The sequence below is a fragment of the Impatiens glandulifera genome, unplaced genomic scaffold, assembly GCF_907164915.1.
Source record: "Impatiens glandulifera unplaced genomic scaffold, dImpGla2.1, whole genome shotgun sequence".
NCBI lineage: Eukaryota > Viridiplantae > Streptophyta > Magnoliopsida > Ericales > Balsaminaceae > Impatiens > Impatiens glandulifera.
The window spans coordinates 96563-168651 of record NW_025919337.1 but is presented as its reverse complement, the minus strand read 5'-3'; the positions used below and the strand labels follow the sequence as shown (position 1 = coordinate 168651).

General features: G+C 32.3%; 2 protein-coding genes, 1 long non-coding RNA gene and 1 other non-coding gene across 4 annotated transcripts; 1 reads left to right on the top strand and 3 right to left on the bottom strand.

Annotated features, from left to right (window-relative positions):
• The first annotated feature begins 15098 nt into the window (after positions 1-15098).
• Positions 15099-18797, top strand: LOC124917818. The gene is made up of 3 exons (XR_007097245.1): positions 15099-15158; positions 18230-18389; positions 18628-18797. It is a non-coding gene; the product is annotated as an uncharacterized LOC124917818 (long non-coding RNA).
• A 3977-nt stretch (positions 18798-22774) lies between these two features.
• Positions 22775-27143, bottom strand: LOC124917814 (protein argonaute MEL1-like). Its single transcript, XM_047458118.1, has 22 exons — positions 26944-27143; positions 26718-26867; positions 26493-26626; positions 26311-26420; positions 26206-26214; positions 26027-26130; positions 25796-25934; positions 25567-25683; positions 25356-25463; positions 25222-25281; positions 25001-25120; positions 24740-24911; positions 24542-24663; positions 24296-24433; positions 24074-24216; positions 23914-23976; positions 23770-23833; positions 23545-23680; positions 23386-23459; positions 23201-23295; positions 23088-23119; positions 22775-22998 (listed from the first exon to the last, which is right to left on the bottom strand). The coding sequence occupies exons 1-22, from the start codon at positions 27093-27095 to the stop codon at positions 22775-22777; spliced, it is 2466 nt and encodes an 821-aa protein (XP_047314074.1). The 5' UTR covers positions 27096-27143.
• A 12392-nt stretch (positions 27144-39535) lies between these two features.
• LOC124917813 (protein PHOTOSYSTEM I ASSEMBLY 2, chloroplastic-like) lies at positions 39536-41602 on the bottom strand. The gene is made up of 5 exons (XM_047458117.1): positions 41598-41602; positions 40905-41029; positions 40216-40275; positions 39940-40032; positions 39536-39851 (listed from the first exon to the last, which is right to left on the bottom strand). Exons 1-5 carry the CDS (start codon positions 41600-41602, stop codon positions 39721-39723), a joined length of 414 nt encoding a protein of 137 aa, XP_047314073.1. The 3' UTR covers positions 39536-39720.
• Positions 41603-47006: 5404 nt separating this feature from the next.
• TRNAF-GAA lies at positions 47007-47083 on the bottom strand. Its single transcript has one exon. It is a non-coding gene; the product is annotated as a tRNA-Phe (tRNA).
• Positions 47084-72089: the final 25006 nt, after the last annotated feature.

The window sequence follows — 72089 nt, the reverse complement described above, 5'->3', positions numbered from 1 at the left end:
GCCTTTTAGTTTGACGGGAAAAATTGAAAAAAAAATCTCCTTCACCCTGGTTCACTCGCCTATTGACTCATTTTCCTGTTTTTTTCCATTTCGAATATCTTCTACACATTGAAAAAAAAAATCTCCTTCAGCCTGGTTCACTCGCCTATTGACTCATTTTCCTGTTTTTTTCCATTTCGAATATCTTCTACACATTAGTGAAAACATCTATATTATACTCAAAATTCATAATTTTTCAAAACGAATGATATGAACGGGTTACGAGTTCTAGAAACTGAGTCTTTGTGAAAAATGGCGTTTTGACCCATTTACGAGCTCCGAAGTGACCCTTCGGTACATTTTCTCCAACAATAATATTATACTCAAAATTCACGATTTTTCATTTCGGTCATTTTGAAGGTACCAGAGCACTCGTGACTTGAGTATTTTTGAAATCAGCATTTAGACCATTGTTTTCAGATTTTTCTAAGTCATTTTTTAAAAGACATTTTTATGTTTTTGTTCTACCGGCCCAATAAACGAGCATGGACATTATATTAGATCGGGTTATTTATTAGATACCTAGGTGTAAAAATGGGGTGTCTACAACTATGGAATCATATTTAGGGTTTATAAGAGGTCTTTCATCTAATAAGAAAAATCATATCAAACAATAACAAATTTTAAATTATGATGAGAAATTAATTTATAATAAAACCTTACTAGCTGGTGGTCTTGGTGTAGAGGTATACGCAGATTCGGGTTGCCTAAGTAGAAGTTTATTCAGTGCAAAAGGAATATTCATATTTCCTCGAGGGGGATAACACCATGAATTCCAATTATAATTATTATTATTCTCTAATGATATTTGTCCACCATAATAATTGGTATTATAAGGAGGAACTCAATTATAAGGCGGCGGTGGCGGTGGTGGTGGTGGTGGTGGTGACGGTGATGGTCGTCAAAGAGTTTGTGAAGACCGACGAGAAAACTAGTTCTTGTTATCTGCGATATGAATCCTCCGGTTTTGGTTATTTACAATAGGCCTTCGGTTCTGATTATTTGCAAAACACCTTGTGGGATTCTGATTATTATTCGTCTAAGAACCTAAAAAAAGATTAATATATGAACTTAGAAAATCAACATAACAATAATAATGTAAAATAATTGAAAAAAAAAGAATTTAACCAGATAGGGAATAGGAACAGACTAGACTATTAGACTTCTTAGTGAACAACAAACCAATCTGACATATATTTGCATCTAATTAACCATTCTCAAATGCTATTATACTTCAAAGAGAACCTTTTGCACCATTTCAAAAGAAGTACCTTGTTAAGGAAGTTTAGATAATACTCAAACAACCTTAACATTTTATACTTTATCCTATCTAATAAGATGATAATAAACAAAATAGAAAAATGGATAAACAAAAAATATCGACTAAACCGAGTTTTAGTTGGTTGCCATTTATTGCCAACCGGACCGGTTTGGTTGGATAGTTAAAAATAAATGGTTTAACTAACCATCATTTATATAAATTTTTATGTTTAATAAATTAAAAGTTACAGATTCTATCAGTATAATTATGGAAAGTTCATAAGTATCGATAATCAAAAGAATATGTTACAATTAAATCCATTAACCAAACACCTTAATAAATATTACAATAACTTTAAACGAAAACAAACAAATTCTACGTAGATATGAATTATCACAAATTCAATCAAATAAAATTCAAACTAATTACAACGTAAATAAATAACAAATTAAAATTAATGTGAATCATGAATTTTATAATTTTATTATTATATATAATTAGCATTTATCTCGTGCATTTGTACGAGTAATAATCAAGGTTTTAAAATACGCGGTCCAATCGGCGGATCGACTGGTCCGACCGCGAAACGGTTAGATGGACGGTCCGGATTTTGAGTTCTTTCCGGTTACCTTTCGAACCGGCTAAAATCCGGTCCGACCAGACGGTTTGACCGGAAATCTGAACCGGAAATGTCCGGTTGGAAAGGTTTTCTTAACAAAGACTGGATCTGTTCTATCATCTGTGTGTTAGCTTCGTCTCCTTCCCCTTTGCCTGTTTCCGGCGACGCCGTTCTCTTTCTCTCTCTTTCTGTGGAACCAAATCATTGCTTGAAGCAAGGTAAAGTTATAGTTCCGGCGACACCGTTTTCTTTCTCTCTCTTTTCGTCGGAATCAAATCAATACCATGAAGCAAGGTAAAACTATAGGGTGCTAATTTGATCTGGATATTCAGAATTTTATCGTATTTTGATCGATTTCGAGATAGATCTAAGAAACCTCTAATTCCTTATCCTGATTAATTAAGCTTCTTAGTTGGGATATGTTACCAAATTTACTTACAGTTATCAGCTCTTCTGCTATATATAATTTAATTGTTGTTAATAATACCAAGATTGATGATCCTCAGATGAATTAGTCGTGAGGGTTTGCTTTGGTTTTACTACTTATAGTAACAGTAAGCAAGTTCATTTATGTGTTTTCGGTCACAGATTTCATATTGAATTAGTATACAGCATATAGTCAGCTGCAATAGGTTGAACCAAATGACTGAATGCAGAAGAATGAATCAAACCCTAACTGTAATTTTACCCAATTCTGCTGTTTGGATGCTACTTTTTCTTTTGTATTAGATTAGGTATATTTTGTGTATATTACCTACAAAAGCATGTATTTTTTTATAGTGAACTTCAAGTTTTGAGAATGAACAAAGAAAATTATCGATTAGATGGAATCACAACGAAATATAGATGTTAATAGACTACAAGATGCTTCAAACCTACTTATATTTTTGTATACCATTAACATCACTCATTCTTTGTTTATGTTAAAAAAAAAATATCTGTCTTATATTTTGTTTATGTTCAAATGATTCCGCACATTATAATAGATTATTCAGAATTTAAGAGTAAAAAATTGAGTTGTCATTAGGTTAGTTTTCTTCTAAAACAGATGACATGTCTTTTAAAAAATGTGTAGTATTTGAGTGATTTTGATCATTTTTTCACTTGGAATAAATAAGGCTTTGATTGACAATTTCAATTTCAATTGAATGTATAGAAAATTAAAAATTAAAATGTTCCTCCACTTATTAGGGATAATTTCTCAAATGGTAATATACTAATATATTTTATTATATATAGACTTTATTTTTTTAAATTAAAATCCGATCCAACCAGTGGTTCAACCGGTTGAACCGGTCGGACCAAAGTTTGTTCAAAAAAAGGGTCAATGACCGGAACGGTTTTCAAAACCATGGTAATAATATAGAAAACCGTGAAAAAAATATTACGGTAAAATTTTGATAACATTTTTAATTTTATTTTTAACCATTTTAAGTTTATGAGCAGGTCAACCCACAATCCGACTCAAGTATCAATTTACTCTCACATTGCAGAACGATCTCTAAAACAATTGATATAGTTTGATTCCTCAACTCATTTAGTTTCACCTCTAAAGTCCACTTCTTCCCCATACTACGAGTGAAAAGAAAAAAATGTAAAGACTATCATTAAAGTAGCCCAGACGAGACTTACTATATCCATTTGAATTATATCCCCTATCTTTATGGGAAATTTGATCAAATGACCCTCAAAAGAGGGTCATTCTCATATTTAACCTAAAAAATATCAAATTTTAGTTTTAACTTTTTTTATAAAAAATTTCCCTTTTTACCCTTACTAACCTTTTTTTCTCTTTTTCTTCTTCTTCTTCTTCCTTTTCCTTTTTCTTTTCCTTTTTCTTTTCCTTTTTCTTTTCCTTTTTCTTTTCCCCCCCTTTCTCCTTCCCGTTTTCTCCCCATCTCTTCCCAACGACATTGCTCCAGCCACAGCCGCCGTCCCCCTATCTTCCCCGACGACCTTGCTCTAGCCCCAGCCGTCGTTGCTCCCTGGAATCACAAACAGGCCAACTCCTGACGATCGCCAAGCCCCGGAGACGCTGATCCCGACGTTCGCCCAACATTACTGAGGTTAGTAATGCATAGTTAGTTCTACTCCCAATGATTTTTCCGTTTTTTGCATGTTGAGTATGAAGTTTTATGATTTTAGGGTTTTAGTTTAGGATTTACGCTTTAGTTAGGATTTAGGGTTGAAATGCTTAGTTAGTTATATTGTTTTAGTTTGAAATGTTTGATCCGAGAAATGTAGTTTCATCTGAATGGTTTGTGAATGGGGCGTGGATCGTGGGGGTGGGGTGTGAGGTGTGGGCTTGGGCGTGGGGCGTGGGCTTGGGCATGGGTGGGGCATGGGCTTAGGCGTGGGCTTGGGCGTGAGCGTGGGATTGGGCGTGGGCTTGGGCGTGGGCATGGGCTTGGGGTGGGGCGTGGGCTTGAGCTTGGGCGTGGGCATGGGCTTGGGCTTGGGCTTGGGCTTGGGCCTAGGCCTGGGCTTGGGCTTGGGCTTGGGCTTGGGCTTGGGCTTGGGCTTGGGCTTGGGCTTGGGCTTGGGCTTGGGCTTGGGCTTGGGCTTGGGCGTGGGCGTGGGTGGGGCGTGGAGCGTGGGCTTGGGCGTGGCGTGGAGCGTGGGCTTGGACGTGGGTGGGGCGTTGATTTAATTGCAATTCAATTGCATACCATGCAATATGTAAAATGAATTTAATAATTTTATTAATAAGCGAGGATAGCTCAGTTGGAAGAGCGTCAGACTGAAGATCTGAAGGTCAAGTGTTTGATCGATCTAGTTTCATCGCAAAAGTTTTTTTTCTATTGGAAATTTTAAACAAATCATGTGACATCCCTGGTAAAACAGAGTTGGTGGGTTTATTAGTGAGGAAGAAGATCAAGAAGAAAAGAGAAATAGGGTCTTGACTTCGAGCACAAGGTCCGTGTTCGGTTCCCCAACACCCAGGATTGACTCCAATCTCCATTCAGGAATTAGGGTTAGTAGTGATAAACAAAGAGAGAAATAGATTTTCCTTTTTCTGTTCATTTCAATTCTCAACTACTTTGATACAGTTCCATAACCATTTGAAGCTATTCATAAATACTCAATTGACTTCATTTGGAAACTCATTTTCTCTTAGATATCACATCCCAATAGAAAATACATATACACCGAATCCAATCTTTAATACATGCGTGAAATCCATTTTTACGAGTCAGTCAAAAAGTGGGGAAATCAGTGCATCATGATTTTCTTTTGTTATAGAATTCATGGAGAAAAAAGATAAAACATTTCAAGAATTGGGTAACAACTTGCCATTATACATCTTATTAAGCAAGTTGCGGGCATCAGGTCTACGAAGTAGACCCTTATTGTTGGGTAAGCCACGAGTTTCCCTCGACCTGCACCAAATGAACAGGGCACACGAGTTTCCCTCGACCTGCACCACAAAAATTCCCAATTCATAACAACAAGCAAAGAAGATGTTAACCTGGAAAATCAATTCTTAACAGAAAAAGGAAACATACCATAACAATTTGGACACTCGGTGAACTCGTAGACATCTTTTGCTCGTTTTCGGTTGAGTGCCTTCCATTTTCCTGTACCACCACACATGTCACCTAAATGAAAGGAATGACCAATTCATGCTCCAGAAACAGAAACAGGTTGTTGTTGTTAGACTTTGGAATTGAAATTGAATTCCATCTTTAAGGTCATCAAAAGAATTTACAGGTTTTATTGGAATAAAAAACATGATGAAACATTATTAATAGGAGTATAAGCAAAAGCTCATCTGCACTCACAAATAATGGCCCCGCTGCCACTACAACTGGAAGAATACTTTTGAGTAAGGTTTAGTAATGCTGCCAGTACAATTGGAAGAATACTTTTGAGTAAGGTTTAGTAATGTATTTTGTGTTTAGTATTTTTCGGGATGAATGGCTACAGTTTACAGCTCTTTATTACCGTGTTATTGATTGTTTTTTTGTCTTGATGGAAATTATATTATATTTATTGGAGTCATCACAAACATGTTCAAAACAAACACTTTGGAAATTGAAATACAACTTATTCTTTTTTAAGTTCTGATTTTTTTTAATTTTTTTTTTATCTTAGCTCTTTATGGTATAATGAAGTATACAGATCAAAACGATGAGAAATAATATTTCGAAAACTAAATAGTTTCATTGATTAGTATAAAATTTGCATCGATTAGTATCTATTATCAAGGAATTAGAATAAAATTTGCATTGATTTAATAGTTGCCCAAGAAAAGAAAAGGGAAAGGGGTTACATAAACTAATCAAATATCTCTTGACCAATGTGAAACAATACAACGTGAGAAAAGACCTTGGGCGTTGCCAATAAAAAGTTACAAAGAGACATCATCAATCAAAACGCAAGAGTCAAGCCAATACCTAGTAATCAATCGCAGTGTTATTGTAGGCTTTATATATAATTTTCGATGCTATTCGCGATAATCTCAAGCTGTTTTCACTTTACGCGAAGGTGGTCGTCTGAACAGACTAATGAGATCATCAAGACCCCGGGTTGTTATAACAAGAAAACTGAAGAGGGTTATCAGGCAGGATCCGAGCACAAGTAGCAAAAGTAAATCAAATGTTACACTGGCAACATTATAACAACTATTATAACAGTATGTTAAAGCATTACTCAAATAATAAAAACCCCAAATAATTTACTTTTTCATTAAACAATCTCTAAATCTTCTCCAATAATATTTTATTTTTCTCCTTAGAAGTGTGGAAAATACAAATAGTTTTATATACGAAAATATTCAAGGATATTTTTATGTTCAAAACCATCAGCCACATAGAATTATTTTTCATGTATTCTTTTATTTTGGTTAATTTAAAAAGAAAAGAACATAAAAATCCTCATTTCCATAAATAGTCATGTCGATGATTAGTTTGATAGGAAAAGAGTATAGTTCAAAAAATGGTTCATATCAAAATTGTTCATAATATATAAAACAATAGTTTAAGGGCCGATCTCAAATTAACGAATACTTTAATGAGTTTCCGATTTGAATTATAATATTATATCATACTTTTGTGGATAACAAATCATGTCTAAGCAGAAGGGGGTAAAAAAGTAGGGAAATGATATCATTACCTGATAAATATAAAGCTTCGAGCTTATGGAATCGTAGAATGTGAACACCCCATCGAGCACCTCATTATGTACATTCACTTCTTTTGTGTGCTCTCCTAATTCTTAACATTAGTAAGTGTAACATGGATTAATATAACTTAGTTCCATATTTTTATTGGTAAATGGCAATCACTCTTTGTAAGTATAATCTACCTTTTTTAAGGCGATTATAAGAGGATCATTCTTTGTAAGAAATGGTGTCATTCGAGAAGTTTGTGACTAAAGATCCAGCCATGAAGCGATATAAGACGGGTTGACGGCTAAACTGCTATTTTCAGCAAAAATTTCACCCTTCTTTCCTTGGTGACCATAGATATGTCTCTGAAAAGTCAGATGGAACAACACATATATTAACAATTTTCAAATAAGTGTTGGGATATTATTTTCTTCATTAAGAAACAAAATAAATAACTCTTCCATAAACATAAAGAAATACATATTTGCATTTAACAAGACAATAGAAAGTGAAAAACTTACTGCTATACTCTAAGCAACAAGCTTGACACTTTTAATAATGGCAGCCTCGTTTCCAAAATGTCTGCAACAAAGAGAAAGTATCAATTAACTAGTTTTCATCATATACACTCTCGGCTGAAATGTGAATAAAAGCGTACATTTCAAAATTTACCTGTTATCAAAAAGGCCACCACTACTTTCTAGAAAATTGGGGGGCGTGGATAGTCCAGAGAGGGTTGCTGCAGTTATTCTCAACCTTGAAAATTGTTCATACTCCCAAGCTACCTACAACAGCTTCACCAGTTTAGAATCTAATTTTTGCAAACAAAAGTACAACAAAAGCCAAATGACTTGTCCACAAATTCAATACATAATAGAATACAAGTATCCATAAAATGTTTTCGCTGAAAAAAGTCTCTATAACAATTATCCAGAATATAATTTTCATGTTGAATTGTTGATCATGATCAGAAAAAAATATGGATTTGTTATATGGGTAAAAAATCACAATGATAGTGAAAATAATATCTATATCAAATGAAACAAAAATTACAATATTTGGATCATGATGTAAACTGTTAATTGTATACCAAAAGAAGCAACAAAAACACACTATAATCATGATCCAGAAATAATTTGATCATAGTATGAAAAATCTCACAACTTTTAGCAAATTTCTAATGAATTCGTGATTGTAACAATATACTAGTATCTAAATTGTCCTTCCCTCGTATCATAACTTTGTGTCGGAAGTGAGGAAGCGGTGGGTTGATTACTCATCACCAGTGGTGAGGAAACCATCTTATATCTTTTCCTATAAACTTAGAAATATCAAAAGAAATATGAAGAATGGAGGCGAGCAAACTTTGGCTCCCTTTCGTTCTAATAATATTGATAATATTAACAGGTTGGAAAGAACACGTTCTCACTGAAGCAGAGGCTTCTAATAGATTCACTCTCATGGGACAACTTGACTTCCTTTATAAATGGAAAGAGGATAACACCATACAAAGATTCACACTGTAATTTTTTTTATTGCACATCAAACTAAAAATATACATATACGGGCAGGTCAAACAAGTGAAACAACCAAGCTTGGATAGTTTAAGGATTCAGGAAATTTTATTAGTAGCTTGGGATGAATTCTCTTACTCTAGGATTAGAGATATTTATTTTCTTGTTCTTGATGCCAACTTTAACGCCTAGTTCGTCTGCTACACTGGAAAAGAAAATAATTGTGATTAAAGAGTCAGAATCGAAAACAAAGGATTATAGTTTCTAAGCCACTGAAACTCACTAAGTTTGTCTTGAATTGCAATTGAATCCACGCCCCACTCACGCCCCACGCCCCACGCTCAACCCCACGCTCAACCCTAAACTAAGAACCTAAAAGTAATCTTGCATTCAGGTTTGTTCAACATGTAAAAGAGAAACTGAATGATTAAAATGAGAAAGGAATAATAGAAGGTAAAAGAACCTGAGGAAGCACAGCCTCGTCGGGGCTCAGCGTCGCCCTGGCTTGCGATCATCCTACTGGGACTTGGGTCAGGTGTCGAAGAAACTTTCCCACGTTAGGGGGCTTGGCGATCGTCCGGGAGATTGCCGGCTTGGGAGCAACTGTCGCGGCTGGAAGACGGCCGTGAAGAAATGGGGAAAAGAGAAGGAAGTAAAAAAAATAATAAGGGTAAAAGTGTCAAATTTTTTAAAAAAAGATTAAAAATAAAAACTGAATTTTGTAAAGTTATTTTTGAGGATGACCCTCTTTTGAGGGTCATTTGATCAAATTTCCCATCTTTATAAATATGACGAAAATTTTCTATTATTCCTCACTAATAATAGTGAAATCTATAGCTCATAGTTAAAAGAGAATTATGACCGATTAAAAACTAATGATGAACTACCGCGTTCATCAAATTTGGTGTTGAATTTAAAATATAAAGTGTTATTATGCTAGTTGGTTAAAAGGTTGTACTTGTTTTGTTAGTTTGCAAGATCAAACAATACCTATAATATTTTTAATTTTATTTTTAACCATTTTAAGTTTTATAGTCGAGTCAACCCACAATCCGACCCAAGTATCAATTTACTCTCACATATATATCTAAATTAACCACAACTCTCGACCCGAAAATCCGGACACTTTAAAAATTAAGCATCATTATATATATATATATATATATATATATATATATTAGTTAGTTAAAAAGTTGAACTTATATTGTTAAAATATCTCGCGTTCATCAAATTTGGAGTTGAATTTAAAATATAAAGTGTTATAAATCTAGTTGGTTAGAGAGTTGTACTTGATTTGTTAGGTTGCAAGTTTGAACCATACTTATAGGATTTTTTATTTTATTTTTAATCGTTTTAAGTTTATGGGCGGGTCAACCCACAATCCGACCCAAATATCCATTTACTATCACATATATATCTAAATTAACCACAGCTCTCGACCCGGCAATCCGGACACTTTAAAAATTATGCATAATTATATATATATATATATTAGTTAGTTAAAAAGTTAAACTTATATTGTTAAAATTTCTCGCGCTCATCAAATTTGGTGTTGAATTTAAAATATAAATTGTTATTAGCCTAGTTGGTTAAAGAGTTGTACTTGTTTTGTTAGGTTGCAAGTTTGAACCATACCTATAGCATTTTCATTTTATTTTTAACCGTTTTAAGTTTTTGGGTGGGTCAATCCACAATTCGACCCAAATATCCATTTTTATCACATATATATCCAAATTAACCACAACTATCAACCTGGCAATCCGGACACTTTAAAAATTAAGCATCTTTATATATATATATATATATATATATATATTAGTTAGTTAAAAAGTTGAACTTATATTGTTAAAATGTCTCGCATTCATCAAATTTGGTGTTCAGTTTAAAGTATAAAGTGTTATTAGCCTAGTTTATTAAAGTGTTGTACTTTTTTTATTAAGTTGCAAGTTAAAAATCATACCTATAGCATTTTTAATTTTATTTTTAACCGTTTAAGTTTATGGGCGGGTTAAACCACAATCTAACCCAAGTATCCATTTACTCTCACATATATATCCAAATTAACCACAGCTCTCGATCCGATAATCCGGACACTTTGAAATATAGCTCGTGAATTTGCACGAGTAAAGATATATAACCGAGAAAAAAAGTTACTGTTAAAATTTGATAATATTTTTAATTTACTCTCACATATATATATAAATTAATAACAACTCTCGACCCGACAATCCGGACATTTTGAAAATTAAGCATCATTATATATATATAGATTACTTAGTTAAAAAATTGAACTTATATTGTTAAAACGTCTCGCGTTCATCAAATTTGGTATTTTAATTTAAAATATAAAGTCTAATTAATCTAGTTGGTTAATGGTTGTACTTATTTTGTTAGGTTGCGAGTTTGAAATATACATATAGCATTTTTAATTTTATTTTAAACTGTTTTAAATTTATGGCGAATCAACCCACAAACCGACTCAAGTATCCATTTACTCTTACATATATATCCAAATTAACTATAGCTCTCGACTCGGCAATCCGGACACTTTAAAAATTAAGCATCATTATATATATATATATATATATATATTAGTTAGTTAAAAAGTTAAACTTATATTTTTAAAATATCATACGTTCAACTAATTCGATGTTAAATTTAAAATATAAAGTGTTATTAGTCTAGTTGGTTAAAGGTTGTACTTGTATTTAAGATTGTGAGTTCTAAACATATATATAGCATTTTTAATTTTATTTTAAACTATTTTAAATTTATGGGCGGGCGGGTCAACCCACAATCCGACTCAAGTATCCATTTACTCTCACATATATATCCAAATTAACCACAACTCTCGACCCGACAATCTGGATACTTTAAAAATTAAACATCGTTACATATATATATATATAGATTAGTAGTTAAAAAGAACTTATTTTTTTAAAATGTCCCACGTTCGTCAAATTTGGTATTGAATTTAAAATATAAAGTCTTATTAGTCTAGTTGGTTAAATGGTTATACTTATTTTATTAGGTTACGAGTTTGAAATATACATATAGCATTTTTAATTTTATTTTAAACCGTTTTAAATTTATGGCGGATCAACCCACAATCCGACTCAAATATCCAATTACTCTCACATATATATCCAAATTAACCACATTCTCGACCCGGCAATCCGGACACTTTAAAAATTAATCAATATATATATATATATATATATATATAGATATTTTTATGTTTATTAAATTAAAAGTTACATATTTTGGTAAAATATATTTATGTTAGAGTTTGAATTTTGAAAGTTTTATACATATATTATTTAAGAAATTATATATCTTTTTTTATTTAGAATTTTATTAAATTATTTTAAGAAAAAATAAAATAAAGTTGAATATAGGTTTGGAAAAAATAAAATCATTTAAAAACTTTTTTTATAAATATTTTATTAGAATATTAATTTAGATTAAATAATGTTCTAAAATATGGTAGGTATATATTAATAAATTAAATAAATAAATAAAAACTCAAATGTTTCAGTTAATAGATAGTTCTAAATAAATATGTGAAATATGTGAAATATGATAAACATTTAAATCATTTGTGAAATTGTTATAAATCATTTATATAAGGTAAATCTATTTAATAATAAAATTAATGAAAAAAATAATTCATAATAAAATAATTAAAAAATAATAAATGAATTTAAAATTAATATTTAATGTGTCCCTTTTTTGGTTTTTATTTATTCAATTGTGAACTAGTTTATTTATTCAAATATTTAATAATATTGAATAAATAATATATTAAATACAAATTTGTTTAAATTTAAATAGTTAAATTTATATATTAATTTAAATTAATTCAATTTTTGACTAACTTTTTGAGATAATCTGTTAGGAGATAGTTTCAAAATATAATATTTGTTTAGTAACTTTTTAACTTTTTGTAGTTTTTATTTGTTTTATATATTTTTTAAATTAATTTTATATATAATTATATATATTTTATAAATAATAATATATAATATATACCGAGAAATAATATAAATTAGAGTTTATACTTTTTTTTCCATTAATTATATATTCAAAATAATTTAAATGAGAGTTTTATTTCTTAACGACAATAGTATAACAAAAATGTTAAGGGAAAAATCATTAAAAAACAGCATGACACACTAAAACAACACAAGGTTAATGTTAAAATCTAAAAATCCAAACAACACATTCAACTTAATGTATACATTTTTCTTCTACAATTATTAAAAGCCTAAGATATGATAACATATGACAATTTTTTTACCCCATTATCTTGAATTAATTGAGATAAATTATTTATCTAACAATTAATGGAATATTAGGCTCTTCTGATTTTATTGTCCTACAATTGATTCAATAATTAACACCAAATATTCAATTAAAATAATATAATCTATTTTAAAAACATAATATTTATTACTTTTATCTTGAATGTATTAAAGCAGCAATATCCCCAAATTTTGTACAGTTCATTCTCTTAATCTACAAATCACAAAGAACAATATTATAACTATTTTACCTATCATATACATCTCTTTTGCTAAATTGTCCGGTATACTAGAATAACAAAAAAAAATCAACAATATAACTAATGAAGATATAAGGTTGGGAAATATATATATATATATATATATATATAATAATAATAACCCCACCAAGGTAGCCTATTGGTGGTAAGAATCGGTTTAAGAGACGTCACAATCAAATCAGATCAAACAATAACAAATTTTAAATTATAATGAAAAATTAATTTATAATAAGGCTTTACTAACTTGCGGTTGTAGTGTAACTGATTTTGTAAAAAAAGGAAAATTCATGTTTTTTGGAGGGATAACACCGTGAATTTCAATTATAATTACTATTCTTTAATGGTATTTGGCACTAGTAGAAAATGTGTAATAACCGAGGATGCTCACTTTTCTTTCTTTCTTCTTCCGCTTCTCTCGCTCACTTTCTTTCTCCGCCCCAGATCTGTTCAGATAGATTCTCCCCAAAAACGATTCTCCGCCCAAATCTATTCTTCCTCCACCGCTCCGTCCTCCTCCAGCCACAGATTCCCTTTGTCGATTTTACGCCATCCTCCTATCAAGATTCTAGGTGATAATTTTACATTTTCTCCGTTTGATTTGGTTGAAGAATTTGTTTGTCTGTTCCTTTCTTCATTAATTTGTTGTTTAACCTAAATTAACTATAAAATTTATCTCTAATTTTGGATGCAAATTCCAATTTTGTTAAAGCTGATAAAACTGTGTAGTCAAAAGTTGTTCAGACAAGGTACAATTTCTCTACTTATAGCTCATATTCTGCTGTTTGTTTGCTTATTTGTTCTAAGCTGGGTGATGTTTGTTTTTGACTGAACTTGGCCAAATGGCAACTTATTCAGTTTTAGTGTCTGGACTCCATAGTAGTTAGTCATCCTCTACTCTCTACTCTTTTCAATGGTGTTAGAAACTAAAATAGATTCAATTGTTGATGTTAAATGGCCTTCTTCACAATAGTCTGTTGTTTTGTTCTCTAGAAAGTAGAATGGTGTTATCATTGTGAGATTATAATCTGTTTTATGCCTGTATCATTCTGTATCTTGGTGCATTTGAGTTTGTAAACTGTTTGTCTTATAATTATCTTTAATGATCTTTTGTTGAATATTATTGAGTTCACAAGATTGGGAGGTGCAACTAAACCTTTCATCTCCAGATACTCGATTCAGAACTGAGGTATGCTTACAAGTGACATATTTTTGTGTATGACTAAAGTTTAGTTTCAAATAGTTTATGCATCTAATTGGTATTATAATGAAGAACCCAATTATTCAGTGGTGGTGATTTTTGCCAAAGAGTTTTACGAGAAAATTGATTCTTGTTATTTGCGAGATGAATCCTCCGATCGTGGTTATACAATAGGCTGATTATTGGCGACGACCCTCATCAGATTCTTATTATTATTCATCTAAGAACCAAAATAACGATTAATATATGAACTTACAAAATAAATTTTAATAATGCAAATACTACGTAACAAACACTACTGTGTGTCGCTTATTTTCTTTTGCGGGAATATTAAACAAAATAATTAAATGTATAGGTGGATAACTTTTCATTTTATATTTTAAAGACTTTTAATATTTCTATACTTTTAATATTTCTAAACTTTTCATTATCACAAATTATGTATATATAAGCCTATTGTTATTAACATAATACACAATACTTTTATTTCAAACTTGGAGATGTCATTAATTGTGAAGGAATCTTGAAGATGTCATTAACTCAATTTAGGTATATATAGACCTATTGTTATTGGGAAATTTGATGAAATAACCCTGATAAATTTAGCATAGGTATGATAAATTTATCAAATATAACCTTTTTCCATGGGCAAAAGACATCTTTACCCCTTAATTAAAATTATGCCCTTTTTTATATCCCAACCCATTTTCCTTCTCTCTCTCCATTTCAGTCTCCTTCTTCTCCCCACCCTCAAATCTCTCTTCTTCTTCTCCCCCGACGATCCAATTGAATCCACAAAACAAAGGGATCGATCAACTCCCCGAGGAAACGTTGTTCGCCTTCATCATTTCAGGTTAGTTTTTCGTAGTTTTCTTTGAATTAATGATGAAATGGAAGAATGATTTAGGTTTTAGCATTTATAGTTTAGGTTTAGAGTTTTAGGGTGGTTGAATGCTTTTAGGGGCTGGCTAAATGTTTTTATTGTGTTTATTGTTAGTGCAACAAGCGAAATGCATTTTTCGCCTACGAAAAATGCATTTTTCGTAAGCGACAATTGCATTTTTCGTCTGCGAAAATATTTTTTTTTTCGCAGACGAAAATTGCATTTGTCGCCTGCGAAAATTGTATTTGTCATTTAACTTTCTTAACATTGTTTCACTTGACTAATTTTGCAGAGATTGTTGGTTAAGTATGGGTCTTTGATTTGTTCATGTCTTTTGCCCATAGAAAAAGGTTATATTTGATAAATTTATCATACCAATGCTAAATTTGAAAATAACCTTATTATTAGGGTTATTTCGTCAAATTTCTCTTGTTATTAACATAATACACAATACTATTTATAAAAGATAAATTTTCAATGTATTGTTATAAGATGAAATTAAAAAATGTTTCAACTTTCTTTCACCGTGAAATGAAAGATATAATAGTAGAAGAACAAAAACATAATGATTTATCTGAACCATTTTATAAATTTTATGCTGAAAAGATTTTTTTTTTTAACTAGCATCTAATATTCAAAACCTTATGTTACAACAAAATGACGCTAAAATTATTTTAAAGAGAAATTCTAAAATTTTGTATACACCACCATGGATGAAAGATTTTACAAATTAAGTAGAAACAGTTAAGAAAAGGAAAAATATTTTTATGCATTCAACTTTTCCCTCTTTTATAAATGTATGTACTGAATTAAACTATACATAATTCTTAGAAAACATTGATCAATCATATGATTCAGTTTAATACCGATTCAGTTTAATACCAAGAAGCTGCAATGTATTCAGATTGAATAATTTAGAACTTGATATTTAAAAAAAAAATAAACTTTTACAAACCTACCAAAAAGATAATAAAAAAATGCTATAGGTTGTAGATGAATTTATAAATTATTGCACATTGAATTCTTTTTAATAATAGTAACATTGATGATGAGAGTGTTTATTCTGATTGTCCACTTTTGAACGATTACGAGGCGTTGTAGTTTCTATTGCCAGAAAATGTTTTTAACCATTATGATATACAAGATTATGGTTAAGACATATTCTAAAATATTTATATTGAATCTCACTGTGTTAATAGACAATCCAAAACAAAATTTTCTGCATTGCATACCATTAAACTTTGGAAAAAATATAAGAAGTGGCTCGTATACATCCAGAATAAGTCTATTCGGGCAAATCTGTATTTGAGTTCATTGGCGAATCAATAATTTTTTTTATTAATTTGTGTAAGCCTAATTGAAACTCTCACTATTGCAGATTATGACTTTGAATTGATGTAAATTTATTATCTGTATCCTCGTCCATCATATTCAATATTTAGTAAGTAATTATTGTTGTCAAGTAGGAATAGTTGATCGAGATTTTAAAAATTTATGAAGACGTGATATTTTTTTAATGAACAAATAAAATAAAGATACGCAATTAAATACTTGTTATTATAGTAGAACGGAATATTATGACTACACTTTTATTTGTGATGGATACATTCTTATACCTTTAAAGTGACAACTATTATTGTGAATATTAAATTATATATTTGAAAACTAGGTTACATAAAATAGTTAATAACTCGACCAAAAAAATACAAGATTTCACTCGCACTCTCCATTGATTAGATCTTGAGGTACATAGTGAAAGAGATTTAAACTCTCCGGGAATTCATTTTCTTACAATTCTTATTGTAACACTCTTTACCTTTGTTCTGTATTTTCTTTGATTTGGTTTGAACCTCTATGTAGAGCTTTTCATTCTAGAATTTTTTTTTTAGAAATGACTTATTGTTATTTAATTAAAATCCTAAAAGGAGGAGAGATACAAGAGTTTTGAAATTAAGACAAAACATCCCTTTGTCCTAATTTTGAAAACAAACAAATCTATGAATTCAAATAAAATAACAAGTTCAACAATTAGAAAAATATAGCAAACAAAAACAAGAACAATTTATTTTAAAAAATAAATTGGAACATCATGTACCCAATAACCATCAATCAAGCATTCATTTCTATCTCACCTTAAACATTGCTTCCTTTGTGACTTTATCAAACACAATCCTCCTCCATCTTTAACAAAACTCCCAATTCTTAAGCGTTCTTCTCCATGTGTTAATAAGAGATAGACCACCACCAACAATATCATTCCATACTTTATTTTAATTCTCTTGTTCTAGAGAAAACTCTAGCATTTCTCTCCATCCAAAATGATACACAAGACATCCTTAAAAGCATTTGAATAAATTGGACTTAAATTAGTTTCCTTTAGTATTTGAAAACACTAAATTTATAATATCACTCCAATCAACTAAGTGAGATTATAAGCTCAAATTGTCGACTAATTTACCCCAAAGAACTTTAGTGAACTTACATTCACCAAATAAATGAGAAATCGACTCATCGCAATTGATGCATAGGACACAACTAGTGTTAGAGATGATCATGAACCTGCTCAATCGATCTCTAGTCATCAGCCTACCTCTATAAACTAACAAAAGTAATATGATGTCGATGTAGAAGATCATACGTTGTGATACCACTCAACAATTTTTTTTGAGAGCGAATACACTGCCCTACCATAAATTAAATTTGTTATTGATTTCAACAATTCCATTCATGCACATTGGTCCTTTTTGAAAGTTTATACGGTTGACAGTCTGAATGATTCTTGTCCCATCCGCATTTGACCTTAGAATATAAAATTTCATTTGCCTTCCATAACATCACGCACACAGCAGTCAGCTACTGCTCTCTTCTTCTTTTAATATTTTTTTCTTTTAATATTTTTGGCTTTATAACTCAATTAGGTTATAAATTAGTATCGGGGTTAATGTGAATTACAAATAACTTATTTATAAATTAGGTTATATCTAATTACAGGAAGACTCCAGTCGGCAAAAAGATATAAATTAGGTTTTCACTCTCTCTAGAATTGTAGAAAGAGAAAACTGCGCAGCCGCGGAGGACTCTGTCCGTGAAGAAGGTCATCCGATGGTTTCTTGCGAGGATAAACCCTGAGTTCGATCCGTTGTGAGACGCGAGAGTTTTCCATCCGAGCCTAGAAGTCTTTTCTACCGATTGAAGGATCAGGTAATTTTGATAAAATAACTCCAAGGCATCTCCATTGAACCTCGATGTGGAGATTCAGTGTTCTTTTGAGACTTTTTTCTTCTTTGAGATATTGTTTTTTAGGTTTGTATTGCATGTTCTATTCATTTTGATTAACTTATATCCAACAAATGACACTACTTTTACTATTTTGGTTTGTTTATGTATTGATGCAAATAAGCAAATTCCAAACAACCCCTAATTGTTAAATGTTGTTTAGGAAAACGAGGAGCTTATAGACAGGAGCCAAGCCAGTCTTTCAGTAGCTCCGGTTCTTCCAAAATTTCAAGTCAAGGATTTGGAAAGCATCTCCATTTAAACTCTCAGGGAATTCCTTTTCCCTCCATCATTGCATTCTATTGCTATTGTTGTCGAAACCTAGGTAAGATGACATGCGATTCGTGAACTTCAGCAGCTATGCCTCGACACCAAAGGTACCTACAAACCTAGGTAAGATGTTGATAAAATTTCAGATGCTATTGATTTGCTAATTTATATGAATTGGGATGAAATTCTAGTTATAGTTCAATGTTTTCAGTTTTTTATTATTTTGATAAAAGACTAATTGATTGATGAATTTCTTTTATTCTTAAGTTGGAATGTGTTGATTCACTGTTTATTTCGCCCAAAATAGATTGATTGAATGAAATGTATTTGATGATGATTTGAATTGAATTGGAATATATTTTGTAAACAGAATTTCAAATTGTATTTTCCAGAATTAGGAACTTGATGTTATAGATTCATATTAATGTTTATCACGTACCAATCTATAGAAATAACTTCTCTTGCATGTCAATAAATATGATATTTTTTGGAAAAAACGACTAATAAATATGATATTTATCTTATTAGAAAACTAGACAACGATATCTCTAAACCTTGAATGATTATGTAATTATTTGTTTGGGGAAGAATTTTGGTAATTGGTGATTCATGGTTAAGATGGAGACATTGATCAAATTTGGGATTAAGTTGGTGGATTTCTCATACTAGGTTTCATGCATGACAATGTCCATTCTTTTAATTCTTTAGAAGGACAACTTTTTATTAGAACAAGAAGGAACACAATAAGCGTTCAATTATTACATGCATGATAATTTAAATGAAAATCTTGTTTTAGTTCAGTGTAATTGATTTCTAATTCTTTTATTGATAAATTGCTGCTATTCTTGAGTTTGAATGTGTTGATTAACTAGGTTGATTTGTCCAAAATTGATTGATTACATGGATGCATATAATGTTGATTTGAATGGCATTGGAGCAATATTTTGAAAACAAAATTTAATAATGCATTTTCTAAAGTTAGGAAAATGATAAAATTGATGAATAAAATTCCAAGTAAAGTCTTATCACATACCAATCTATAAAAATAACATCTTTTGCATGTAAATAAACGCAATATTTAACTTATTAACAAATTAAACAACGATATGTCTAAACCTTGAAGATTGAACGAATTATTTTTTTTGAAAAAGACTTGTGTTAATTGGTAATCCATGGTTAAGATAGAGACATCCATCAATTTAGAGGTTAAATTGATCAATGTTCTCATTCATAGTTTTATACTTCTAGTAGATTGGTCTTTTGACGTCAATTTTGAATTGATACGTTATAGGTTTAAGTCTTTCTTCTTAAAGTTTGTTGGACAATCTTATTTATTAATGAAGTTTTAATATTTAAAGAAAAAAAAGACAATTAAGCGTCTAGGTTATGATATATGTCAACTTACATGTTCTTTAAAACTAGTTTATGACTTAACTCCCATGTACATTAACCTAATTAATCTTTCAGAATATAATAAATTGGTTCTAAGTCAAATAAAATGGAAAGCATATAGATGACACTTTAGTCTAAAGTTAACTTGATTTTTAACCTATTTGAAATAAAAAAAAGTTATGAAACCCAAACAAAAATAAGCAAATAATTCTTAAAAAAATTCTCAATTAGTACTTGAAAATAAATATGACACTTTTAGCCTAGAGTTAACTTGATTCTCGGTGTATATATAACCACTTTTACTCTGATTATTTGAGCACTTCACAATCAAGTTTTGATTCACATTATCATTTTCATTTTTTTGTTATATCAAACACTTTTACATTTTTTCAGTACAAATCTCATAAACAAATACAACATGTATATGAGAATGTTTTAGAAGATACTCTTTCATTTAGTTTCTACAATGTTTCCTAAATTTTATACATTGTATTATGTTGTAGAATTTCTATTTAATAAAAAAAATTATTTTTCTTTTCTAGTTTAAGGTATGAAAAAGAATAAACTAATAAACTGTCCAAAATGAGCAGAATCTCATGAGGCATGTAAAAGAATAATGTTATTTGAGAATGTGAGTGAATAATTCAACAAGATGTCTGAGTTGATCAATGGTCTTTGTCAAAGTCAGAACACACTCACTGAAATCACATTTTGAAGCAAACAATCTCTTTAAAAAAAATTAATGAAAATGATAAAATCTTGGTTGCAACCAAGTCATTAGTTTGTCTGCAATCCTTCTAAGGGCATCTCCTATTTTGTTTAAAGCATCAACCAAATTGTTACCCTGTTCATTGATTTTTTCATTGTTTTGCTTCAAAATGTGATTTCAGTGTCTTTATTTGACCAAGACCATTGATACTCTCAGACTCCATATTGAGTTCTTCATTCTCAAATAACCTTATTTTTTTCATGCCTCCTGAAATGTTGTTTCTTTTGAACAATATACTAGTTTATTCTTTTTCATACCTAAATCTGGAAAAACAAAAATAAGATATTTTATTACAGACTTGTTAGAATGTTTCTTCTTTTGTTAACTTTCAATTATTTTAGTTGATATATGCATCTTAATTACCAAAATAACAATTTTGCAACATTATGCAATATACAAAGTTTAATAAACATTGTGGAAACTAAATGAAAGAGTCTCTTCTTAAGCATTCTCATATTCTCTTTTGTTGCATTTCTTATGAGATTTGGACCGAAAAAATATATAAGTGTTTGATAAAGCATGAAAAATGAATATGACAGTGTGAATAAAAACTTGATTGTGAAGTGCTCCAATAATTAAAATTAAAGCTTCTATATATACACATAGAATCAAGTTAACTCTAGGCTAAAAGTCTCATATTTAAACTCAAGTGTTGATTGAGAAAATTGGTAAGAATGACTTGCCTAACTTTATTTTGGTTTCATTAACTTGTTTTCTGTTTCAAATAGGTTAAGATTTCTTGATTTCCATTTGTTTTATTCAGTCAATTGCATAACTGTATATTTTGCTAGTCATTGTTGCATTTTTTAATACCTTTTTCATTTATTAAAGTAATGCTATCCAAAAAATAAACACAACTAGGAAACAAATAGATTTAGATTTCTTTTTTTCATTTCTCTTTTCATTTATCAAAGTGGTTCTCGGATATTTCAAAATTAAAATAGTTAAGGACTCTCTAAATCTTCATCTATTATGTTTAGCCTCTTCATTTATTACCAAAATTAAAATATTCCTGAATGATTTAGCCTCTTCATTTATTACCAATTTTTTGTTTTTATTTTCTTGAAACCTACAATTATCTTATTCCATCTTTTCTAGCATTCAATTGTTTTCATTTTCATGTCATTCTTTTGTAAAAGGATGTAACGAATTCCCATTTTGGTTCAGTCTGATTTGATGCAGAAAATGTATTAAAATTATGTTATTTCTTTTTCTTCAGACTTTCTGTCATGTTTTTTACCCTGTATGAACATAAGGATCTCTGTTATACTCCATTTGGGATGTCGTATGTTTTAGTAATTTTTGCAATCTCTTCATTCTCTTTTTATAACTCTACTCCTTGATTTATTGAATGCACATCATTGGTCATCAATTCAAATAATTAAGGAGTTAAGTTAAAAAAAAAGATTGAAAATACTAAAATGGAATCCAAAACCGGTGTGTCTGTCGATCGAGAAACGCTAATCCAATATAGATGTGAGATGACTTACTGAATTCGGCAATCCAAAACCTTAGTGGAAAAGGTGATGACACATCCAAACTAAATACTAAAACATATAGATACCATCAAAATGTAATGTAATTGACAAATATTTTGATGTAAAGCCTAATCAATCATGAGTTAAAACTTAATAAAAGTAAAGAAGGAAATAAAAAACACGAAACAAGTAAAAACTAACTGTAAACACAACTTTTATAACAATATTTGTCCCTAAAAGGGGTCATGAAATTGTTACAATTTTTCTAGAAAACCCCCCATAAAAATTACAAAACTATTAACACATACATCCTATTTCATATCTAAACTACCCATCATTTAATACTTTAACAACAACAATAAAAAACTAATATTACAACAAAAATCTTATTACAATGTTGTTCAGCAGTAAAACATAAATTGCTTTACATTATCCATAACATTAGGTAAAGGCCGAACAACTGCCTCCCCTTCCCTTGTGTTCACTCGGACACTAGTGGATTCTACATCAGCTCCATCTCCTTCCACATCACCGTCCACGTCACCTTCTACGCCACCTTCCATGTAACCTTCCATATAATAGCGTGCCCTCCACGCAGCAAGATGAGCATAGTAAGCAGGAGGAACTTCACATCAAAGAAATCAAACCATAAGAATAATGATTGATTGATCATATAACATAAATTTAGTTGTTGAGTTAGCTAGAAAGACAAACCTATAGACACCGATCTAGTGCATCTCGCATAGCTGAAAAAGAAACACCAAATTAATTAGTATTACGTAATTACAACAATATAGGTTAGGATTAACTATTAAGACACCACTTACGTGTAACACAAGCTGTTAGTGAGTCCTTGCAATGCATCTGCACTGAAGTCATTCTCATCAAACAACACATGGTAATGTGTTGGCCGGCTTGTTCCCTGTTTCAGTTTGTTACCAAATATCTTAGTGCTTGCTTCATATATATTCAACCAATAAAAAGTATCTAATCAATTTTTTTTAGTAGTTACCTGGATACCCGAATGACTGCATAGATAGAAGTCAAACTCCCTTACATGACAAATCTTTGTATCAACAACCGTACCTACATATGAAGATCCAATCAATCAGATTTAGTATTTATATTAACCAACCCATTACCAATTACAAACCACAACCAATAATATTACCTGGCAAAACATTTCCACTCCGATCGGTTGAATGTCTGTCGCCATGAGTCATTGGGAAGAGGCGAGTGTGATGCCTCTTCTGTACAACCACAAATGTGATCCTCGGTAGGTAATTTTCTTCCAGAGAAGAACATGCCTGCACCAAACATGTATTTTTCAACTCACCATACCAATAAAAACAACAATCACATATATATATATAGCCATATTAAAAGTAAAAATTACCTTCCGAATTGCATCAACCTCATAGAGCAAAACATGGCTGAATTGCCCATCGCTAACACCATCTCTGCATTTAAACAACATATATTATTAGTAACTTAATTTAAGCACAAAAATGCACAATGCAAGAGCAGATACAATTTTTACCTGTAGAATATTATTCTATGTGGTTTATGACCAGTGGACTGCATAAACGAAATCAACATCTCCCTACAAAGTCCCCAAAAATCAAACAAGATATTTTTTACTTCCACAAAAAAACAAAAAAATAAGTGAAAAAAAATATGTATGTAATATTTGTTTTTACCTAATCATCCCACTTTTAACTCTCCCCCTTATAGGATCATCAACCTCTTTATAGAGGTCACTGATGATTATCTCTCTATGCCTTTGAGCAGAGACCAGTCCTTTGTAAGTGGTTACCTCAGGCCAGTCCATCGAAGCAACCACCTGAAAATATAAACCTACATTTTAACAACCCAATAATTGTAGATAGAAACAAAATCAAACTATTATCAACACATCTTACTGCTGCAATTGAACAGCTTGAATCCTCTCCTGGAGCAGGATGAGTGACATCAGCGCCAAAGATGATGGTGGGCATATCCGAGACAAAATCCAATTTTCTCTCGAACGCACTCGCAAGCACGGTGTTGCGTCCTCCAGCCTGACATTTAACAAACATTCAATTAGCATGTGTTGAATGACATTTATCAACTCAATTGAGAACTTGTAGTCTTTCTTTTCTAACAGCATTATAAAAGTTAAAACATGCCTTGACGTTAATCTTCAGAGTGATATTTTCAAGATACGGCAAAGTCCTCTTAAGAACATGCCTAGGCTGGCAGCATTGAGAGACAATGCCCAATTCTGTCTCACAGACCTTTTTAATGATCCCTGTAAGAACAACAATGTTAGTTAGGAGGTTTGCACAATATATACACTTAACTAAAATAATTCTTCAAAATGTTACCATATGAACCAGAAACTTCTGGCAATATGACGAGCAACAACTGAAGATGTCTGCCTTTTGCCTTCATCTTTGTGAACTTCTCATTACATCGCAAGTGGATGCTGGTTAGTGCCCTTCCAATGTGTTTATGATTGGTTGAATGGATGGGAATCAGCGGTTCTGTATTGAATTTCTGCAAGAGAGAGTTCATGCACTTAAGGATAGGTTCTCATAAGATATATAAGATGCACAAGCTCGAGATGAGATGGAAAGAATACATACCAGCCCTTTACTTATGCACGTTTGCACCAAGTCCCAACAGAACTGGCCAACCTGATTTTGGTTCATTTTTGAGAAGTTGACACAGGTCCAGAAATCTATCTTGGCCCCGTTAAACATTCTCTGCCACAATAAGAACATATTAAACATAAAGAAGACAAATGATTACTCTACAATATAAAATGGGAGGTGGTATGCGCGCACACATCCAAGTAAAACAATACCTTGTTCAACATATTCCATTGCCCCACACTTGGAGCCTCTTGTGACCCATCATATTTGAGCTGCAATAACCAGCGCAATAATTTTATTAAAGATTAGAAACGTAAACCAAATAATTACAAGACTAAAGAATTACCATAGGAGGTGGAAGAAGTCTTGCTTCAACCACTGTAGGTTCAGGCTGTATATGCAACCCAAATTCGTTCACGAACTTGTCATTGTTGTAATCGTTTTGCCTGACCATCTGGAGAAGAAAATTATCAATAAAAGGACTAAATAACTAACAAATAAAAAAAACATTGAAAGATTAGGTTCAATAGATACAAAATGCATGGATACAAAAGTACCTGTCTGATGTTTTGTTCCCTATGCACTGGTCTTTGACAGGTAGCCATCAAAAGAGTGGTTACCTGCCTCTCATTCAACTTCTTTGTATACCTCTGCCCCTCCACGATTTTGCACAGCTACAGTGTCATCAAAATAAAGGAAATGAGTTTTTGAAAAATAATAAACAAAGGTAACTAAGGAAAATAAAGACTATAGCATAAAATAAAGATCAGTTCAAGTAGTAAGTACCTCCAATGGCAGATAAATAGGCTTGGAATCACTTCCATACTGCATTGCAGGTAAGGAAGGATACCTAAGTGTGATACGGTACCTTTCTAAGTAGTATTGGACCACATACTTCTTTTGAACACCGTCATCACACGTGAACCTATACAAGAGCAAGATTGAAAAGTGAGAACGGACAGTTGGAAAGAGAAAATAGATTTAAACAAGATATGATCGTATGCAAAAATAACTTACATCAGTTCACCAATTGGTTGTTGAGATAGACGAACTATCTTTTTGCTCATGACATTCTTCAGGTGAGTCGTTTTCACAGTCACACCTTTCAAGACCTTCAGAATCTGAAAAAAGAATATTAACACATTTAAGTGAGTTATGATCATTGTTAAGTTTACACTCAAACATTCATACAAGACCTTCAGAATCTGAAAAAAGAATATTAACACATTTAAGTGAGTTATGATCATTGTTAAGTTTACACTCAAACATTCATACAAATCTAAGATAAAGTTGAAACTTACTTTCTTACAGTCTTGATCAGATAATGGCCTGGACAGATCTCCGATGTGAAGATACTGCTGAATAAATTCTGTCACGAGGATGGGGTCAAAAAAAGCCCTTGCTGATATATCTAAAAAATAAAAATTAGATGCTGAGTTAGTACAAATGTAAAACATGTTTATGGGGTACTAAAGCTACATACCAATATTCAGCGAGAGCCCCATTTGAGTTGGTCGTAGGCTTTGGTAGAACCCTTGCCAATACTCAAGGCCACCATCCAATTTCCCCTTTGCACCAAGTCTTGGTGAAAAGAATGACCTTTCAACAACAGTGTACCTGCAACAAAATTGTATTTCAATTTGGTAAACAAAAGAAAAAACACATTATGATAAAGGAAACGAATTGAAGCATAAAATGATGTTCTTACATAACCGAAGGAGTTGCTAGGAGAACTATCTCAAGAGATTGCAATGTCTCATGAGGAAGATTCCCTTGCTTCCTATGTAAGAATGCTTGAAGTTGATACAGATCAACTTTAGCAGCAAACTTAATTGCCACATTGAAGTGACTCTCCTTCCTGCGTCGAGAAAGATCCATTGTTAATTTCAAGTCAAATCTGAAACATTAAGCAATTTTAAACACTAAAAAGTCACCTTCTATTTCCATCCTTTTTAAGTAGTTTCACCGGGAAGTCCTTGGACTGAAAGGGAAGTGGCCCCAAGCTGTAAATGTTTTTGCTTCCATCATATGCAGGCAACCGATTCCCCAGATACGACTCCATGTTAGAGTCGATCAAAGTATTCATGACGTCCCTGCATACTTTCTTCAATGTCACCTCTGGAGTGATTGTGACCTGTACATTTTAATTGTAAAGATTACATAAACAAAAGAAACACATGAAAAACAAAATGACAAGAGTCGATCAAATAATATACACTCACATCGTAATGAAATACATCACGTCCAGTTGATTGAACTGGAAAATGGTTGGTTCGGACTGAGATCTTCTTACCGGCTCTACCCAAACCTGGTCTATCCGGTAGTCTGGTTGTCGCGGTCAAAGGTGTAAGAGACCGAGTCTCAAAAGTGGGGGACAACTTTTGCAGAGTCTCAACAGCTCTAGAAAGTGAAGCTAAGTTAAGCTTCATTTCCACATCTGCAGCTAAGGAATCTGCAGATGAAGAAGAGGCAGAGGACAGTACAGGTACGTAGGAGCGGTATGGACCTCTTTCTCCTCCGACGCGTCCAAGTCCATGTCTGGATTGCGGTAAAAGTTGATCGGTGCGGTCTGATTGACCTCTTCCTCCTCCAAAGCGTCCACGTCCACGTCCGGCTTGCGGTAAAGGCTGATCAGTACGGTCAAATTGACCTCTTAGACCTCCGCGTCCTCCAATTCTTCCAGACATTTTTGCAAAAAAAAAGTGAATAGGTATTCGATTGAACTGTGAATGAGAGAAAGAAAACTAGAGGATGAGTTGTGTTTGAAAATACAGGTACTGAAATGAAGAAGAATGGAGGGAAATATATATACAAATAATTAAAAAAAAAATTAATATGTTTTTGTCCATATTTAGAAAATAATCTATAGGTCTATATTTTAAAAAATAATCTTTAGATTTTTTTCTAAAAAAGTAATAAAAAGTTAAAAGAGATTTATAAAATGTAAATTAAAATAATCTAAAATGTAAATAAAAAAGTTAGATTTCTTTATAGAAAAGTAAGATTTTCTTGTAATACTTAAAAAGTTAAAAGAGATTTATTTGAATTTATTATAAAATTTATAATTAAAATCTGTTTAAGTAAAATATAAATAAAAAAATAAAATAAAATAAACTTTTTTTTATCAAATTTATAGATTATATTATATTACAATAATTCTTTTTATTTTTTTTTACCGTGAAAATTATTAAAATCATAGAAAAAAATCATATTAATATAAAGGTCATAAAAACAGTTAATTTTTTAAATTTTTATTTATTAAAAGAATATAATTGAAATTATTAAATATATTTTAGTGAAAATTAGATGAAAAGATAAGAAAAAAATATTTTTTTATTAATTAAATTTGTAAATCATATTACATAAACTTTTTTAAATTATAAAATTTTGTTAATTTAGATAATTTACCATTTTAAGAATAATATTGTCATAATATTATCACAATCATTTTTAAAATTTATTAAAGTAAAAAATAAAATAAAATCTGTTTATATTTAATTAAAATAATTTTTAAAATGTTTGAAAAATAAATAAGTAAAAAGTGGATGAAAATATTTTTTTATTAACTAAATTTTAAATCATATTACATCAATTTTTTTTAAATTATAAAATTTTGTTAACTTAGATAATTTATCATTTTAAGAATAATATTGTCATAATATTATCACAATAATTTTTAAAATTTATTAAAGTAAAAATAAAATAGATTCTGTTTATATTTAATAAAAATAATTTTTTAAATGTTTGAAAAATAAATAAGTAAAAGGTGAATAAAAACAATATTTTTATTAATTAATGTTGGACAATGGACACATGCTTTATTCAATATGTTGTTGCGTCTACTTAAAGAAGACTTATTACCAATGGACGCTCAATTGTCAAATTCATACTACGAATGTAAGAAGTTCATAATAGATATTGGGCTTAACTATGAGAAGATAGATGCATGCAAAAGCAATTGCATGCTATTTTGGAAGAACGACAAAAATTTGGAGTCTTGCAGAGTTTGTGGCCTTTCTAGATGGAAAGTCGATCAAACAATCGGTGTAGTTTGGAAGAAGCAAAATAGAAAATTTATGCCCACTAAGGTGTTAAGATATTTTCCTCTAATATCAAGACAATAAAGGATGTACATGTTCTCTAAGACCGCTCCAATGATGAGATGACACAAGGAAGTTAAAGGTGAAGGTGATATGTTGAGACATCTAGCAGATTCATACACTTGGAAAACGTTTGATGAGAAGTATAAGAATTTCGCGTCGGACCCCCTGTAGCGTGAGACTTAGTTCATTAAGCGATAGGTTCTAACCCTTTGCAAACGAAAAAAAGTCATACAATATTTGACCGGTTATTCTAATTCCTTATAACGTGTCACCCACTCTTTGCATGGATTCAAGCAATTTCATTCTATCTATGTTATCAACCTTATCTTGTTAATAAATAAGGTTTTTACTCTAAACAAAAGTTCTTAATTTTAATTTTTTGATTGTATAATTAACAAATTACTTTTATTGTTTAAATAATTTTTAATAAATTTAACATTAATCTACTTATTTATGTTGCAATCAAATCAAAATAGATGGCACAAAAGTAGAAACATATTTTTAAGACAAAAAACACATACTTTTGTTGGATCATCGGTTGCAATTTGTATTTATTTTGATGGATTCTCACCGTTTGTATCCTCTTAGTCTTCCTAATGATCATATGTTGCCTCCAAACTTCATTCAATGTAATTGAGGTGCCACAAAATGACTTTCCATTCAATGGCATCATAAACTTTCTTATCAAAAAATTCGGCAATTTCACTCTTTCTATTGGTTGTTGTCATATTCCAGAATGATTTAGCCTCTTCATTTGTTACCAATTTTTTGTTTTATTTTCTTGAAACCTACAATTATCTTATTCCATCTTTTCTAGCATTGAACTGCTTTCATTTTCATGTTATTCTTTTGTAGAAGGATGAAAATACTTCCCATTTTGGTTCAGTCTGATTTGATGTAGAAAATATATTAAAACTATGTTATTTCTTTTTCTTCAGACTTTCTGTCATGTTTTTTACCCGGGTATGAACATAAGGATCTATGTTATACTCCATTTGAGATGTCATATGTTTTAGTAATTTTCGCAATATCTTCATTCTCTTTTTATAACTTTACTCCTTGATTTGTTGAATGCACATTATTGGTCATCGATTCAACTAATTAAGGAGTTAAGTTACAAGAAAAGATTGAAAATATTAAAATGCTAAAATATTCCCAATGGAGTGAGTTACCTCACAAAAGAGCTTCAATGAATGAATCCCCTAGATGAAGAGGAGAAACTCCAACGACGAAACTTGCAACAATGGAGGAAAATAAAGAAGCGTTAACCGATTGCAGACGTCCACTCCGCCAGAGAAGTGAATGTTCTCGCCGGAGACGATGATTTTTGTCAAAGTGTAGAGGATCTCCCTATTGTGATTCTCTCTCTCTCTTCAATCCCAGATCTGTTTTTTTTTTTCCAAAATGAACCGCTTTTCCCTCTGTTCTAACAAAACCCCTTTGTTCTAACAAAATCAGTTAACTGATCTGTTTCTTTTTTATCAAAATGAACTAACCCCTCTTTGAAATAACCGTCCCGCCTTTTAGTTTGAAGGGAAAAATTGAAAAAAAAATCTCCTTCACCCTGGTTCACTCGCCTATTGACTCATTTTCCTGTTTTTTTCCATTTCGAATATCTTCTACACATTAGTGAAAACATCTATACTATACTCAAAATTCATAATTTTTCAAAACGAATGATATGAACGGGTTACGAGTTCTAGAAATTGAGTCGTTGTAAAAAATAGCGTTTTGACCCATTTACGAGCTCCGAAGTGACCCTTCGGTACATTTTCTCCAACAATAATATTATACTCAAAATTCACGATTTTTCATTTCGGTCATTTTGAAGGTACCAGAGCACTCGTGACTTGAGTATTTTTAAAATCAGCATTTAGACCATTGTTTTCAGATTTTTCTAAGTCATTTTTTAAAAGATATTTTTATGTTTTTGTTCTACCGGCCCAATAAACGAGCATGGACATTATATTACATCGGGTTATTTATTAGATACATAGGTGTAAAAATGGGGTATCTACAACTATGGAATCATATTTAGGGTTTATAAGAGGTCTTTCATCTAATAAGAAAAATCATATCAAACAATAACAAACTTTAAATTATGATGAGAAATTAATTTATAATAAAACCATACTAGCTGGTGGTCTTGGTGTAGAGGTATACGCAGATTCGGATTGCCTAAGTAGAAGTTTATTCAGTGCAAAATGAATATTCATATTTTCTCGAGGGGGATAACACCATGAATTCCAATTATAATTATTATTATTCTCTAATGATATTTGTCCACCATAATAATTGGTATTATAAGGAGGAACTCAATTATAAGGCGGCGGTGGCGGTGGTGACGGTGATGGTCGTCAAAGAGTTTGTGAAGACCGAGAAAACTAGTTCTTGTTATCTGCCATATGAATCCTCCAGTTTTGGTTATTTACAATAGGCCTTCGGTTCTGATTATTTGCAAAACACCTTGTGGGATTCTGATTATTATTCGTCTAAGAACCTAAAAAAAGATTAATATATGAACTTACAAAATCAACTTAACAATAATAATGCAAAATAATTGGAAAAATTTTTTTTAACCAGATAGGGAATAGGAACAGACTAGACTATACTTTATCCTATCTAATAAGGTGAGAATAAACAAAATAGAAAAACGGATAAACAAAAAATATCGACTAAACCGAGTTTTAGTTGGTTGCCATTTATTGGATAGTTCACTACAACAAAAAAGACTTTCGGCGACGCTTAAAAGGACTTCTGCCAACCCTTAAAAACGTCGCCAAATATATCACCGACACTTATTCTTGCGTCGCCAGAAGCAGGGTGGGCACAAGTTATAACGACGCTTAAATAAGTGTCGGTAACATTTATTTAAGCGTCGCTAAAAGTCTATTTAATTTTGAACAATTCTTTATATTATAATATTGATTTTTTTTGGACAATTTTTTAAATAATTATTTATTTTTAAATTAATGAATTATTAAGAAAAATCATTTCATAAGTATTGACATTTTTAATTAAAACAAAATTAACATAAGTTTACTTAACAAAATTCTCTCATACAATCATATCATAGTCAAAAGATCTCAAACAAACAAAATAGTTTTGAACAATAAAACTGAAATAAAAAAATGAAAATCGATAATTTTCATCTACTTGATCTTCTTTTTGGGCTTCCGTTGTAATTATGTAAAAGAATATTCTTTTTAAGATAAGAAATAAAAAAAAAATGTATATTGATGTGAGTTATATGAGGAGTGATAGAGTGAGGGAATTTTGGGAGGGAATTTGGTGAGGGAATGATGTGGCATCACCTTCATTGGTTTGAAAATGTAAAAGTGGGAGGAAAGAGAGAAAAGAGAGAAATATTTAATTTTTTCAGCGAATAAGATTATGCCACGTCATTCCCTCACCAACTTCCCTCACCAAATTCCCTCACCTAATCATTTCTCGAGTTATATATATACAAAATTTGACCAAAAAAAACCTGATTTCAGTGAACACATTTCTTCTTCCTGTAGTTGACAACTCGAGAATAAATAATTCGGTCAGCCATCAATAAACATAAATGATAAAATTTTATTTTACAGTACTATAACTCAAACAAAAATGTATAGAACTGTCATATAAAAATATTAACCATATAAGAAGAAACTCGAAGAATCACAAGATCCGCACATATAATATTATACTTAGAGTTCTAACAATGTATTACTAATGATGAATATTGCAATACCCACACATTTGTTTCTCTTAAGAATGATTATGACATGTGTAGTCATGCGAAACATCAAAATAAAAAGACCCTCAGCCCCATACCCATTGTAAGTGGGTTTATAAAATAAATGAATGTGAACAAACGCAAAAAAAAATCTATGTATGGTCAAAGAATGTAATCCATTAGAATAAATTGGAAGGAAAGAAAGGTTTTGACTCATTTGTACTCCTAATCTTAATACCAACAAAGAATTGAATGTACCTCCCCTAATCCAAAACTTTCTGATAGATAACTCATTCCACATGTATCACTTTTCTTCCTTTTAATTAATCTTACATCTTTAGTTTCTACGCAAAGAACATTCAGCATAAAAAATCACATGTTGATGAATTGAGTTGAACTGAATAAGTGTGTATGTAGAGTATTAACCATAAATGACTTGGTCTGTTCCATGTTTCTCTTTTTAAAAAAAAAGAATTTTGAATTTTCAAGATAAATAGAGCAAAAGTTATCACCTACCCGCTTACCCTTCTGTGCAAAAAGCCTCCCAGGACAGAAACAATAAGATATTCGAAATTCTACTTCAAACACGAAGCTCCAAATAGTACTCCATAGACAATGAACCATTCAGGCCAATCGTGCAACTATGGATTTCATAAAACAAATACAATTAGAAGAAATCATTATCGATCAAACGTTGATAATGAAACGATTAGAAGAAGACAATCGATTTCTTTAACTACCTACTACCAAAGGCTGAAAACACAATCCAGTTTCATGCAAGTTTCTTACAATCAATTTGGTTTACTGTTACTGAAAGCGCTGAGAGTTTAGTCACAAAACTCTGCAAGAGCAATCCAATCAGATAATAGACCAAAAAAGTTAGAAAAATCTAATGAATCTTTTTTAATAAGAAAGAAAATAAGTGGTAGAAAAGTACCTTAAGTAGATTCATTTTCGCGTGGAAAATGTCTCGACAGCTCCCTTGTAAACAACAAATATTCCAACTTATTTATTTGTGAATTAATACAATCACTATTAGAAGTCAAACTTAACTAGCAATGCAGCAGTACATAGATTACCTGATGCTCAAAGAAAGGATAGGCCCGATGAAATAAAAAAAAATAAAGATTTAGATAAGAACATGAATATCTTCTGTTTAAAAATAATGTTAAACCATTAAATTAAAATTATATAAAATACAAACAAGAAATTGACATAAAGATCAACTCTCATTTAGAATTCTACATTTAATGTAAGAGTTTGTGTTCATATGTTTCAATGAATCAAAGTGAGTTAACTTCACAAAAAAAATGGATGGGTGCACCTGCTTGGATTAGACTTAAAAGATAGTTGATATTTTTAAATCCTCAGCTCCAATCAAAATAATGCTTGATTAGTGTAATGGAGAAGAAAACTAAGTCAACCTCTTGATTCCTTAGTTTTCTATTTGCTTATCTCTTCTCAGCTTCATAATATTGACAAATAGAGAAGGAGATGTCTGTAAAGTCCAAAATACAACTTACCTATTAAGAATTCAAACCAATAGATACTCAAAATAACATCCTTAAATTGTTTCACCTTCCCTTCTTCAAGTTTAAATTAAAAAATAACGGTATTGTCTATGTTTTCTGTCCAAACAAGGAAAATAATAGTACCTTTAGCATCTAAGAGATATATAAAACCGCAAAATTCATAAAATTAAATGTATATACTTTGGAACTTTATCTCAATCAAACTATCAATAAGCTCATTTCTACCAAGAACCTTACCAAGACCACCATAATAGCTCATTGAATCAGTTTTTTGAGTTGAAAAAGTAACACATTAAATTAAAAGGAAAATGGAAGAATACCATAATTGCTTTGAAACAACAATATGAGGAAGATGAGTACTTATCCTTTGGCAAACCATACATTCTGGATAAACCTGAAACATTATCCTTCAAAGTTGTACAAAAATGAGATACTAAGTTGTACAAAAATGAGATACTAAATAACCAAGATCGGTTGAGAGAAATCAATTTTGCTAATTGACGGCTCACCGTTGATACTGTTTTAGGTCTGATAGACAGCCATACAAGAATGTTAGTCACAACCAAACCTAGTGTCAGTAAATCACTATCGCTAATCTAATCTAATTCAGGTTTGATTGTAAAAACCATAATCTAATCTAAATCAGGTTTGATTGTAAAAACCATAATCTAATCTAAATCAGGTTTGATTGTAAAAACCAGCAAGAACAGACGCTTCTTGCTCTAAAAATGACGAAAGACTTGTCTCCAATCGTCGGCTGGGTTTACCAGAAAGAGAGAAAGAAGGGTACCGATGAATTGAGTGAAGATTCAGGTGAAAAAGCTCAGGCTACGAAAAACATTGTACGTCATTGCTGGAGGAAGATGCTTCACTATAGTGTAAAAACAAAATACACACTGAAGAAACTGTATTTGTATTGAGAATCAACAATGAGCCAGCAAAAAAGTTTAGTTCTTGATATCGATAGTATATATTTTATCCTCCACATGGTAAAGAAATCCAAAATATACTCGCCAAGTTTTAACTGCAAGTTCTGTCCTACTTCAGAAGCTTGAGTATTCAACATCTTTTTCACCTGAATAAAAACCCAATCTCTGTCGTGCTTCCTGTAAAGAGAACAAACAGTAAGAGAAATTAGATGTGCACTACAAAACCCTAACTTATCATCCCAATTATTAACACATTTTACTAAATCATCCTAGCTTATATAGAAGTATCTAATCCAAAAAGGAGTCCAATCAATCATTTATTTTGGCTAACTTAACAATTATTCATCATACATCCTATTCGCCTTGCAAATTTGGTAGGTAGATTGGAATTTGGTAGGTAGATTAAGCAAACCTGCAAGAATTCAACATTTACTCATTCTGAACCCATCCTCAACTTCTTTGTCTTCTTTGTCTGCTTCTCATCCTTCTTTACTCTTCTTTAATCTCTCTGTGGTACGGTGACTACTTTCACCACCTCCTCCACCTCTACACTTTTTTGACAACTTGGCCTCTAGAAAAATTGGCACAATACTAATCAAGTAATGGAGCGACATAAACCAACCGCTTTTAGTTTGATTCGAAGTGTATTTTATTCCATACCTACAACAGCGAGGAGATATTTACCATCGCTTCCGCAGCGGTGGGACCTTGCAATGAGGCACGAGTCTCCAATTCCTGAATTCAGGGCTTTAAGGACGAAATTTCTCGAATAAGAGATTCGCGCTCGGAGTTCCATCGAGATTCTTCGCGAAGCCATCTCTGCTCTTCACAGAGCCGCATCGATTCTTCTGTATCGAAGTTCGAAGTCGAACTGCTTGATTTGTTTCGAATCCAGAATGGATTTTTCAACTCATTCTGGTTGGCTACAATATTAGATTAATTCAGCCATAAAAAATATTAAAATATATAATAATCAAGGTTTTAAAATACGCGGTCCAACCGGCGGTTCGACCGGTCCGACCGCGAAACGGTTAGATGGACGGTCCGGATTTTGAGTTCTTTCCGGTTACCTTTCGAACCGGCTAAAATCCGGTCCGACCGGACAGTTTGACCGGAAATCTGAACCGGAAATTTTCAGTTGGAAAGGTTTTCTTAACAAAGACTGGATCTGTTCTATCATCTGTGTGTTAGCTTCGTCTCCTTCCCCTTTGTCCGTTTCCGGCGACGCCGTTCTCTTTCTCTCTCTTTCTGTGGAACCAAATCATTGCTTAAAGCAAGGTAAAGTTATAGTTCCGGCGACACCGTTCTCTTTCTCTCTCTATTTGTCGGAATCAAATCAATAGCATGAAGCAAGATAAAACTATAGGGTGCTAATTTGATCTGGATATTCAGAATTTTATCGTATTTTGATCGATTTCGAGATAGATCTAAGAAACCTCTAATTCCTTATCCTGATTTATTAAGCTTCTTAGTTGGGATAGGTTACCAAATTTACTTACAGTCATCAGCTCTTCTGCTATATATAATTTAATTGTTGTTAATAATACCAAGATTGATGATCCTTAGATGAATTAGTTGTGAGGGTTTGCTTTGGTTTTACTACTTATAGTAACAGTAAGCAAGTTCACTTATGTGTTTTCGGTCACAGATTTTATATTGAATTAGTATACAACATATAGTCAGCTGCAATAGGTTGAACCAAATGACTGAATGCAGAAGAATGAATCAAACTCTAACTATAATTTTACCCAATTCTGCTGTTTGGATGCTACTTTTTCTTTTGTATTAGATTAGGTATATTTTGTGTATATTGCCTACAAAAGCATGTATTTTTTTTATAGTGAACTTCAAATTTTGAGAATGAATAAAGAAAATTATCGATTAGATGGAATCACAACGAAATATAGATGTTAATAGACTACAAGATGCTTCAAACCTACTTATATTTTTGTATACCATTAACATCACTCATTCTTTGTTTATGTTAAAAAAAATATCTGTCTTATATTTTGTTTATGTTCAAATGATTCCGCACATTATAATAGATTATTCAGAATTTAAGAGTAAAAAATTGAGTTGTCATTAGGTTAGTTTTCTTCTAAAACAGATGACATGTCTTTTAAAAAATGTGTAGTATTTGAGTGATTTTGATCATTTTTTCACTTGGAATAAATAAGGCTTTGATTGACAATTTCAATTTCAATTGAATGTATAGAAAATTAAAATTTGAAATGTTCCTCCACTTATTAGGGATAATTTCTCAAATGGTAATATACTAATATATTTTATTATATATAGACTTTATTTTTTTAAATTAAAATCCGATCCAACCAGTGGTTCAATCGGTTGAACCGGTCGGACCAAAGTTTGTTCAAAAAAGGGTCAATGACCGGAACGGTTTTCAAAACCATGGTAATAATATAAAAAACCGTGAAAAAAATATTACGGTAAAAATTTGATAACATTTTTAATTTTATTTTTAACCATTTTAAGTTTATGAGCAGGTCAACCCACAATCCGACTCAAGTATCAATTTACTCTCACATTGCAGAACGATCTCTAAAACAATTGATATAGTTTGATTCCTCAACTCATTTAGTTTCACCTCTAAAGTCCACTTCTTCCCCATACTACGAGTGAAAAGAAAAAAAAAATGTAAAGACTATCATTAAAGTAGCCCAGACGAGACTTACTATATCCATTTGAATTATATCCCCTATCTTTATGGGAAATTTGATCAAATGACCCTCAAAAGAGGGTCATTCTCATATTTAACCTAAAAAATATCAAATTTTAGTTTTAACTTTTTTTATAAAAAATTTCACTTTTTACCCTTACTAAACTTTTTTTTTTCTTTTTCTTCTTCCTTTTCCTTTTTCTTTTCCTTTTCCTTTTCCTTTTTCTTTTCCCCCATTTCTCCTTCCTGTTTTCTCCCCATCTCTTCCCAACGACATTGCTCCAGCCACAGCCGCCGTCCCCCTATCTTCCCCGACGACCTTGCTCTAGCCCCAGCCGTCGTTGCTCCCTAGAATCACAAACAGGCCAACTCCTGACGATCGCCAAGCCCCGGAGACGTTGAGCCCGACGTTCGCCCAACATTACTGAGGTTAGTAATGCATAGTTAGTTCTACTCCCAATGATTTTTCCATTTTTTGCATGTTGAGTATGAAGTTTTATGATTTTAGGGTTTTAGTTTAGGATTTACGCTTTAGTTAGGGTTTAGGGTTGAAATGCTTAGTTAGTTATATTGTTTTTGTTTGAAATGTTTGATCCGAGAAATGTAGTTTCATCTGAATGGTTTGTGAATGGGGCGTGGATCGTGGGGGTGGGGCGTGGGGTAGTGCGTGGGTGGGGCGTGGGGTGTGGGATTGGGCGTGGGGCGTGGGCTTGGGCATGGGTGGGGCATGGGCTTAGGCGTGGGCTTGGGCATGGGCGTGGGCGTGGGATATGGCGTGGGCTTGGGCGTGGGCATGGGCTTGGGGTGGGGCGTGGGCTTGAGCTTGGGCGTGGGCGTGGGCGTGGGATTGGGCTTGGGCTTGGGCTTGGGCTTGGGCTTGGGCTTGGGCTTGGGCCTAGGCCTGGGCCTGGGCTTGGGCTTGGGCTTGGGCTTGGGCTTGGGCTTGGGCTTGGGCTTGGGCTTGGGCTTGGGCTTGGGGTTGGGCGTGGGCTTGGGCTTGGGCTTGGGCTTGGGGTTGGGCGTGGGCTTGGGCTTGGGCGTGGGCGTGGGCGTGGGTGGGGCGTGGAGCGTGGGCTTGGGCGTGGCGTGGAGCGTGGGCTTGGACGTGGGTGGGGCGTTGATTTAATTTCAATTCAATTATATACCATGCAATATGTAAAATGAATTTAATAATTTTATTAATAAGCGGGGATAGCTCAGTTGGAAGAGCGTCAGACTGAAGATCTGAAGGTCAAGTGTTTGATCGATCCAGTTTCATCGCAAAAGTTTTTTTTCTATTGGAAATTTTAAACAAATCATGTGACATCCCTGGTAAAACAGAGTTGGTGGGTTTATTAGTGAGGAAGAAGATCAAGAAGAAAAGAGAAATAGGGTCTTGACTTCGAGCACAAGGTCCGTGTTCGGTTCCCCAACACCCAGGATTGACCGTCCAATCTCCATTCAGGAATTATGGTTAGTAGTGATAAACAAAGAGAGAAATAGATTTTCCTTTTTCTGTTCATTTCAATTCTCAACTACTTTGATACAGTTCCATAACCATTTGAAGATATTCATGAATACTCAATTGACTTCATTTGGAAACTCATTTTCTCTTAGATATCACATCCCAATAGAAAATACATATACACCGAATCCAATCTTTAATACATGCATGAAATCCATTTTTACGAGTCAGTCAAAAAGTGGGGAAATCAGTGCATCATGATTTTCTTTTGTTATAGAATTCATGGAGAAAAAAGATAAAACATTTCAAGAATTGGGTAACAACTTGCCATTATACATCTTATTAAGCAAGTTGCGGGCATCAGGTCTACGAAGTAGACCCTTATTGTTGGGTAAGCCAGTTCCCAAATAAATAGGGCACACGAGTTTCCCTCGACCTGCACCACAAAAATTCCCAATTAATAACAACAAGCAAAGAAGATGTTAACCTGGAAAATCAATTCTTAACAGAAAAAGGAAACATACCATAACAATTTGGACACTCGGTGAACTCGTAGACATCTTTTGCTCGTTTGCGGTTGAGTGCCTTCCATTTTCCTGTACCACCACACATGTCACCTAAATGAAAGGAATGACCAATTCATGCTCCAGAAACAGAAACAGGTTGTTAATGTTAGACTTTGGAATTGAAATTGAATTCCATCTTTAAGGTCATCAAAAGAATTTACAGGTTTTATTGGAAACAAAAACATGATGAAACATTATTAATAGGAGTATAAGCAAAAGCTCATCTGCACTCACAAATAATGGCCCCGCTGCCACTACAACTGGAAGAATACTTTTGAGTAAGGTTTAGTATTGCTGCCAGTACAATTGGAAGAATACTTTTGAGTAAGGTTTAGTAATGTATTTTGTGTTTAGTATTTTTCGGGATGAATGGCTACAGTTTACAGCTCTTTATTACCGTGTTATTGATTGTTTTTTCGGTCTTGATGGAAATTATATTATATTTATTGGAGTCATCACAAACATGTTCAAAACAAACACTTTGGAAATTGAAATACAACTTATTCTTTTTTAAGTTCTGATTTTTTTTAGCTTAGCTCTTTATGGTATAATGAAGTATACAGATCAAAAAGATGAGAAATAATATTTCGAAAACTAAATAGTTTCATTGATTAGTATAAAATTTGCATCGATTAGTATCTATTATCAAGGAATTAGAATAAAATTTGCATTGATTTAATAGTTGCCCAAGAAAAGAAAAGGGGAAGGGGTTACATAAACTAATCAAATATCTCTTGACCAATGTGAAACAATACAACGTGAGAAAAGACCTTGGGCGTTGCCAATAAAAAGTTACAAAGAGACACCATCAATCAAAACGCAAGAGTCAAGCCAATACCTAGTAATCAATCGCAGTGTTATTGTTGTCTTTATATATAATTTTCGATGCTATTCGCGATAATCTCAAGCTGTTTTCACTTTACGCGAAGGTGGTCGTCTGAACAGACTAATGAGATCATCAAGACCCCGGGTTGTTATAACAAGAAAACTGAAGAGGGTTATCAGGCAGGATCCGAGCACAAGTAGCAAAAGTAAATCAAATGTTACACTGACAACATTATAACAACTATTATAACAGTATGTTAAAGCATTACTCAAATAATAAAAACCCCAAATAATTTACTTATTCATTAAACAATCTTTAAATCTTCTCCAATAATATTTTATTTTTCTCCTTAGAAGTGTGGAAAATACAAATAGTTTTATATACGAAAATTTTCAAGGATATTTTTATGTTCAAAACCATCAGCCACATAGAATTATTTTTCATGTATTCTTTTATTTTGGTTAATTTAAAAAGAAAAGAACAAAAAAATCCTCATTTCCATAAATAGTCATGTCGATGATTAGTTTGATAGGAAAAGAGTATAGTTCAAAAAATGGTTCATATCAAAATTGTTCATAATATATAAAGCAATAGTTTAAGGGCCGATCTCAAATTAATGAATACTTTAATGAGTTTCCGATTTGAATTATAATATTATATCATACTTTTGTGGATAACAAATCATGTCTAAGCAGAAGGGGGTAAAAAAGTAGGGAAATGATATCATTACCTGATAAATATAAAGCTTCGAGCTTATGGAATCGTAGAATGTGAACACCCCATCGAGCACCTCATTATGTACATTCACTTCTTTTGTGTGCTCTCCTAATTCTTAACATTAGTAAGTATAACATGGATTAATATAACTTAGTTCCATATTTTTATTGGTAAATGGCAATCACTCTTTGTAAGTATAATCTACCTTTTTTAAGGCGATTATAAGAGGATCATTCTTTGTAAGAAATGGTGCCATTCAAGAAGTTTGTGACAAAAGATCCAGCCATGAAGCGATATAAGACGGGTTGACGGCTAAACTGCTATTGTCAGCAAAAATTTCACCCTTCTTTCCTTGGTGACCATAGATATGTCTCTGAAAAGTCAGATGGAACAACACATATATTAACAATTTTCAAATAAGTGTTGGGATATTATTTTCTTCATTAAGAAAAAAATTAAATAACTCTTCCATAAACATAAAGAAATGCATATTGCATTTAACAAGACAATAGAAAGTGACAAACTTACTGCTATACTCTCAGCAACAAGCTTGACACTTTTAATAATGGCAGCCTCGTTTCCAAAATGTCTGCAACAAAGAGAAAGTATCAATTAACTAGTTTTCATCATATACACTCTCGGCTGAAATGTGAATAAAAGCGTACATTTCAAAATTTACCTGTTATCAAAAAGGCCACCACTACTTTCTAGAAAATTGGGGGGCGTGGATAGTCCAGAGAGGGTTGCTGCAGTTATTCTCAACCTTGAAAATTGTTCATACTCCCAAGCTACCTACAACAGCTTCACCAGTTTAGAATCTAATTTTTGCAAACAAAAGTACAACAAAAGCCAAATGACTTGTCCACAAATTCAATACATAATAGAATACAAGTATCCATAAAATGTTTTCGCTGAAAAAAGTCTCTATAACAATTATCCAGAATATAATTTTCATGTTGAATTGTTGATCATGATCAGAAAAAAATATGGATTTGTTATATGGGTAAAAAATCACAATGATAGTGAAAATAATATCTATATCAAATGAAACAAAAATTACAATATTTGGATCATGATGTAAACTGTTAATTGTATACCAAAAGAAGCAACAAAAACACACTATAATCATGATCCAGAAATAATTTGATCATAGTATGAAAAATCTCACAACTTTTAGAAAATTTCTAATGAATTCGTGATTGTAACAATATACTAGTATCTAAATTGTCCTTCCCTCGTATCACAACTTTGTGTCGGAAGTGAGGAAGCGGTGGGTTGATTACTCATCACCAGTGGTGAGGAGACCATCTTATATCTTTTCCTATGAAGAATGGAGGCGAGAAAACTTTGGCTCCCTTTCGTTCTAATATTTCTAGTGTTTCCCATGATATTGATAATATTAACAGGTTGGAAAGAACGCGTTCTCACTGAAGCAGAGGCTTCTAATAGATTCACTCTCATGGGACAACTTGACTTCTTTATATATGGAAAGAGGATAACACCATACAAAGATTCACAGTAATTTTTTTTATTGCACATCAAACTAAAAATATACATATATGGGCAGGTCAAACAAGTGAAACAACCAAGTTTGGATAGTTTAAGGATTCAGGAAATTTTATTAGTAGCTTGGGATGAATTCTCTTACTCTAGGATTAGAGATATTTATTTTCTTGTGCTTGATGCCAACTTTAATGCCTAGTTCGTCTGCTACACTGGAAAAGAAAATAATTGTGATTAAAGAGTCAGAATCGAAAAACAAGGGAATAGAGTTTCTAATCCACTAAAACTCACTAAGTCTGTCTTGAATTGCAATTGAATCCACGCCCTACGCCCCAAGCCCCACGCTCAACCCCACGCTCAACCCTAAACTAAGACCCTAAAAGTAATCTTGCATTCAGGTTTGTTCAGCATGTAAAAGAGAAACTGAATGATTAAAATGAGAAAGATATAATAGAAGGTAAAAGAACCTGGGGAAGCACAGTGTCGTCGGGGCTCAGCGTCGCCCTAGCTTGCGATCGTCCGGTTGGGTAAAAGTAAACGGCTGGGGCTTGAGTCAGGTGTCGAGGAAACTTTCCCACGTTAGGGGGCTTGGCTATCGTCCGGGGGATTCCCGGCTTGGGAGCAACTGTCGCGGCTGAAAGACGGCCGGGAAGAAATGGGGAAAAGGAAAGGAAGAAAAAAAATAGTAAGGGTAAAAGTGTCAATTTTTTAAAAAAAAGATTAAAAATAAAAAATGAATTTTGTAAGGTTATTTTTGAGGATGACCCTCTTTTGAGGGTCATTTGATCAAATTTCCCATCTTTATAAATATGACGAAAATTTTCTATTTCCTCACTAATAATAGTGAAATCTATAGCGCATAATTAAAAGAGAATTATGACCGATTAAAAACTAATTATGAACTACCGCGTTTAACAAATTTGGTGTTGAATTTAAAATATAAAGTGTTATTATGCTAATTAGTTAAATGGTTGTACTTGTTTTGTTAGTTTGCAAGATCAAACCATACTTATAATATTTTTAATTTTATTTTTAACCGTTTTAAATTTTATAGTCGGGTCAAACCACAATCCGACCCAAATATCAATTTATTATCACATATATATCTAAATTAACCACAACTCTCGACCCGACAATCTGGACACTTTAAAAATTAAGCATCATTATATATATATATATATTAGTTAGTTAAAAAGTTGAACTTATATTGTTAAAATATTTCGCGTTCATCAAATTTGGTGTTGAATTTAAAATATAAAGTGTTATAAACCTAGTTGGTTAAAGAGTTGTACTTAATTTGTTAGGTTGCAAGTTCAAACCATTCTTATAGCATTTTTTATTTTATTTTTAATCGTTTTAAGTTTATGGGCGGGTCAACCCACAATCCGACCCAAATATCCATTTACTATCACATATATATTTAAATTAACCACAGCTCTCGACCCGGCAATCCGGACACTTTAAAAATTATGCATAATTATATATATATATATTTATATATTAGTTAGTTAAAAAGTTAAACTTATATTGTTAAAATTTCTCGCGCTCATCAAATTTGGTGTTGAATTTAAAATATAAATTGTTATTAGCCTAGTTGGTTAAAGAGTTGTACTTGTTTTGTTAGGTTGCAAGTTTGAACCATACCTATAAAATTTTTCATTTTATTTTTAACCGTTTTAAGTTTTTTGGCGGGTCAACCCACAATCCGACCCAAATATCCATTTGTTATCACGTATATATCTAAATTAACCACAACTATCAACCCGGCAATCCGGACACTTTAAAAATTAAGCATCTTTATATATATATATATATATATATTAGTTAGTTAAAAAGTTGAACTTATATTGTTAAAATGTCCCGCGTACATCAAATTTGGTGTTCAGTTTAAAGTATAAAGTGTTATTAGCCTAGTTTATTAAAGTGTTGTACTTATTTTTATTAAGTTGCAAATTAAAAATCATACCTATAGCATTTTTAATTTTATATAGTATTTTTAATTTTATTTTTAACCGTTTAAGTTTATGGGCGGGTTAAACCACAATCTAACCCAACCATCCATTTACTCTCACATATATATCCAAATTAACCACAGCTCTCGACCCGATAATCCGGACACTTTGAAATATAGCTCGTGAATTTGCACGAATAAAGATATATAACCGAGACCTGTTAAAATTTGATAATATTTTTAATTTACTCTCACATATATATACAAATTAATAACAACTCTCGACCCGACAATCCGGACATTTTTAAAATTAAGCATCATTATATATATATAGATTACTTAGTTAAAAAATTGAATTATATTGTTAAAATGTCCCGCGTTCATCAAATTTGGTATTTTAATTTAAAATATAAAGTCTAATTAATCTAGTTGGTTAAATGGTTGTACTTATTTTGTTAGGTTGCGAGTTTGAAATATACATATAGCATTTTTTATATTATTTTAAACCGTTTTAAATTTATGGAGAATCAACACACAAACCGACTCAAGTATCCATTTACTCTCACATATATATCCAAATTAACTATAGCTCTCGACCCGGCAATCCGGACACTTTAAAAATTAAGCATCATTATATATATATATATACATTAGTAGTTAAAAAGAACTTATATTTTTAAAATGTCCCGCGTTCGTCAAATTTGGTATTGGATTTAAAATATAAAGTCTTATTAGTCTAGTTTGTTAAATGGTTATACTTATTTTATTAGGTTACGAGTTTGAAATATACATATAGCATTTTTAATTTTATTTTAAACCGTTTTAAATTTATGGCGGATCAACCCACAATCCGACTCAAATATCCAATTACTCTCACATATATATCCAAATTAACCACATTCTCGACCCGGCAATCCGGACACTTTAAAAATTAATCAATATATATATATATATAGATATTTTTATGTTTATTAAATTAAAAGTTACATATTTTGGTAAAATATATTTATGTTAGAGTTTGAATTTTGAAAGTTTTATACATATATTATTTAAGAAATTAGATATCTTTTTTTATTTAGAATTTTATTAAATTATTTTAAGAAAAAATAAAATAAGGATGAATTTAGGTTTGGAAAAAATAAAATTATTTAAAAACTTTTTTTATAAATATTTTATTAGAATATTAATTTAGATTAAATAATGTTCTAAAATATGGTAGGTATATATTAATAAATTAAATAAATAAATAAAAACTCAAATGTTTCAGTTAATAGATAGTTCTAAATAAATATGTGAAATTTGTGAAATATGATAAACATTTAAATCATTTGTGAAATTGTTATAAATCATTTATATAAGGTAAATCTATTTAATAATAAAATTAATGAAAAAAATAATTCATAATAAAATAATTAAAAAATAATAAATGAATTTAAAATTAATATTTAATGTGTCCCTTTTTTTGGTTTTTATTTATTTAATTGTGAACTAGTTTATTTATTCAAATATTTAATAATATTGAATAAATAATATATTAAATACAAATTTGTTTATATATTAATTTAAATTAATTCAATTTTTGACTAACTTTTTGAGACAATCTGTTAGGAGATAGTTTCAAAATAAAATATTTTTTTTAGTAACTTTTTAACTTTTTGTAGTTTTTATTTGTTTTATATATTTTTTAAATTAATTTTATATATAATTATATATATATATATATTTATAAATAATAATATATAATATATACCGAGAAATAATATAAATTAGAGTTTATACTTTTTTTTCCATTAATTATATATTCAAAATAATATAAATGAGAGTTTTATTTCTTAATGACAATAGTATAATAAAAATGTTAAGGGAAAAAATCATTAAAAAACAGCATGATTTATGTTCACACTCGAAGTCAAGACCCTATTTCTCTTTTCTTCTTCATCTTCTTCCTCACTAATAAACCCACCAACTCTGTTTTATCAGGGATGTCACATGATTTGTTTAAAATTTCCAATAGAAAAAAAAAACTTTTGCGATGAAAGTGGATCGATCGAACACTTGACCTTTAGATCTTCAGTCTGACGCTCTCCCAACTGAGCTATCCCCGCTTATTAATAAAATTATTAAATTCGTTTTACATATTGCATGGTATGCAATTGAATTGTAATTAAATCCACGCTCCAACCACGTCCAAGCCGACGCTCCACGCCACGCCCAAGCCCACGCTCCACGCCCCACCCACGCCCACGCCCACGCCCAAGCCCACACGCAAGCCCAAGCCCAGGCCTAGGCCCAAGCCCAAGCCCACGCCCCAGCCCAAGCCCACGCCCACCCTAAGCCCATGCCCACACCCAAGCCCTCGCCTAAGCCCACGCCCGATAGAAAAATTAAGTAAGTTAATTTTTGGAACCGGCTAGACAAACTAAACAGTTGTTAACTTTCATGTGCAGGTACAGATCAAATCGTATGAACCGGTTGGGGAATTATTAACCGGTTTCAAGTGTTCATGTCAAAGATCAGAGGAACCGGTTTTCACTCACTCAAGCGACCGGTCAGTAAAGACAAATTCACATTTCAGCCGGATCATACTGCACAAGAAACAAAACTTGAAAATTCAACACTTCAAGAGTGACGTAACATGACGAAACAGACGTGCCTTGAAAGAACAAAAGAAGATCAGATCCGATCGGAAGCATGCGAGGAAATCAATGATGCTTTATTGATCTGAAGTTGACAACCTGAAGTGCATGTCCAACACGTTTCTAAATCTGAAAACCGATTATGTCATCCTTCACTCAGAGTTGCCTGCATGACTGCCATGTGTTGAGGAAAGTGAAACGTGCAAGTTACCTCTCTGCACCGACGTGATAATGATCAACCAATCCAAAGGAGAGAGAAGAAAATGACCGTTGGCTCTTCTCAGCTATAAAAGGAAGATGAAACGTCTTCATTTAATGTAAATTACGAATGCAGCAAGTCACAGATTACGAAAAACAAATCATCAAAGCATTAAGTTAGAGAGATAAACTGTTATATTCCAAACCGGTGTGTCTAAAACCGGAAGCTTTCTGTATCGTGTTGTGTTGAGTTGTTGTATTACATCAAAGTGTGAGTTGGTGTAACCGGCGAGTAGCGAGGTTGGGCTCGACCGGCAGTGTTGTTGTAACTATAAAAGTTAGTGGAGATCCTTCTCATAACCTGAGAAGAAGGGGTGACGTAGGAGGGTTTGCTCTGAACATCCATAAAAATCCTTGTCTCGTGTTCTTTCTTTCGTTTTACTTACTTACTAAACCTAACCCCAAATTAATCATACTCCTTAAACCGATCCATTTACATCCATAAAACCGACTCCTTCTAAAACATCATCTAAAGTCGCATAAGTTGCTTCAACCTGAAACAGACATTTCCGCCCTTGAACCCGGTTCAAGAGTCTGTGACAGTTTGTGCAGTGCTGATAACGGTTTTAGTCTCTAACCGGACTATCACCAAAGTGTTGTGTGTGTTGTAAGCGGTCACCCTTTCTGAAACCGGAAACACCCCGGTCCTCCAAGGGCGTCCCCGATCCTAACAAGTGGTATCAGAGCGAGGTTCTTAGAACTTAAGCAATCAAAGAAGATGGGAAGCATGACCCACAGCGACAAGCCGCCAATGCTAAACAGCGAAGCGTTTAGTAGTTGGAAGAAACAGATGTACCTACATCTGATTACGTTAGATGATGAGATGAGCCGAGTTCTGAAAGAGGGACCGATCAAGATCAACAAGGAGGCAGACCAATGGACGAATGAAGATCGAAGACGGAGTAACCTGGACAACCACTGCATGAGACACATCTACAAGGCTATAGACGATAACACCTTGAATAAAATATCAGACTGTGATAGTGCAAAGGAAGCCTGGGAAACGATCATTCAGATCCATGAGGGAAACGAAAGAACTAAGGAGAACAAAATTTTGGTGGCTACACAGAAGTATGAAAACATCAGGATGAAACCGGGGGAAAACATGAAGGAATTCAGCAACCGGTTCATTAGTGTAGTCAACGAGCTTCAAACACTCGGAAAGAAGTATGACAACCGAGAAGTAATCATTAAAGCCCTAAGATCTCTACCAAGCACGTGGGATATCAAGACCATGGTGATGAGGGAATCAAGCACCCTCGGGCAGATGAAGTTACATGATGTGTTCGAGGATCTAAAAGCCTACGAGTTCGAGATCAAGTCTCGGATCGAAGACGAAGCATCCACATCAACCGCAACCAGAGCTTTGGTTACATCGGTGGAACCGGCGGTCCAAGTATCAACCATACCGGCTCCATTCAAAAGCACAAATCAGATCACTGAAGATGTGATGGCAATTCTAGCTCAGAAATTTGGGAAATTCATGAAGAAGAGCCAACCACCATCTAACAATGACTTTAATTATAATTATGTAGACAAATCAAATAAAAGATGTTATAATTGTGATGGTTTTGGACATTTCAGGTCAGAATGTAGAAAACCAAGGAGAGACGATAGAAAACCGGAAGGAAACTATCAGGGGAACAACTATCAAAGCAACCGGTACCAGGAAAATAACTACCGGAGAAATGACAATCAACGAAACGACAACCGGAGAAACAATAATCAATATGCAGACGAAGGAAAGGAGATTCAGAAGGCACTCATTGCATCCGACGGTGGAAGCGAGTGGGCATATTCTGATAATGAAGACGGTGAAGAGAAAGTAACCTGCTTCATGGCAAACGACGAAGAGGTATTTGATTTCTCTTCTGACGAGTTTACCAAAGAAGATTTAGTTTCTGCACTCAATGAAATGGTTGCTGAGTTCAGAAACATATCTGCGTACATACCGACTCCGGTAGAATCTAAAACCGAATAATCAAATAATGTATATGATAAAATCTGTGAAACCGACATGTATGAACCGGATGAACTATTCTCCGATAATGAGAAGACAGTTCAACCGGTAACAATTGATATAGTTTGATTCCTCAACTCATTTAGTTTCACCTCTAAAGTCCACTTCTTCCCCATACTACGAGTGAAAAGAAAAAAATGTAAAGACTATCATTAAAGTAGCCCAGACGAGACTTACTATATCCATTTGAATTATATCCCCTATCTTTATGGGAAATTTGATCAAATGACCCTCAAAAGAGGGTCATTCTCATATTTAACCTAAAAAATATCAAATTTTAGTTTTAACTTTTTTTATAAAAAATTTCTCTTTTTACCCTTACTAACCTTTTTTTTTCTTTTTCTTCTTCTTCTTCTTCCTTTTCCTTTTTCTTTTCCTTTTTCTTTTCCTTTTTCTTTTCCCCCCATTTCTCCTTCCCGTTTTCTCCCCATCTCTTCCCAACGACATTGCTCCAGCCACAGCCGCCGTCCCCCTATCTTCCCCGACGACCTTGCTCTAGCCCCAGCCGTCGTTGCTCCCTGGAATCACAAACAGGCCAACTCCTGACGATCGCCAAGCCCCGGAGACGCTGATCCCGACGTTCGCCCAACATTACTGAGGTTAGTAATGCATAATTAGTTCTACTCCCAATGATTTTTCCGTTTTTTGCATGTTGAGTATGAAGTTTTATGATTTTAGGGTTTTAGTTTAGGATTTACGCTTTAGTTAGGATTTAGGGTTGAAATGCTTAGTTAGTTATATTGTTTTAGTTTGAAATGTTTGATCCGAGAAATGTAGTTTCATCTGAATGGTTTGTGAATGGGGCGTGGATCGTGGGGGTGGGGTGTGAGGTGTGGGCTTGGGCGTGGGGCATGGGCTTGGGCATGGGTGGGGCATGGGCTAGGCGTGGGCTTGGGCGTGAGCGTGGGATTGGGCGTGGGCTTGGGCGTGGGCATGGGCTTGGGGTGGGGCGTGGGCTTGAGCTTGGGCGTGGGCATGGGCTTGGGCTTGGGCCTAGGCCTGGGCTTGGACTTGGGCTTGGGCTTGGGCTTGGGCTTGGGCTTGGGCTTGGGCTTGGGCTTGGGCTTGGGCTTGGGCTTGGGCTTGGGCTTGGGCTTGGGCTTGGGCTTGGGCTTGGGGTTGGGCGTGGGCTTGGGCTTGGGCGTGGGCGTGGGTGGGGCGTGGAGCGTGGGCTTGGGCGTGGCGTGGAGCGTGGGCTTGGACGTGGGTGGGGCGTTGATTTAATTGCAATTCAATTGCATACCATGCAATATGTAAAATGAATTTAATAATTTTATTAATAAGCGAGGATAGCTCAGTTGGAAGAGCGTCAGACTGAAGATCTGAAGGTCAAGTGTTTGATCGATCCAGTTTCATCGCAAAAGTTTTTTTTCTATTGGAAATTTTAAACAAATCATGTGACATCCATGGTAAAACAGAGTTGGTGGGTTTATTAGTGAGGAAGATGATCAAGAAGAAAAGAGAAATAGGGTCTTGACTTCGAGCACAAGGTCCGTGTTCGGTTCCCCAACACCCAGGATTGACTCCAATCTCCATTCAGGAATTAGGGTTAGTAGTGATAAACAAAGAGAGAAATAGATTTTCCTTTTTCTGTTCATTTCAATTCTCAACTACTTTGATACAGTTCCATAACCATTTGAAGCTATTCATAAATACTCAATTGACTTCATTTGGAAACTCATTTTCTCTTAGATATCACATCCCAATAGAAAATACATATACACCGAATCCAATCTTTAATACATGCGTGAAATCCATTTTTACGAGTCAGTCAAAAAGTGGGGAAATCAGTGCATCATGATTTTCTTTTGTTATAGAATTCATGGAGAAAAAAGATAAAACATTTCAAGAATTGGGTAACAACTTGCCATTATACATCTTATTAAGCAAGTTGCGGGCATCAGGTCTACGAAGTAGACCCTTATTGTTGGGTAAGCCACGAGTTTCCCTCGACCTGCACCAAATGAACAGGGCACACGAGTTTCCCTCGACCTGCACCACAAAATTCCCAATTCATAACAACAAGCAAAGAAGATGTTAACCTGGAAAATCAATTCTTAACTATAAAAGGAAACATACCATAACAATTTGGACACTCGGTGAACTCGTAGACATCTTTTGCTCGTTTTCGGTTGAGTGCCTTCCATTTTCCTGTACCACCACACATGTCACCTAAATGAAAGGAATGACCAATTCATGCTCCAGAAACAGAAACAGGTTGTTGTTGTTAGACTTTGGAATTGAAATTGAATTCCATCTTTAAGGTCATCAAAAGAATTTACAGGTTTTATTGGAAACAAAAACATGATGAAACATTATTAATAGGAGTATAAGCAAAAGCTCATCTGCACTCACAAATAATGGCCCCGCTGCCACTACAACTGGAAGAATACTTTTGAGTAAGGTTTAGTAATGCTGCCAGTACAATTGGAAGAATACTTTTGAGTAAGGTTTAGTAATGTATTTTGTGTTTAGTATTTTTCGGGATGAATGGCTACAGTTTACAGCTCTTTATTACCGTGTTATTGATTGTTTTTTTTGTCTTGATGGAAATTATATTATATTTATTGGAGTCATCACAAACATGTTCAAAACAAACACTTTGGAAATTGAAATACAACTTATTCTTTTTTAAGTTCTGATTTTTTTTAATTTTTTTTTTAGCTTAGCTCTTTATGGTATAATGAAGTATACAGATCAAAACGATGAGAAATAATATTTCGAAAACTAAATAGTTTCATTGATTAGTATAAAATTTGCATCGATTAGTATCTATTATCAAGGAATTAGAATAAAATTTGCATTGATTTAATAGTTGCCCAAGAAAAGAAAAGGGAAAGGGGTTACATAAACTAATCAAATATCTCTTGACCAATGTGAAACAATACAACGTGAGAAAAGACCTTGGGCGTTGCCAATAAAAAGTTACAAAGAGACACCATCAATCAAAACGCAAGAGTCAAGCCAATACCTAGTAATCAATCGCAGTGTTATTGTAGGCTTTATATATAATTTTCGATGCTATTCGCGATAATCTCAAGCTGTTTTCACTTTACGCGAAGGTGGTCGTCTGAACAGACTAATGAGATCATCAAGACCCCGGGTTGTTATAACAAGAAAACTGAAGAGGGTTATCAGGCAGGATCCGAGCACAAGTAGCAAAAGTAAATCAAATGTTACACTGGCAACATTATAACAACTATTATAACAGTATGTTAAAGCATTACTCAAATAATAAAAACCCCAAATAATTTACTTTTTCATTAAACAATCTCTAAATCTTCTCCAATAATATTTTATTTTTCTCCTTAGAAGTGTGGAAAATACAAATAGTTTTATATACGAAAATTTTCAAGGATATTTTTATGTTCAAAACCATCAGCCACATAGAATTATTTTTCATGTATTCTTTTATTTTGGTTAATTTAAAAAGAAAAGAACATAAAAATCCTCATTTCCATAAATAGTCATGTCGATGATTAGTTTGATAGGAAAAGAGTATAGTTCAAAAAATGGTTCATATCAAAATTGTTCATAATATATAAAACAATAGTTTAAGGGCCGATCTCAAATTAACGAATACTTTAATGAGTTTCCGATTTGAATTATAATATTATATCATACTTTTGTGGATAACAAATCATGTCTAAGCAGAAGGGGGTAAAAAAGTAGGGAAATGATATCATTACCTGATAAATATAAAGCTTCGAGCTTATGGAATCGTAGAATGTGAACACCCCATCGAGCACCTCATTATGTACATTCACTTCTTTTGTGTGCTCTCCTAATTCTTAACATTAGTAAGTATAACTTGGATTAATATAACTTAGTTCCATATTTTTATTGGTAAATGGCAATCACTCTTTGTAAGTATAATCTACCTTTTTTAAGGCGATTATAAGAGGATCATTCTTTGTAAGAAATGGTGTCATTCGAGAAGTTTGTGACTAAAGATCCAGCCATGAAGCGATATAAGACGGGTTGACGGCTAAACTGCTATTTTCAGCAAAAATTTCACCCTTCTTTCCTTGGTGACCATAGATATGTCTCTGAAAAGTCAGATGGAACAACACATATATTAACAATTTTCAAATAAGTGTTGGGATATTATTTTCTTCATTAAGAAACAAAATAAATAACTCTTCCATAAACATAAAGAAATACATATTTGCATTTAACAAGACAATAGAAAGTGAAAAACTTACTGCTATACTCTAAGCAACAAGCTTGACACTTTTAATAATGGCAGCCTCGTTTCCAAAATGTCTGCAACAAAGAGAAAGTATCAATTAACTAGTTTTCATCATATACACTCTCGGCTGAAATGTGAATAAAAGCGTACATTTCAAAAAGGCCACCACTACTTTCTAGAAAATTGGGGGGCGTGGATAGTCCAGAGAGGGTTGCTGCAGTTATTCTCAATCTTGAAAATTGTTCATACTCCCAAGCTACCTACAACAGCTTCACCAGTTTAGAATCTAATTTTTGCAAACAAAAGTACAACAAAAGCCAAATGACTTGTCCACAAATTCAATACATAATAGAATACAAGTATCCATAAAATGTTTTCGCTGAAAAAAGTCTCTATAACAATTATCCAGAATATAATTTTCATGTTGAATTGTTGATCATGATCAGAAAAAAATATGGATTTGTTATATGGGTAAAAAATCACAATGATAGTGAAAATAATATCTATATCAAATGAAACAAAAATTACAATATTTGGATCATGATGTAAACTGTTAATTGTATACCAAAAGAAGCAACAAAAACACACTATAATCATGATCCAGAAATAATTTGATCATAGTATGAAAAATCTCACAACTTTTAGCAAATTTCTAATGAATTCGTGATTGTAACAATATACTAGTATCTAAATTGTCCTTCCCTCGTATCATAACTTTGTGTCGGAAGTGAGGAAGCGGTGGGTTGATTACTCATCACCAGTGGTGAGGAGACCATCTTATATCTTTTCCTATAAACTTAGAAATCTCAAAAGAAATATGAAGAATGGAGGCGAGCAAACTTTGGCTCCCTTTCGTTCTAATATTTCTAGTGTTTCCCATGATATTGATAATATTAACAGGTTGGAAAGAACGCGTTCTCACTGAAGCAGAGGCTTCTAATAGATTCACTCTCATGGGACAACTTGACTTCCTTTATAAATGGAAAGAGGATAACACCATACAAAGATTCACACTGTAATTTTTTTTATTGCACATCAAACTAAAAATATACATATACGGGCAGGTCAAACAAGTGAAACAACCAAGCTTGGATAGTTTAAGGATTCAGGAAATTTTATTAGTAGCTTGGGATGAATTCTCTTACTCTAGGATTAGAGATATTTATTTTCTTGTGCTTTATGCCAACTTTAACGCCTAGTTCGTCTGCTACACTGGAAAAGAAAATAATTGTGATTAAAGAGTCAGAATCGAAAACAAAGGATTATAGTTTCTAAGCCACTGAAACTCACTAAGTTTGTCTTGAATTGCAATTGAATTCACCCACGCCCCACGCTCAACCCCACGCTCAACCCTAAACTAAGAACCTAAAAGTAATCTTGCATTCAGGTTTGTTCAGCATGTAAAAGAGAAACTGAATGATTAAAATGAGAAAGGAATAATAGAAGGTAAAAGAACCACAGCGTCGTCGGGGCTCAGCGTCGCCCTGACTTGCGATCGTCCTACTGGGACTTGGGTTAGGTGTGGAAGAAACTTTCTCACGTTAGGGGGCTTGGCGATCGTCCGGGAGATTCCCGGCTTGGGAGCAACTGTCGCGGCTGGAAGACGGCCGTGAAGAAATGGGGAAAAGGAAAGGAAGAAAAAAAAATAATAAGGGTAAAAGTGTCAAATTTTTTAAAAAAAGATTAAAAATAAAAACTGAATTTTGTAAAGTTATTTTTGAGGATGACCCTCTTTTGAGGGTCATTTGATCAAATTTCCCATCTTTATAAATATGACGAAAAAATTCTATTATTCCTCACTAATAATAGTGAAATCTATAGCTCATAGTTAAAAGAGAATTATGACCGATTAAAAACTAATGATGAATTACCGCGTTCATCAAATTTGGTGTTGAATTTAAAATATAAAGTGTTATTATGCTAGTTGGTTAAAAGGTTGTACTTGTTTTGTTAGTTTGCAAGATCAAACAATACCTATAATATTTTTAATTTTATTTTTAACCGTTTTAAGTTTTATAGTCGAGTCAACCCACAATCCGACCCAAGTATCAATTTACTCTCACATATATATCTAAATTAACCACAACTCTCGACCCGAAAATCCGGACACTTTAAAAATTAAGCATCATTATATATATATATATATATATATATATATTAGTTAGTTAAAAAGTTGAACTTATATTGTTAAAATATCTCGCGTTCATCAAATTTGGAGTTGAATTTAAAATATAAAGTGTTATAAATCTAGTTGGTTAAAGAGTTGTACTTGATTTGTTAGGTTGCAAGTTTGAACCATACTTATAGCATTTTTTATTATATTTTTAATCGTTTTAAGTTTATGGGCGGGTCAACCCACAATCCGACCCAATATCTAAATTAACCACAGCTCTCGACCCGGCAATCCGGACACTTTAAAAATTATGCATAATTATATATATATATATATATATATATATATTAGTTAGTTAAAAAGTTAAACTTATATTGTTAAAATTTCTCGCGTTTATCAAATTTGGTGTTGAATTTAAAATATAAATTGTTATTAGCCTAGTTGGTTAAAGAGTTGTACTTGTTTTCTTAGGTTGCAAGTTTGAGCCATACCTATAGCATTTTTCATTTTATTTTTAACCGTTTTAAGTTTTTGGGTGGGTCAATCCACAATTCGACCCAAATATCCATTTTTATCACATATATATCCAAATTAACCACAACTATCAACCTGGCAATCCGGACACTTTAAAAATAAAGCATCTTTATATATATATATATATTAGTTAGTTAAAAAGTTGAACTTATATTGTTAAAAATGTCCCGCATTCATCAAATTTGGTGTTCAGTTTAAAGTATAAAGTGTTATTAGCCTAGTTTATTAAAGTGTTGTACTTGTTTTATTAAGTTGCAAGTAAAAAATCATACCTATAGCATTTTTAATTTTATATAGCATTTTTAATTTTATTTTTAACTGTTTAAGTTTATGGGCGGGTTAAACCACAATCTAACCCAAGTATCCATTTACTCTCACATATATATCCAAATTAACCACAGCTCTCGATCCGATAATCCGGACACTTTGAAATATAGCTCGTGAATTTGCACGAGTAAAGATATATAACCGAGAAAAAAAATTACTGTTAAAATTTGATAATATTTTTAATTTACTCTCACATATATATATAAATTAATAACAACTCTCGACCCGACAATCCGGACATTTTGAAAATTAAGCATCATTATATATATATAGATTACTTAGTTAAAAAATTGAACTTATATTGTTAAAACGTCTCGCGTTCATCAAATTTGGTATTTTAATTTAAAATATAAAGTATAATTAATCTAGTTGGTTAAATGGTTGTACTTATATTGTTAGGTTGCGAGTTTGAAATATACATATAACATTTTTAATTTTATTTTAAACTGTTTTAAATTTATGGCGAATCAACCCAAAAACCGACTCAAGTATCCATTTACTCTCACATATATATCCAAATTAACTATAGCTCTCGACTCGGGAATCCGGACACTTTAAAAATTAAGCATCATTATATATATATATATATATATATATATTAGTTAGTTAAAAAGTTGAACTTATATTTTTAAAATATCATACGTTCAACTAATTCGATGTTAAATTTAAAATATAAAGTGTTATTAGTCTAGTTGGTTAAAGGTTGTACTTGTATTTAAGATTGTGAGTTCTAAACATATATATAGCATTTTTAATTTTATTTTAAACTATTTTAAATTAATGGGGAGCGGGTCAACCCACAATCCGACTCAAATATCCATTTACTCTCACATATATATCCAAATTAACCACAACTCTCGACCCGGCAATCTAGATACTTTAAAAATTAAACATCGTTACATATATATATATATATATAGATTAGTAGTTAAAAAGAACTTATTTTTTTAAAACGTCCCGCGTTCGTCAAATTTGGTATTGAATTTAAAATATAAAGTCTTATTAGTCTAGTTGGTTAAATGGTTATACTTATTTTATTAGGTTACGAGTTTGAAATATACATATAGCATTTTTAATTTTATTTTAAACCGTTTTAAATTTATGGCGGATCAACCCATAATCCGACTCAAATATCCAATTACTCTCACATATATATCCAAATTAACCACATTCTCGACCCGGCAATCCGGATACTTTAAAAATTAATCAATATATATATATATAGATATTTTTATGTTTATTAAATTAAAAGTTACATATTTTGGTAAAATATATTTATGTTAGAGTTTGAATTTTGAAAGTTTTATACATATATTATTTAAGAAATTAGATATCTTTTTTTATTTAGAATTTTATTAAATTATTTTAAGAAAAAATAAAATAAGGTTGAATATAGGTTTGTAAAAAATAAAATTATTTAAAAACTTTTTTTATAAATATTTTATTAGAATATTAATTTAGATTAAATAATGTTCTAAAATATGGTAGGTATATATTAATAAATTAAATAAATAAATAAAAACTCAAATGTTTCAGTTAATAGATAGTTCTAAATAAATATGTGAAATTTGTGAAATATGATAAACATTTAAATCATTTGTGAAATTGTTATAAATCATTTATATAAGGTAAATCTATTTAATAATAAAATTAATGAAAAAAATAATTCATAATAGAATAATTAAAAAATAATAAATGAATTTAAAATTAATATTTAATGTGTCCCTTTTTTTGTTTTTATTTATTCAATTGTGAACTAGTTTATTTATTCAAATATTTAATAATATTGAATAAATAATATATTAAATACAAATTTGTTTAAATTTAAATAGTTAAATTTATATATTAATTTAAATTAATTCAATGTTTGACTAACTTTTTGAGATAATCTGTTAGGAGATAGTTTCAAAATATAATATTTGTTTAGTAACTTTTTAACTTTTTGCAGTTTTTATTTGTTTTATATATTTTTTAAATTAATTTTATATATAATTATATATATTTTATAAATAATAATATATAATATATACGAGAAATAATATAAATTAGAGTTTATACTTTTTTTTTCCATTAATTATATATTCAAAATAATATAAATGAGAGTTTTATTTCTTAACGACAATAGTATAACAAAAATGTTAAGGGAAAAAATCATTAAAAAACAGCATGACACACTAAAACAACACAAGGTTAAGGTTAAAATCTAAAAATCCAAACAACACATTCAACCTAATGTATACATTTTTCTTCTACAATTATTAAAAGCCTAAGATATGATAACATATGACAATTTTTTTACCCCATTATCTTGAATTAATTGAGATAAATTATTTATCTAACAATTAATGGAATATTAGGCTCTTCTTCTGATTTTATTGTCCTACAATTGATTCAATAATTAACACCAAATATTCAATTAAAATAATATAATTTATTTTAAAAACATAATATTTATTACTTTTATCTTGAATGTATTAAAGCAGCAATATCCCCAAATTTTGTACAGTTCATTCTCTTAATCTACAAATCACAAAGAACAATATTATAACTATTTTACCTATCATATACATCTCTTTTGCTAAATTGTCCGGTATACTAGAATAACAAAAAAAAAATCAACAATATAACTAATGAAGATATAAGGTTGGGAAATATATATATATATATATATATATATATATATATATATATATATATATATATATATATATATATATATATATAAAATAATAACCCCACCAAGGTAGCCTATTGGTGGTAAGAATCGATTTAAGAGACGTCACAATCAAATCAGATCAAAAATAACAAATTTTAAATTATAATGAAAAATTAATTTATAATAAGGCTATACTAACTTGCGATTGTAGTGTAACTGATTTTGTAAAAAAAGGAATATTCATGTTTTTTGGAGGGATAAGAACGTGAATTTCAATTATAATTACTATTCTTTAATGGTATTTGGCACTTGTAGAAAATGTGTAATAACCGAGGACGCTCACTTTTCTTTCTTTCTTCTTCCGCCTCTCTCGCTCACTATCTTTCTCCGCCCCAGATCTGTTCAGATAGATTCTCCCCAAAAACGATTCTCCGCCCAAATCTATTCTTCCTCCACCGCTCCGTCCTCCTCCAGCCACAGATTCCTTTTGTCGATTTTACGCCATCCTCCTGTCAAGATTCTAGGTAATAATTTTACATTTTCTCCGTTTGATTTGGTTGAAGAATTTGTTTGTCTGTTCCTTTCTTCATTAATTTGTTGTTTAACCTAAATTGAAATTCAACTATAAAATTTATCTCTAATTTTGGATGCAAATTCCAATTTTGTTAAAGCTGATAAAACTGTGTAGTCAAAAGTTGTTCAGACAAGCTACAATTTCTCTACTTATAGCTCAGATTCTGCTGTTTGTTTGCTTATTTGTTCTAAGCTGGGTGATGTTTGTTTTTGACTGAACTTGGCCAAATGGAAACTTATTCAGTTTTAGTGTCTGGACTCCATAGTAGTTAGTCATCCTCTACTCTCTACTCTTTTCAATGGTGTTAGAAACTAAGATAGATTCAATTGTTGATGTTAAATGGCCTTCTTCACAATAGTCTGTTGTTTTTGTTCTCTAGAAAGTAGAATGGTGTTATCATTGTGAGATTATAATCTGTTTTATGCCTGTATCATTCTGTATCTTGGTGCATTTGAGTTTGTAAACTGTTTGTCTTATAATTATCTTTAATGATCTTTTGTTGAATATTATTGAGTTCCATCTCCAGATACTCGATTCAGAACTGAGGTATGCTTACAAGTGACATATTTTTGTGTATGACTAAAGTTTAGTTTCAAATAGTTTATGCATCTAATTGGTATTATAATGAAGAACCCAATTATTAGGTGGTGGTGATTTTTGCCAAAGAGTTTTACGAGAAAATTGATTCTTGTTATTTGCGAGATGAATCCTCCGATCGTGGTTATACAATAGGCTGATTATTGGCGACGGCCCTCGTCAGATTCTTATTATTATTCATCTAAGAACCAAAATAACGATTAATATATGAACTTACAAAATAAATTTTAATAATGCAAATACTACGTAACAAACACTACTGTGTGTCGCTTATTTTCTTTTGCGGGGATATTAAACAAAATAATTAAATGTATATGTGGATAACTTTTCATTTTATATTTTAAAGACTTTTAATATTTCTAAACTTTTCATTAACACAATTTATGTATATAAAAGCCTATTGTTATTAACATAATACACAATACTTTTATTTCAAACTTGGAGATGTCATTAATTGTGGAGGAATGTTGAAGATGTCATTAACTCAATTTATGTATATATAGACCTATTGTTATTGGGAAATTTGACGAAATAACCCTGATAAATTTAGCATAGGTATGATAAATTTATCAAATATAACCTTTTTCCATGGGCAAAAGACATCTTTACCCCTTAATTAAAATTATGCCCTTTTTTATATCCCAACCCATTTTCCCCCTCTCTCTCTCCATTTCAGTCTCCTTCTTCTCCCCACCCTCAAATCTCTCTTCTTCTTCTCCCCCGACGATCCAAGCGAACCCACAAAACAAAGGGATCGATCAACTCCCTGAGGAAACGTCGTTCGCCTTCATCATTTCAGGTTAGTTTTTCGTAGTTTTCCTTGCATTAATGATGAAATGGAAGAATGATTTAGGTTTTAGCGTTTATAGTTTAGGTTTAGAGTTTTAGGGGTGGTTGAATGCTTTTAGGGGCTGACTAAATGTTTTTATTGTGTTTATTGTTAGTACAGCAAGCGAAATGCATTTTTCGCCTACGTAAGCGACAATTGCATTTTTCGTTTGCGAAAATAATTTTTTTTTTCGAAGACGAAAATTGCATTTGTCGCCTGCGAAAATTGCATTTGTCATTTAACTTTCTTAACATTGTTTCACTTGACTAATTTTGCAGAGATTGTTGGTTAAGTATGGGTCTTTGATTTCGTTGATGTCTTTTGCCCATGGCAAAAGGTTATATTTGATAAATTTATCATACCAATGCTAAATTTGAAAATAACCTTATTATTAGGGTTATTTCGTCAAATTTCCCTTGTTATTAACATAATACACAATACTATCTATAAAAGATAAATTTTCAACGTATTGTTATAAGATGAAATTAAAAAATGTTTCAACTTTCTTTCACCGTGAAATGAAAGATATAATAGTAGAAGTACAAAAACATAATGATTTATCTGAACCATTTTATAAATTTTATGCTGAAAAGATTTTTTTTTAACTAGCATCTAATATTTAAAACCTTATGTTACAACAAAATGACGCTAAAATTATTTTAAAGAGAAATTCTAAAATTTTGTATACACCACCATGGATGAAAGATTTTACAAGTTAAGTAGAAACAGTTAAGAAAAGGAAAAATATTTTTATGCATTCAACTTTTCCCTCTTTTATAAATGTATGTACTGAATTAAACTATACATAATTCTTAGAAAACATTGATCAATCATATGATTCAGTTTAATACCAAGAAGCTGCAATGAATTCAGATTGAATAATTTAGAACTTGATATTTTAAAAAAAAACAAACTTTTACAAACCTACCAAAAAGATAATAAAAAAATGCTATAGGTTGTAGATGAATTTATAAATTATTGCACATTGAATTCTTTTTAATAATAGTAACATTGATGATGAGAGTGTTTATTCTGATTGTCCACTTTTGAACGATTACGAGGCGTTGTAGTTTCTATTGCCAGAAAATGTTTTTAACCATTATGATATACAAGATTATGGTTAAGACATATTCTAAAATATTTATATTGAATCTCACTGTGTTAATAGACAATCCAAAACAAAATTTTCTGCATTGCATACCATTAAACTTTGGAAAAAATATAAGAAGTGGCTCGTATACATCCAGAATAAGTCTATTCGGGCAAATCTGTATTTGAGTTCATTGGTGAATCAATAAAGTTTTTTATTAATTTGTGTAAGCCTAATTGAAACTCTCACTATTGCAGATTATGACTTTGAATTGATGTAAATTTATTATCTGTATCCTCGTCCATCATATTCAATATTTAGTAAGTAATGATTGTTGTCAAGTAGGAATAGTTGATCGAGATTTTAAAAATTTATGAAGACGTGATATTTTTTTATTAATGAACAAATAAAATAAAGATACGCAATTAAATACTTGTTATTATAGTAGAACCGAATATTATGACTACACTTTTATTTGTGATGGATACATTCTTATAACCTTTAAAGTGACAACTATTATTGTGAATATTAAATTATATATTTGAAAACTAGGTTACATAAAATAGTTAATAACTCGACCAAAAAAAATACAAGATTTCACTCTCACTCTCCATTGAATAGATTTTGAGGTACATAGTGAAAGAGATTTAAACTCTCCAGGAATTATTTTTTTACAATTCTTATTGTAACACTCTCTACCTTTGTTCTGTATTTTCTTTGATTTGGTTTGAACCTCTATGTGGAGCTTTTCATTCTAGAAATATTTTTTTTTAGAAATGACTTATTGTTATTTAATTAAAATCCTAAAAGGAGGAGAGATACAAGAGTTTTGAAATTAAGACAAAACATCCCTTTGTCCTAATTTTGAAAACAAACAAATCTATGAATTTAAATAAAATAACAAGTTCAACAATTAGAAAAATATAGCAAACAAAAACAAGAACAATTTATTTTAAAAAATAAATTGGAACATCATGTACCCAATAACCATCAATCAAGCATTCATTTCTATCTCACCTTAAACATTGCTTCCTTTGTGACTTTATCAAACACAATCCTCCTCCATCTTTAACAAAACTCCCAATTCTTAAGCGTTCTTCTCCATGTGTTAATAAGAGATAGACCACCACCAACAATATCATTCCATACTTAATTATCATTCTCTTGTTCTAGAGAAAACTCTAGCATTTCTCTCCATCCAAAATGATATACAAGACATCCTTAAAAGCATTTGAATAAATTCAACTTAAATTAGTTTCCTTTAGTATTTGAAAACACTAAATTTATAATATCACTCCAATCAACTAAGTGAGATTATAAGCTCAAATTGTCGACTAATTTACCCCAAAGAACTTTAGTGAACTTACATTCACCAAATAAATGAAAAATCGACTCATCGCAATTGATGCATAGGACACAACTAGTGTTATAGATGATCATGAACCTGCTCAATCGATCTCTAGTCATCAGCCTACCTCTATAAACTAACAAAAGTAATATGATGTCGATGTAGAAGATCATACGCTGTGATACCACTCAACAATTTTTTTTGAGAGCGAATACACTGCCATACCATAAATTAAATTTGTTATTGATTTCAACATTCCATTCATGCACATTGGTCCTTTTTGAAAGTTTATACAGTTGACAGTCTGAATGATTCTTGTCCCATCCGCATTTGACCTTAGAATATAAAATTTCATTTGCCTTCCATAACATCACGCACACAGTAGTCAGCTACTGCTCTCTTCTTCTTTTAATATTTTTTTTCTTTTAATATTTTTGGCTTTATAACTCATTAGGTTATAAATTAGTATCGGGGTTAATGTGAATTACAAATAACTTATTTATAAATTAGGTTATATCTAATTATAGGAAGACTCCAGTCGGCAAAAAGATATAAATTAGGTTTTCACTCTCTCTAGAATTGTAGAAAGAGAAAACTGCGCAGCCGCGGAGGACTCTGTCCGTGAAGAAGGTCATCCGATGGTTTCTTGCGAGGATAAACCCTGAGTTCGATCCGTTGTGAGACGCGAGAGTTTTCCATCCGAGCCTAGAAGCCTTTTCTACCGATTGAAGGATCAGGTAATTTTGATAAAATAACTCCAAGGCATCTCCATTGAACCTCGATGTGGAGATTCAGTGTTCTTTTGAGACTTTCTTCTTCTTTGAGATATTGTTTTTTAGGTTTGTACTGCCTGTTCTATTCATTTTGATTAACTTATACCCAACAAATGACACTACTTTTACTATTTTGGTTTGTTATGTATTGATGCAAATAAGCAAATTCCAAACAACCCCTAATTGTTAAATGTTGTTTAAGAAAACGAGGAGCTTATAGACAGGAGCCAAGCCAGTCTTTCAGTAGCTCCGGTAATTCCAAAATTTCAAGTCAAGGATTTGGAAAGCATCTCCATTTAAACTCTCAGGGAATTCCTTTTCCCTCCATCATTGCATTCTATTGCTATTGTTGCCGAAACCTAGGTAAGATGACATGCGATCTTCGTGAACTTCAGCAGCTATGCCTCGACACCAAAGGTACCTACAAACCTAGGTAAGATGTTGATAAAATTTCAGATGCTATTGATTTGCTAATTTATATGAATTGGGATGAAATTCTAGTTATAGTTCAATGTTTTCAGTTTTTTATTATTTTGATAAAAGACTAATTGATTGATGAATTTCTTTTATTCTTAAGTTGGAATGTGTTGATTCATTGTTTATTTCGCCCAAAATAGATTGATTGAATGAAATGTATTTGATGATGATTTGAATTGAATTGGAATATATTTTGTAAACAGAATTTCAAATTGTATTTTCCAGAATTAGGAACTTGATGTTCTAGATTCATATTAATGTTTATCACGTACCAATCTATAGAAATAACTTCTCTTGCATGTCAATAAATATGATATTTTTTGGGAAAAACGACTAATAAATATGATATTTATCTTATTAGAAAACTAGACAACGATATCTCTAAACCTTGAATGATTATGTAATTATTTGTTTGGGGAAGAATTTTGGTAATTGGTGATTCATGGTTAAGATGGAGACATTGATCAACTTTGGGATTAAGTTGGTGGATTTCTCATACTAGGTTTCATGCATGACAATGTCCATTCTTTTAATTCTTTAGAAGGACAACTTTTTATTAGAACAAGAAGGAACACAATAAGCGTTCAATTATTACTGATGCTGGAATTGGGAAGTCTCTAGAAGTCAAGATGATAAGATCAAATTAATGAAGTGTGGTAGAATTCAAATAGTCACTTTTGGAGATCGACCGTCATAATATTTAATTATCTAGTAATAAAGTTTATTTACTTCTTTTTGGAGAGTTGTTCCAACTTCTTAGTTTTGCCTATTTGTAGGCCTTTTTGTAATCGTGAAAGACAACTCACTTTTGATATAATAATTACTTTAAGCTTTAAGCTTGTTTAGAAGTTTATCTTCTATTTATCTTGCTCTAAACTCTTTTGGTGGATTCCTAGAGTGAAGAGTGTCGATTGATTTCTTGTGTTACTTCATATCTCTCTAATTTCTCGGTGTCAAAGTGGTATCAGAGCTTTGGTTTACAATGGTTGGTCGGAGAAGAAGAGGACCAAACGATGATGAACCTAAACCTCGTCAAAGAGACCTTCGTGATATTGAGTTAGAAGATTTAAGGAGACAAGTGCAGCAACTCGAACAACGCCTTGCGCGTGGTGAATATCGTGAACATGATGTTGATGGTCATGGTTCAGATGATGATTCAAGAATTAATGATGAGGATTTCAATCCATTTCATGATGATAATGACGCAAGTGACCGTGCATCTCGTGGTCAACGGTTCCAAAGAAACAATGTCCGCCACAGGTTTTTGGATTTTAAAGTTGATATTCCAGATTTTGAAGGAAGAAATAATCCTGATGAATTCATTGACTGGCTCAATACCGTTGAGAGAATTTTTGAGTTCAAAGATGTTCAAGAAGATAACAAGGTGAAGTTAGTGGTTATCAAATTAAAAAAATATGCGTCCATTTGGTGGGAACACCTTAAGAAGCAACGTGTGCGTGATGGCAAGAAAAAGATCAAAACATGGGACAAAATGAAGAAGGAGTTAAGGAGGAAATTTTTGCCGAATAATTATCGCCAAGATGCTTTTCTCAAATATCACAACTTCAGGTAGAATGATCTATCTGTGGAAGACTACGTGGCTGAATTTGAAAATCTTATGATGCGATGCGATGTTTTGGAGCCGGAAGAACAAACTATTGCTCGTTTTCTTGGAGGGCTACGATATGAAATTGGAAATGTGGTTCAATTGCAGCAATATTTGACATATAATGATGTATGTCAGTTGGCTCTCAAAGTTGAAAAACAACAAAAAAAATCGAGTCATTTTGGGGGACGTTTCTCATCGGGTGGTGGTGCCTATAACCGAGGAAGTGCTTCTACTTCCAAGAACAGTGCAGCTATAAAAGACGTAAAACATAAATCTTTTACAAGTAAGGATGGTGGTGCTGCTAGTTTTGAAAAATCAAGTGGTCCAACTAATCAAAAAACTTGTTTCAAGTGCAAAGGGTTCGGACATTTTGCCGCTGATTGTCCAAATCGAAGAATCATTACTCTCGTTGAGGAAGAGTATGAAGAAGAGAATGAAGAGACAACACCAATTTACGATGAATGTAACGAGGAGGGAGATATCACTTATGAAGATTATGGGGAAGCTTTAGTAATACGGCGTATCCTCAACACCACTTATGTTCCAGATGATTCATGGCTTCGTAATAATATTTTTCACACTAGATGCACGTCAAATGGCAAGGTGTGTGACATCATTGTCGATGGAGGAAGCTGCGAAAATGTTGTGGCTACAGCTATGGTGGAGAAGCTGCAATTGAAAACCGAAAATCATCCTCGACCTTACAAATTATCATGGCTTCGGAAAGGTAATGAAGTAAAGGTAAATAATCGATGTCTCGTTCAATTTTCTATTGGAGAAAAGTACAAAGATGAAGTTTGGTGTGATGTTATCCCTATGGATGTTTGTCATTTGCTTCTTGGAAGACCTTGGCAATTTGATAGGAAAACGCAACATGATGGATTCAAAAATACCTATACTTTTATAAAAGATGGCGAGAAAATAATTTTGAGACCTTCAAGAATGAAGGACATTGTTAAACCATCAAAGGAAGAAGGAAATAATTTGCTCGCCAAATCACAATTTGAGGATGTAATGAATGAATCATTAGGGGCGTTTGCATTGGTGGTTTTAGAAGAAAACAAGGAAGATAATATTATTCCTCTACAAGTGCGACCTCTTTTACAAGAATTTGTTGATGTCGTACCTGAAGAGATTCCTACGGGTCTTTCTCCCATGCGAAATATTCAACATTGTGTTGATCTAATCCCTGGTGCGTCAATCCCAAATAAAGCTGCTTATAGAATGAATCCTAAGGAATATGAAGAGTTGCAGCGATAAATTGAAGACTTGCTGGCAAGAGGTCTTATACAAGAAAGTAAGAGTCCTTGTGCTGTGCCAGCACTTCTTGTGCCAAAAAAAGATGGTTCGTGGCGTATGTGTGTTGATAGTAGGGCGGTGAATAAAATCACGATCAAATACCGTTTTCCTATTCCTCGCCTCGATGATCTCTTTGATCAACTTCACGGCTTCAAAATTGGTTCTAAGATTGATTTACGGAGTGGCTATCATCAAATTCGAATGCGGCCTGGAGATGAGTGGAAAACTGCTTTCAAGACCAGAGATGGTCTTTACGAGTGGCTGGTTATGCCATTTGGACTTTCTAATGCACCCTCTACATTTATGCGACTTATGAATCACATGTTTAAACCATTTATTGGGAAATTTGTTGTTGTCTATTTTGACGATATTCTTGTGTACAGCTCTAGTCCAGAAGAGCATTTAAATCATCTTCGACAAGTTTTTAGGGTGCTAAGAGAACAGAAGTTATATGCCAATTTGAAGAAATGTCACTTCTTCACTGACAGCCTCGTCTTTTTGGGCTACAATATTTCTTCCGACGGTATCAAGATGGATCGAGACAAGATTGAAGCTATCTTAAGTTGGCCAATCCCTAAGACTATTCATGATATTCGGAGTTTTCATGGCTTGGCTTCATTTTACCGCAGATTTATCAAAAATTTTAGCACTATCATTGCTCCTATAACTGAATGTTTGAAAGGTGGTAGTTTCAAGTGGACGGAGGAAGCATTAAAAAGCTTTGAACTTCTCAAGAAAAAAATTACGGAAGCTCCAATTTTGCAACTTCCAGATTTCGAAAGGGTATTTGAAGTAGATTGTGATGCTTCTAATGTGGGGATCGGAGGAGTTCTTAGCCAAGAAGGCAGACCCATTGCTTTCTTTAGTGAGATGATGAATAACTCCCGACGCAATTATTCAACATACGACAAGGAGTTCTTTGCCCTTGTTCGTACCTTGGATCATTGACAACATTACCTATTACACAAGGAGTTTGTTCTCTTCTCGGATCATGAAGCATTGAAGTACTTGAACTCACAACAAAAGTTGAACCCGCGACATGGAAAATGGGTCGAGTTTCTGCAAGCATTCAATTTTGTGATCAAGCACAAGTCTGGCGTGCTAAATCGAGTGGCAGATGCTCTTAGTCGAAGACATTCTTTGTTGTCTACGTTGCAGTTACAAGTGCTTGGATTTGAGGTGATAAAAGATCTCTACAAAGATGATTTGTACTTCGGCAGAATTTGGGAGGAATCTTCAAAAGCTCCATTCAAGTTTTTCTTGATTGATGATGATTATCTCTTTAAAGGTACATTATTATGTATTCCAGATTGTTCATTAAGGCTAACAATTATCGATGAGGCACACAACGGAGGTCTTGCGGGACACTTTGGAAGAGAAAAGACTCTTACACTCGTACAAGAAAATTTTTATTGGCCACGTATGGATCGAGATGTCAAGAAGTACATAGAGAGGTGCAGAGTGTGTCATATTGCTAAAAGTCATGGGCAAAATACGGGTTTGTACACACCTTTACCGGTACCATTATGTCCATGGGAAGATGTGAGTATGGACTTTGTTGTTGGGCTGCCACGCACTCAAAGGAACAAAGATTCGATTATGGTGGTCGTTGATCGGTTTTCAAAAATGGCGCACTTTATTCCTTGCATCAAAACAATGGATGCCACTCACGTAGCTATTCTTTATTTTAAAGAGATTGTGAGGCTTCATGGCATTCCAAAGACAATAACCTCTGATCGGGATTCGAAATTTATGAGTCATTTCTGGCGAACGCTTTGGAAGAAACTTGGAACTAAACTTCAATTTAGTTCTTCTCACCTTCCACAAACTGATGGACAGACAGAGGTTGTAAATCGGAGCTTGGGAAACCTTTTGAGAAGTTTGATTGGAAAGAATCCTCGCCAATGGGATGAGGTTTTGGCTCAAGCAGAGTTTGCTTACAACCGATCATCGAGTCAAACTACCGGGTCGAGTCCGTTCGAGGTTGTTTATGGTAAGAATCCTATCACTCCCATAGATCTAGCTCCAATACCTATTGCTCATCATATAAGCAAGGATGGAGAAGATCGTGCTAAGGATATTAAGCAATTGCATGAGAAAGTTCGTCAAGAAATTATCAAGCACAATGAGAAATATCAAAGGGTGGCGAACAAGCATAGAAAGCGTTATGTTTTCAATGAAGGAGACTTGGTCTGGATTCACTTAAGAAATGAGCGTTTTCCTCGAGGTCGACATGGAAAATTACAGCCTAGAGCTGATGGTCCTTTTAGAATTTTGAAGAAGATTGGTGATAATGCTTACAAGGTGGAGTTACCAGGAAACTATGGTGTCTCAACCACGTTCAATGTTTCTGATCTTTCACCATACATTGATGACGAACAAGTTCCAGATTCGATGTCGAATCTTCTCCAACCGGGGGAGAATGATGCTGGAATTGGGAAGTCTCTAGAAGTCAAGAAGATAAGATCAAATTAATGAAGTGTGGTAGAATTCAAATAGTCACTTTTGGAGATCGACCGTCATAATATTTAATTATCTAGTAATAAAGTTTATTTACTTCTTTTTGGAGAGTTGTTCCAACTTCTTAGTTTTGCCTATTTGTAGGCCTTTTTGTAATCGTGAAAGACAACTCACTTTTGATATAATAATTACTTTAAGCTTTAAGCTTGTTTAGAAGTTTATCTTCTATTTATCTTGCTCTAAACTCTTTTGGTGGATTCCTAGAGTGAAGAGTATCGATTGATTTCTTGTGTTACTTCATATCTCTCTAATTTCTCGGTGTCAATTACATGCATGATAATTTAAATGAAAATCTTGTTTTAGTTCAGTGTAATTGATTTCTAATTCTTTTATTGATAAATTGCTGCTATTCTTGAGTTTGAATGTGTTGATTAACTACGTTGATTTGTCCAAAATTGATTGATTACATGGATGCATATAATGTTGATTTGAATGGCATTGGAGCAATATTTTGAAAACAAAATTTAATAATGCATTTTCTAAAGTTAGGAAAATGATAAAATTGACTAATAAAATTCCAAGTAAAGTCTTATCACATACCAATCTATAGAAATAACCTCTTTTGCATGTAAATAAACGCAATATTTAACTTATTAACAAATTAAACAACGATATGTCTAAACCTTGAAGATTGAACGGATTATTTTTTTTGAAAAAGACTTGTGTTAATTGGTAATCCATGGTTAAGATAGAGACATCCATCAATTTAGAGGTTAAATTGATCAATTTTCTCATTCATAGTTTTATACTTTTAGTAGATTGGTCTTTTGACATCAATTTTGAATTGATACGTTATAGGTTTAAGTCTTTCTTCTTCATGTTTGTTGGACAATCTTATTTATTAATGAAGTTTTAATATTTAAAGAAAAAAAAGACAATTAAGCGTCTAGGTTATGATATATGTCAACTTACATGTTCTTTAAAACTAGTTTATGACTTAACTCCCATGTACATTAACCTAATTAATCTTTCAGAATATAATAAATTGGTTCTAAGTCAAATAAAATGGAAAGCATATAGATGACACTTTAGTCTAAAGTTAACTTGATTTTTAACCTATTTGAAATAAAAAAAAGTTATGAAACCCAAACAAAAATAGGCAAATAATTCTTAAAAAAAATCTCAATTAGTACTTGAAAATAAATATGACACTTTAAGCCTAGAGTTAACTTGATTCTCGGTGTATATATAACCACTTTTACTCTGATTATTTGAGCACTTCACAATCAAGTTTTGATTCACATTATCATTTTCATTTT

Excerpts from the sequence above, each read along its gene's own strand:
- LOC124917813 (XM_047458117.1), bottom strand. Across the intron at positions 40,276-40,904 it reads GTTCAGACGACCACCTTCGC|CAATACTAAACCTTACTCAA; the intron begins GTAAAGTGAAAA and ends TTGTACTGGCAG. Across the intron at positions 39,852-39,939 it reads CGAGTGTCCAAATTGTTATG|GTCGAGGGAAACTCGTGTGC; the intron begins GTATGTTTCCTT and ends TTTGTGGTGCAG.
- LOC124917814 (XM_047458118.1), bottom strand. The coding sequence starts at position 27,095 with ATGAATACTTTGATCGACTCTAACATGGAGTCGTATCTGGGGAATCGG. Across the intron at positions 26,627-26,717 it reads CTAGCAACTCCTTCGGTTAT|GTACACTGTTGTTGAAAGGT; the intron begins GTAAGAACATCA and ends ATTTTGTTGCAG. Across the intron at positions 24,434-24,541 it reads CTCTGAAGATTAACGTCAAG|GCTGGAGGACGCAACACCGT; the intron begins GCATGTTTTAAC and ends GTTAAATGTCAG.